The sequence below is a fragment of the Artemia sp. Qi Xiang Cuo genome, chromosome 8, assembly GCF_049724085.1.
Source record: "Artemia sp. Qi Xiang Cuo chromosome 8, ASM4972408v1, whole genome shotgun sequence".
NCBI classification, from domain to species: Eukaryota; Metazoa; Arthropoda; class Branchiopoda; order Anostraca; family Artemiidae; genus Artemia; species Artemia sp. Qi Xiang Cuo.
Window position 1 is genome coordinate 20789855 of NC_142801.1, and position 72089 is coordinate 20861943.

General features: G+C 35.3%; 1 protein-coding gene across 1 annotated transcript; it reads right to left on the bottom strand.

Annotated features, from left to right (window-relative positions):
- Positions 1-25346: 25346 nt before the first annotated feature.
- LOC148949231 (zinc transporter 7-A-like) lies at positions 25347-55784 on the bottom strand. The gene is given in 3 exon segments (XM_089093281.1): positions 25347-26533; positions 26536-26931; positions 55581-55784. Coding segments are annotated over 2 exon segments (1191 nt in total). The 5' UTR covers positions 26924-26931; positions 55581-55784; the 3' UTR covers positions 25347-25730.
- Between the last annotated feature and the right edge of the window lie 16305 nt (positions 55785-72089).

Consider the following 72089-nt stretch of genomic DNA (forward strand, 5'->3'; position numbering starts at 1 on the left):
ATCATTAGAAGATAAGTTTGAAAATGTAAACCACAACCGAACACTATTGAAATAGTCCAACTTTTGCTTTTCAGTGTACAAAATACAAAATGAAATTTGACAAATAAGTACGCTGTAAATGAGAAAATGGCATAAACACCCCAAACAAAATTAAATATTAAAACTCTTTAATTTAAACTACAAAAATTCAAAATTAACTTTGAAAAATAAAGAAAATACAACTGTGACAAGGTAAACCACAACCAAACACTGGTGAAATATTCCAACTCTTGCATTTCAACGAAAGAAATTCAAAATGAACTTTGAAAAATCAAGAAAATGAAACTGTGACAAGGTAAACAACAACCAAACGCTACTGAAATATTCCAACTCTTGCATTTCAACGAAAGAAATTCAAAATGAACTTTGAAAAATCAAGAAAATGTAACTGTGACAAGGTAAACCACAACCAAACACTACTGAAATATTCCATCTCTTGTATTTCAACTAAAGAAAATCAAAATGAAATTTTAAAAATCAAGAAAATGTAACTGTGACACTGTATAAATCCAACTCTGGAATGTCATCGAAAGAAATTCAAAATGAACTTTGAAAAATCAAGAAAATGTAACTGTGACAAGGTAAACCACAAAAAAACACTACAGAAATATTCCAACTCTTGAATTTCAACGAAAGAAATTCAAAATGAACTTTAAAAAATCAAGAAAATGTAACTGTGACATGGTAAAACCACAAACACTACTGAAATATTCCAACTCTTGCAGTTAACGAGAATTCAAAATGAACTTTGAAAAAATCAAGAAAATGTAACTGTGAAAATTTAAAACACAACCAAAAAATACTTAAATATTCCAACTATTGCATTTCAACTAAAGAAATTCAACATGAAAATTGAAAAATCAAGAAAAATTAACTGTGACGAGGTAAACCACAACCAAACACTACTGAAAAATTAGAACTCTTGCATTTCAAATAAAGAAATTAAAAATGAAATTTGAAAAATCAAGAAAATGTAGCTGTGACAAGGTAAAACACAGCCAAACACTACTAAAATATTCCAACTCTTGCTTTTCAACAAAAGCAATTCGAAATAAACTATGAAAAATCAAAAATATGTAAGTGTGACAAAGGTGAACAACGACCAAACACTCCTGAAATATTCCAACTCTTGCATTTCAACGAAAGAAATTCAAAATGAACTTTGAAAAATCAAGAAAATGTAACTGTGACAAGGTAAACCACAACCAAACACTACTGAAATATTCCAACTCTTGAATTTAAACGAAAGAAATAAAAAATTAAATTTTAAAAATAAATAAAATTTATCTTTGACAAGGTAAACCAAAACAAAACACAACTTAAATATTACAACTCTTGCATTTAAACGAAATAAATTAAAAATGAAAATTTTAAAAATCACTAAAATCTAAATGTTAAAATGTAAAACACAACCAAACACTACTGAAATATTCCAACTCTTGCATTTCAACGAAAGAAATTCAAACTGAACTTTGAAAAATCAAGAAAATATAATTGTGACAAGGTAAAACACAACCAAACACTACTGTAATATTCCAACTCTTGCTTTTCAACGAAAGAAATTAAAAATGAACTTTGAAAAATCCAGAAAATGTAACTGTGATAAGGTAAACCACAACCAAACACTAGTGAAATATTCCAACTCTTGCATTTCAACGAAAGAAATTCAAAATGAACTTTGAAAAATCAAGAAAATGTAACTGTGTCAAGGTAGACCAAAACCAAACACTACTGAAATATTCCAACTCTTGCAGTTCAACGAAAGAAATTCAAAATGAACTTTGAAAAAATCAAGAAAATGTAACTGTGACAAGGTAAACCACAACCAAACACTACTGAAATATTCCAACTCTTGCATTTCAACGAAAGAAATTCAAAATGAACTTTGAAAAAAACAATAAAATATAACTGTGAAAAGGTAAACCACAACCAATCGCTACTGAAATATTCCAACTCTTGCATTTCAATGAAAGAAATTCAAAATGAACTTCGAAAAATCAAGAAAATGTATCTGTGACACGGTAAACCACAACCATACACTACTGAAATATTCCAGCTCTTGCATTTCAACGAAAGAAATTCAAAATGAACATTTAAAAATCAATAAGATGCCACTGTGACAAGGTAAACCACAACCAAACACTACTGAAATATTCCAACTCTTGCATTTCAACGAAAGAAAATCAAAATGAACTTTGACAAATCAAGAAAATGTAACTGTGACAAGGTAAACCACAACCAAACACTACTGAAATATTCCAACTCTTGCATTTCAACGAAATAAATTCAAAATGAAGTTTGAAAAATCAAGAAAATGTAACTGTGACAAGGTAACCCACAACCAAACACTACTGAAGTATTCCAACTCTTGCATTTCAACGAAATAAATTCAAAATGAACTTTGAAAAATCAAGAAAATATAACTGTGACAAGCTAAACCACAACCAAGCACTACTGAAATATTCCAAATCTTGCATATCAACGAAATAAATTCAAAATTAAATTTGAAAAATCAATAAAATCTAGCTGTGACTAGGTAAAACACAACCAAAAAATAATTAATTATTCCAAGTCTTGAATTTCATCTATATAAATTCAACTTTAACAATTAATAATCAAGAAGATGCAACTGTGACAAGGTAAACCACAACCAAACACTACTGAAATATTCCAACTCTTGCATTTCAACGAAAGAAATTCAAAATGAACTTTGAAAAATCAAGAAAATGTAACTGTGACAAGGTAAACCACAAGCAAACACTACTGAAATATTACAACTCTTGCATATCAATGACGGAAATTCAAAATGAACTTTTAAAAATCAACAAAATGTAGCTGTGACAAGGTAAACCACAACCGAACACTACTGAAATATTCCAACTCTTGCATTTCAACGAAATAAATATAAAATGAACTTTGAAAAATAAAGAGAATGTAACTGTGACAAGGTAAACCACAACCAAACACTACTGAACTATTCCAACTCTTGCATTTCATCTAAAGAAAAAATAAATGAAAATAGACATTAAAAGAAACTGAAACTCTGCAACGCTAAACCAAAACCAAACACTACTGACATATTACAACTATTTAATTAAATCTAAGGAATTTAAAAATTAACTTTTATTAATCAATAAAATGTAACTGCGACAAGGTCAAAAATAACCAAACACTACTGAAATATTCTAACTCTTGCATTTCAACGAAAGAAATTCAAAATGAACTTTGAAAAATCAAGAATATGTAATTGTGACAAGGTAAATCACAACCAAACACTACTGAAATATTCCAACTCTTGCATTTCAACGAAAGAAATTCAAAATGAACTTTGAAAAATCAAGAAAATGTAACTGTGACAAGGTAAAACACAACCAAACACTACTGAAATATTCCAACTCTTGCGTTTAATCGAAATAAATTCAAAATGAACTTTGCAAAATAATGAAAATTTAAATGTGACATGTTTAAACTTAGTCTCTCAATACACTTAAAGCTCTTTTAAAATAAAAAAAAACTACTTATTTAACACAAAAATTTAGTTTTTAATGACCACCAAGTAAAGTAAAACCACACGGAATCCGGAAACTGAGTCTCTCAATCCCCTTAAAGCTCTTTTAAAAGATACAAAAACTACTTATTTAACAAAAAAATTTCGTTTTTATTGACCATCAATTAAAGAAAAACCACACAGAATCCGGCAACTGAGTCTCTCAATCCCCGCAAAGGTCTTTTAAAAGATACAAAAACTACTTAAATAACACAAAAATTTCATTTTTAATTACACACAAGTAAATAGATACCACACGGAATAAGGCAACTGAGTCTCTCAATCCCCTTAAAGCTCTTTTAAAATATACAAAAACTACTTATTTAACACAAAAATTTCTTTTTTAATGACCACCAAGTAAAGAAAAACCACAGGGAATCTGGCAACTGAGTCACTAAATCCCCGAAATTCTCAAATAATATAATCAAAAACTCAGGAATGAACATAAAAATTTAGAGTTTAACGAGTACTCTCTAAAGAAAAATAACACGGAAATCGGCATCTGAGTCCTTCAGTCCTCGTAAAGGTCATTTAAAAGATACAGAAAAACTACTTATTTAACACAAAAATTTCGTTTTTAATTACAAACAATTAAATAAAAAACACACGGAATCAGTCAACTGAGTCTCTCAATCCCCGTATATCTATTTTAAAAGATACAAAAACTACTTATTTAACACAAAAATTTCGTTTTTAATGGCCATCAAGTAAAGGAAAACCACACTGAATTAGGCAACTGAGTCTCTCACACCCTTTAAATCTATTTTAAAAGATACAACAAATGACAACAAATGACAGAAACATCACTTGGAATCCGGCAACTGAGTCTCTCAACCCCATTAAAGCTCTTTTAAAAGATACTAACACTAATTTATTAACCCAAAAAATTTCGTTTTTAATGATCATAAATTAAAACAATATCAGACAGAATTAGGCAACTTAGTCTCTCAATCCCCGTAAAGCTCTATTAAAAGATACAAAAACTACATATTTAACTCACAAAAAAAGATTTTAATGAACATCAAGTAAAGGAAAACCACACGGAATTAGGCAACTGAGTCACTCAAACCCCTTAAAGCTCTTTTAAAAGATACAAAAACTACTTATTTAACAAAAAAATTTCTTTTTTATTGAACATCAAGTAAGCTAAAATCACACGGACTTAGGCAACTGAGTCTCTCAAACCCATTAAAACTCTTTTAAAATATAAAAAAACTACTTATATTAAAAAAAAATTTATTTTTTCATGAAAATCAATTAAAGAAAAAACACACGGAATTAGGCAACTGAGTCTCTCAAACCCATTAAAACTCTTTTAAAAGATATAAAAACTACTTATTTTAACACAAAATACAAGCAAGCAAATAACATGGGAATTCCTATACACGCAAGCAAATAATTGAGTTATTTTTACGTCACAATGTTTCAACTTAAAATCATTCTAATTATAGCATCCCATTTCTCATACTTTAATTACATTTTACGCTTTCTTAACAATAGCAATATTAAAATCACACTGAATTATTAAAGTGTGTCTCTATATACACATTACACTATTTTAAAAGATATAAAAACTACTTATTTTAACACAAAATACAAGCAAGCAAATAACATGGGAATTCCTATACACGCAAGCAAATAACTGAGTTATTTTTACGTCACAATGTTTCAACTTAAAACCATTCTAATTATAGCATCCCATTTCTCATACTTTAATTACCTGTTACGCTTTCTTAACCATCGGAAGTTTAACCAACGTAAATTAAGTTGTCTATCAACCCATGTAGAGTTCATTGTAATAGGCAAATGACCCTGGTAACCCCAATTCGTTGAAAACCTACACGCATACCCGCTGCCTCAGGCGTAAGTTTGCGGGTAGGATTTCAATTCATTGTACGGTTACTACTAGCAATATACCAAGAACAACTGAGTGTAATAGGTTCGATTTTTTGGAGCTAACTCTATTACTACATCTCCGATTATCATTTCACTACATCAAAAGTGTAAGAGCATCAGGCCTTTGAAATATCACGGATATAATCTTTTGGGGATCGTACCCAATTTAATTTATTAAGGCAAATAGAGGGTCCTTATACTAAATTAAACACTACTATCTCTGTCATGATTTTCAAAACAGACTATGTTAGTAAAAACTGTTGAAAAGGTTCTACAGCATATAAATAGGAGACCAAACTTTAAATTCTTAAAGGAAAACCGGAAAGATCCAAATTCTGATTTTCTTTCTCGCTGAAAAAGATTATGTCAATATAAAATGAACATAAATTAATTTAATAAACTTCTTCCACAAAAAAAGTTCTTCAAAAAATAAAGAACTCTATTAAACTAAAAGTGAAAAAAAATAGAATCAAATAATCTACCAAGCATAAAACTTTCATAAACGAGTATCAATAAATAAATGAAACCCAACGAACAGAAATTACAACAAATATCGGAGTCAAACTGACAACTATCAGAAATGAAAATGAGTAAATCTCGAAACCACTGTGCTTTCTAAAAGCCAGAATATAATTTGTACTTTATTGAAAAAAAATCAAATGAATATGCATTGTCAGTTTAACATACACATGCTGATATTTATTCCTTAAAATTTTAATTAATTTTTGATTTCTTTCAGTTATAAAAGTGAAAACATTTAAAAGATTTTTTTTCAGTAAAGTGCAAATTATGTTCTGGCTTTTAGAAAGCATAGGGCGTTTTGAACCCTACTTATGTTAATTTCTGCTCGTTTTGAGTTTGAATCTGTTAGTTATTTTAATTTCTGTTCGTTTTAGATTTAATTTATTTATTGATATAGATTTCTGGAAGTTTTATGCTTTGTAGATTATTTGATTCTATTTTTGTTCACTTTTGGTTTAATGGAGTTCTTTACTTGTTTAAAAAAAAACTTATTTTGTGGAAAAAGTTTTTTTTTAGATTATCACGTTAAATACCGATTCGTTTATAATACATGCTTTAAAGTGATTTTACTTGTTGCTCAAGCCAGGGTTCTGTAAGTTTCCTGAAGAGGGTTTTACTCATGACGATTCCAATAGTATACTTTTTGTTCCATACCGACACCATTTTTAGAGGTTTTGTTTTCAAAATAACATTTTACTATTAAGACTAATTTAGATAATAGTTACCATTCCTGAACCAGCTGGAAATGGTGGATTTTTCTCACTTGACATTTTTTTCTTAAACACGTCTTTTAATTTGGTCACTATGCGCCATGGTTCACGATTAACAAGGTTGCAGCTACAGCTGCAACGATGAAAAAAAAAGGAAAGTTGACTTTTATTCCTGTACTTGGATGTGTGAACGTTATTTTTAGTTCAAATGTCAACCTACCACCCAGCACTTTCTTTCAAGAAAATAAACATGATGAAACAAAATACTCTACGCAGAACAAACTAATGAAACAAAATACTTTATGCAGAACAAAATACTTTATGCAGAACTGCTAAAAGGGACATCTGATACTTTGTTCAGGGACATAACGATTCTCATTTCTTGGGTTCAGACAGCTGCAGTTTTTCTTACGCAAAACACCTCACACAAGAAGTAATATATCAATTAAAGGAAGCTGGCAGGTGGGGCATTACTGTGTCGATTTAAGGAAGCGGACAGTACCCTCTTATTGGGTCAATCTAAGGAAGCGGACAGTACCCCCTTATTGGGTCAATCTAAGAGAGCGGACAGTACCCCCTTATTGTTTCAATCTAAGGAAGCGGACAGTACTCCCACCATACAAGTGGCCTATCATTCCAAGCAGACACATGGCCAATGTGTTTTTGGTGATTATGAAATTAAATGTGTTGGATTTTTGGTAGGTGTTAACAGTGATCTGTTTCGTGGCATTATTTATGGCATCATCCTGAGAATATGCAATACCATGATGATTTGAGATGCACACTGGGCAGACAATTTCTTCTGATGGTTCGGCTCCATGACCCTACTCCAGGACCCCGAGTCCCCACCTCATCCCTCACCCCCAACAGTGACAAACAGAGAAACAGATAGACACACAGAGACACACCGAGACAGACGGAGACACACAGAGGTACAAAGAGACACACAGAGACAGACGGAGACACACCGAGACAGACAAAGACACACCGAGACACACAGAGAAAGACGGAGACACACAGAGACAGACAGAGACACATAGAGACATACAGAGACACAAAGAGACAAACAGAGACACACAGATACAAAGAGACAGACAAGAGACTCACCAAGACACACACAGAAACAAAGAGACACACAGAGATAGACAGAGACACACCGAGACACACAGGGAAACACAGAGACACGCAGAGACACGCAAAGACACACAGAGATACACAGAGAAACAGAGAGAAACACAGAGACACAAAGAAGCACACAAAGACATATATAGAAACAAATAAACACACAGAGACACACAGAGACAAACAAAGACAAACAGAGAAACACAGAGAGAAAGACAGAGACACACAGAGAAACAGAGACAAACAGAGACACAAAGAGATACACAGAGACACACAGAGATACACGGAGACACACAGAGACAAACCGAGACACACAGATTCACACCGAGACACACCGAGGTCTTTGTGTGTCTGTCTGTGTGCATCTGTATGTGAGAAACAAACACAAACACACCATCTATTCCAATATAGACGTGGCGCGCGCCAAGCTAGGTGAACCTAAATGAACCTAGCTTGAATGGTTATTTGAAAAAAGGAGCTTTTGTTAGGTTGGCTACTGGAGCCCAGTTGGAGGAATAAATCAGTTGTGCCATCTATGTCTATATTGGAATAGATGGTGTTTGTGTGTGTGTGTCTGGGTGTTTGTGTGTCACATAAACAGGCACACAAAAACACACACACCTCTGTGTGTCTCTGTGTGAATCTGTGTGTCTCGGTTTGTCTCTGTGTATCTCTATCTTTCTCTGTGTGTCTCTGTGTATCTTTGTTTGTCTCGGTGTGTCTCTGTCTGTCTTTTTGCGCCTTTGTGTGTCTCTGTGTTTCTCTCTGTGTCTCCGTGTGTTTTTTTGTTTCTGTGTGTCTTTGTGTTGAACTTTGTTTCTTCTTTTCAAATTCAGAACAGAAGTGGAACTTAAAAAAAGATAAAAAAAACCATGTCATAAAAAAGTTGAATAATTTTGTGCCCAAAATATTCTTAGTGAGAGTAAAAAGGGCAACTGCTAACACTATTTTTCTAATAGAAAAAGTTATGACTAACATATCTAAATCATTCTCATTTTGTATTTAAAAAAGATTAAATGTGAATTTTTTTATTTTTATTATATTGTTAGGTTGGCTACTGGAGCCCAGTTGGAGGAATAAATCAGTTGTGCCATCTATGTCTATATTGGAATAGATGGTGTGTTTGTGTGTGTGTGTCTGTGTGTGTCACATAAGCAGACATACAAACACACATACCTCTGTGTGTCTCGGTGTGAATCTGTGTGTCTCGGTTTGTCTCTGTGTATCTCTGTCTTTGTCTGTGTGTCTCTGTCTATCTCTGTGTGTCTATTTGTTTCTCTGTGTATCTTTGTGGGTCTCTGTCTGTCTTTTTGCGCCTTTGTGTGTCTCTGTGTCTCCGTGTTTTTTTTGTTTCTCTGTGTCTTTGCGTGTCTCTGTGTGTCTCTTTGTTTCTCTGTCTGTCTATTTGTTTCTCTGTGTGTCTCTGTCTGTCTCTGTGTCTCTCCGTATGTCTCTGCGGGTCTCCATGTGCCTCTGTTTTTCTCTTTGTGTCTCTTTGTTTCTCTGTGTGTCTCGGTGTGTCTTTGTTTGTCTCGGCGTGCCTCTGTGTGTCTTTGTTTGTCTCTTTGTGTCTGTCTGTGTCACTTTGTTTCTCTGTGTGTCTCTGTTTGTCTCTGTATGTCTTTGTGTATCAGTGATTGTCTCTCTGTGTCTCTGTTGTCTCGTGTCTGTTTTTCTCGGTGTGAATCTGTGTGTCTTGATGCGTCTCTTTGTTTCTCTGTGTGTCTCTGTCTGTATCTGTGCGACATTGTGTGTTTCTCTGTGTCTTTGTCTGTATTTATGCGTCTCTTTGTGTGTCTCTCTCTGTCTCTTTTTGTCTCTGTGTGTGTCTGTATCGTTTTGTGTCTGTTTGTGCATCTCTGTGTGTCTATATGTGGTTCTCTGTCTGTCTCTGTGTATCTTTGATTGTCTCTCTGTGTGTCTTGATGCGTCTCTTTGTGCGTCTTTCTGTGTCTCTTTTTGTCTCTGTGTGTCTTTGCGTGTCTCTTTGTGCATCTCTGTGTCTGTAGGTGTCTCTGTGGGTCTCGGTGTTAATCTGTGTGTCTCTGTGTCCTTATAATGTAAAAAACAAAACTGTTTGAAAATATGTAATAAACTATAGAGTGTCAATGAGTATCCATAGTGCCACTAATATAATCGCATAAGTAAAAAAAAAAAAAAAATTAGTAAAAGTCCCAAAAATTCCAAGTCGGAAAAAAGTGCTACTACAAACATTATTTTTCTAATAGTAAGTGTCACGACTAACATATTAATATCATTCCCATTTTGTATTTTGAAAATGTTAAAGGTGAATTTTAGAAAATTCAGTATAGAATTGGAACTATTTCCATTCTCTCGAAAAATTCGGAATCGTACCTTAGGATTATTCGCTTCCATGGAAAAATCCAGCAGAGATGAATTTTTTTTTCCTCTTTTTTAAAACTCAGAACAGAAATGGAATTTTTTTTATGCTCGTTGGAGAATCACAGAACCGGAGTATATCTTTTTCTCTTCTTTGAAAAAATTCAGGATCGAAGTGTAACATTTTTCTCTTCTCAGGAAAAATTCAGAATAGAACTTGAACTTTTCTTCTCTTCTTTGAGAAAGTTATTTGAGAAAGTATATTAAAACTATCATTTAATTGAAGATTCAACAACAGGAATAGATTGTAAGGTTTTAATGTCCCTAGTCAAAATTTGTAATAAGTATTCAATGTATTTTCAGTTCCGTAATTCTTTTTATCAACAAAAAAAATGGTCTCCCAATGGGAGCACGGCTATATGGGTTATTAGCGAACATTGATGTAGAACACCTTGAAAATTGGTCCTTAGATTCATATTTTTTAAAACATGTATATTGGGGGCGTTATATGGATGATGTAATATCGCTCTGGAATTATGGGGAAAATGATCTTTGGGGCTTTCTAGATCACCTTAATACATATGACCGAAATTTACAATTTACCTTAGAAATTGAAACTGCAAATAAATTACCGTTTCTGGATGTATTAATCATCCGTAACATTGATCAACTGGATTTTACAATTTACAGAAAACCCACACAAAATAACAGATATCAACATTTTAAATCCAATCACCCCCCACAAGTTAAAAGAGGTGTTGTTACATCTCTTGTTGACCGTGCCCTAAACATTTTCTCTGAATCTTACATAACAGATGAACTAAATTTTATTAGAGACATACTTTTTGGAAACGGTTATCCTATTGTACTTATTAACAATACAATTAGCCGAAGATTAGCAAGACACTCCCGTAAAGTTAAGGGTCTTTTGCAATGTGAAGTTCCCGTCAAGCCCTCAAATATAATTTAACTTCGGTATATTCCAAAAGTCACTACAAATTAAAAAAGGTTTGCATACAAAATATTTTTTATGTTGTATTTACAAATAATTTTTAAATTATGAATTTCTTAAATTCTGGTAAAGATGTAAACCGAGTTACTCGCCAGAGAGGGTTTTATCAAATACCTTGTGACTGTGGCCATTTTTATGTTGGTAGAACCCTTCAAAATTTAGAAAAACGCCTGCAACAAAAGAAAGATGACATAACTAAAGCTTTAAATTCTAATAGTACAAATATATCCTTTGATTCTGCTTTAAGCAGTCACATATTTGATAACCCTAGTCATAAAATGCTTTTTGAAGAAACTTGCCTTATTAGCAATGATTTAGGCATAAAACAGGTTGTTCGTGAGGCAAATGAAATTAAAATCAAAATAAATAGTAATATTTCTTTGAATAGAGATTTAGGGGAATATTCGCTTAATGCCCTATACACAAATCTAATTAAAAATGATTTAGCTAATTATATTAAAAAACCAGTAAATAACTCCATTCAACCTATTACGAATAGATCATCTAGGCTGGCTGCCAAGAAGGCGAGATTAGCTTTAAAAGCTTGTCTGTAAGTATTTTAATTCCATCTGAATGAATTGTTCTCTGTCCACTTCGTTTGGAGTACCAGTCCTGGTTGAACTTCCTTGAAGTAATGATATTAGGGCTGTTTTAAAACATTTTTTAAAAACAACCTTTCAGTTTTAATGATTGAATTTTAATGTAAGTTTAGTTCATATTGTTTTTATTCTCTTCGTCTGTTTTGCTGAGGACGGCCCTTGGATATAGGGCCGAAATATTCATTTAAAGTTGCGTTCCACTGTCTTGTAAAAAAATTTCCCTGTTGTTCTACTTATTTGTTTATTATGGAAAGGCAGACTGGTCTTCGTCGCTATTACCATGGAAATATGCAGAAGAGAAGTTGAACTTTTTTTCTTGGAAAAAATTCCAAGTCAGAAAAAATAGTGCTACTACAAAAACTATCTTTGTAATAGTAAAAGTCATGACAAACATATTTATATCATTGTCATTTGTATTTTGAAAATATTGATAGAGATTTTTTTTGTTTTAAGTATATATAATGTCATTTTAAGACATGTAAAAAAAATAGTTGAAAAACTTTTCTGTTAAAAAAAAATTGGGGGTCGGGCCCTGGAGGGAGGGGTGGGGGAATTGGAGGGATGGGGTGGGGACTTGGGGTCCTGGATGGGACATGGAACCCAACCATCAGAAGAAATTGTCTGCCCAGTACCCAGTATGCATCTCAAATTATCGTGGTATACAAATTCTCAGGATGGTGCCATAAATAATGCCCCGAAACAGATCACTCTTAACACCAACCAGAAATCGAACACATTGAATTTCATAATAACCAAAAATATAAACAGAACAGGAAAATCTTAGGAGTGTGAAAAACAACCATGACTCTAATAGAAACATGAATTTAATTCAAAGTCATTGCGCCATGAACATCACGAGCTTAATAGAAGGCTGATTATAATTGCAACATAAAATACCAACATATTATTAGACATTATATGCGTGGTGTTTTTTTTAATGTTTTATGATATAGATGTTTATGCATAAGGATATATGCATTTTTTATGTCTGTACTTGTATGGATGGAGATGCCTCATTAGATTGGCTATGTGTCTGCTTGGAATGATAGGCCGCTTGTATGGTGAGAGTACTATCCGCTTCCTTAGATTGACACAATAAGGGGGTACTGTCCTCTCTTTTAGATTGACCCAATAAGGGGGTACTGTCCGTTTCCTTAGATTGACCCAATAAAAGGGTACTGTCCGCTTCCTTAGATTGACACAGTAATGCCCCACCTGCCCGCTTCCTTTAACTGACACAATAATGTCCCACCTGCCCGCTTCCTTTAATTGACAGTAATGTCCCACCTGCCCGCTTCCTTTAATTGATATATTACTACTCACACACAGCCCATGCAGCACAAACACAGAACTACTCATATCAAATTGGTCCAATCTATCTTTAAAAAATCAAACAGCAAAACCCGGAAGTTTTTCCTCCCTATTCAAGCTCGCTTTATATCCGGATGGGAAAAATTTGTAGCTCTCGATAACTGTGAAGCATCAGATTTCTTCAATGTCTTATGGTGTTTCCTAGGGTATTAAATCAAGTGCCCGGGCTTTTTTAGCCGTGTTAAAACGAACTTTTATAAAACAATGAACCTTTGTCAAGCTCCTATTGGTCCTAACTATTGTTTCGTTAATTACATATTTTGTTTGAATGATCTTGTCCAGGTTCAACTTACAGTAATTGTATGTACAACCATTTTCATATCTTTTTCTGTTCCTTACCCTCCACCCCTCTCCTTCTTCCATCTGGGATCAATTTAGTCAGGTAAACATGAAATAGTTAACTGAGGACAGATAACAAAATTTCTGTGCAGTTGGATTATCATCTGAAGTAGAAAATGCATACTTACAAAAAAGTTCTGACAAGACTCAGCCTAATGTCACTAGAAAATGCGTCATCTTCAGACTACGAATCTTGGACTCAACTCTGACTTTACCTATGTCTTTTCCCTACTTTAAAGAAAAGCTTCTACCTACCTTTATACAAGACTTAGAACACAATGAGCTGAGAGACTCGAACAAAAGCCTTGCCCAGTTATATCGACGATAAGGTACAAAGTAAAGACACTCTTTTGTACCACACTTTATTGTAAATTACAATAGTGGGTGATGAAAATTCTTCCCTTTTGAAAATTATCTAATTCAGTTATTTTTGATTTGTTGCGGGAGCAGCACTTTAGCTTGTCCTGGTCTATTATTTTTTGTGCTGCAGATTTCTGTTTGATGCGACAAAGTGGTATGGGTCTAACTTAGGCAATTTTTATGGAAAACGTGGGATGAGATTCAGTTTAATAGCGCATGTCATATAAAAATATGTAAAGTCGTTCCACTAAGTTTTGCTTCTTCAAGTCCTGTTTTTGCTTTCGAGTTGAAAGCTCCCTTCAAGCAGGCAAGCAAGCTGGCGGTAGTTTCAAATTAAAGTTAGACAAAACTAAAAGAGCTAAGATGCGTGACAATTCCCGAACTCTATCGCCAAATTGTATAAAAAAAGAAAAATAATATATTGAAAAATTTACGGATCCAAAAAAGCATCTTCTTACGGGTCGGAGAATGCTGCCATCTATTTTTCAAGCGATCTCTTAAGATTTCAGTTGTGTTTAGGACTAACAAAGAGGGACGGTATATTATCCCTCCTAAAATTTAATACATTGGAGGTTTCCATTAGGAAGTTGGCCCATGACAAAACCATGTAGGGGCCTGTGGTCCCTACATTTTTTCTTAACCTCACTCCTTCCTACATTGTGGCAGAAAGGTAGGCGTGTTCCACCTTTTTTGAACTGGAATCACAAAAGGATTTCCAATTTAAATAACTGATGAGCTAACTTGGGCCAGTCAGTCCTACTTTAGGACTGACAAAGAGAGACGGTATATTGTCCCTCCTAAAATTTAATACATTGGAGGTTTCCATTAGGAAGTTGGCCCATGACAAAACCATGTAGGGGCCTGTGGTCCCTACATTTTTTCTTAACCTCACTCCTTCCTACATTGTGGCAGAAAGGTAGGCGTGTTCCACCTTTTTTGAACTGGAATCACAAAAGGATTTCCAATTTAAATAACTGATGAGCTAACTTGGGCCAGTTCGGGCCGAAGTCACAGCCGAAATTTCAGCAAAAAGGTAGCCATGCTGCACCTGGTTAGAACTGAAATCATACAAGAATTTTCATTTCATATCATCAGGAATCACAAAGTGGACCTGTGGCATTTCCAATATTCAACACTTTTCAACTGATAGTATTGGGAAACCAAAGTTGACCAGAGTCCCCCTAAAGCTCTCCCGTCCCTCCCACCACCAATTTCCAGCTCAAAAGTAGGCATGTTGCAGAAACACACAATAATTTCAAATCAAGCCAATTGAGAGAGAAATCTGGTGTCATAGAACCTCCAAGAATGCCCCTCTTTTTTTGCAGAAAAGAAGGCATGTTGCACCTTGCTTGAAGCGGCATCGCCCAAACAATTTTAAGGTATACTGGTGAAGGCTTAAAATTCAACATCACATGCTCCCCTTCCAATCAAAAAGTTCGTGGTAAAAAACTGTAAGTAAGGCGCGACTCGGCCAAATAGTAACCGAAACTCTAAAAAAAATGAATTTTGATAACAATTATTAGAGCAAAAGAATTGACTTTTGGCAGAAAAATTTACTGATCTTCGAAGAGGGGGGAAACACCCTCAAAGATTAAAGTGAACTTAGAGAAATTCACACCATCAGACTCAGCATATCAAAGAGCCCTACTTTGAGGTTTCAAGTAGAACCAGGCGCATCGACCGAACGCCACCAACGAGAGGCCCGGTTGACCGCCACCAAAGTGTCACAAAGCCACCGGCAGAGGCGGCGGCGTTACTTTGAATTAATTTTACGGCAATTATTTATTGCGTCAACCACAAAATTGGAGCTTTTCTTTTCTCGTGTGGTTAAATACTTCGATTTTCCTGATTAGAAATCAAGCAGGGTTTGCACTATCCCCAAATTTTTGGGGATTTCCCCGAAAATTTATGTGTCACCCCGAAAAAAAAATTGGTTCCCCAAATCCCCGAAAATCACCCAATCACAGTGCCACCCCTAGTGATTTATCACTAGTGACTATCCCTGCCGAATATTACTTTGTATACCATAATTCTTCACTACTCGCTTGTTCTTAAAGTTTAGTCTCTTTTGGTGCTTTACATATAAATCAGACATATACAATTGCAATATACACGGGTGTTCATATTTTGGCAAAAGTATCGTCCTTATGGAATAAAAAACAAAAGAACAAAAAATTGACTGAAAATAAGGAGTTACATTAAAACTTAAAACGAACAGCAATTATTCCGTATATGAAAGAGGCTGTCCTCTCCTCAATACCTTACTCTTTACGCTTAGGGTTTTTATTGTTTTAAAAAGTAGAGTGGTCAAAAAGAGTCACACTTTAGCGTAAAAAGTGAGGTGTTGAGGAGGGGATAGCCCGTTTCATATACGGAATAATTGCTGTTCGGTTTAAGTTTTAATGTCGCTCCTTACTTTCAGTTAAAAAAAAACTTGTTCTTTATTTAATTTCTGAACGTATTTCAACTAGTGCAGGTTTGATTTTGGCTCACCGTGCATGAAAAATGAAAACAAAATTTGCACATTAATTTGGCAGATTCATTCAGGATATGAAGGGTCACCCCCTCTTCAATACCTTGCTCGTTACGCTAAAGCTGTTAGCACTTTTAAAAAAGCTTCCTATTCTAATTAAATGGCCCACGTGTTTCAATTCTAGTAAACAGTCAAACTTTAGCGTAAAGAATAAGGTATTGAGGAGGGGGAAACCCTTCACATATGGCATAATTTATGTTCGTTTTTTAAATAATGCCGGTAAATCTGGCTCACCCTCTATGAAATATACCCCTCCCCCTCACTGAAAAATTCCTCCGTGGAAATTTCATCCCAAGTAAAGTGCACCCCCTTCAAATTCCCTCCAGTCAGTTCCTTCCTCGCTTAGAATCCCCCCTCTCTCAGTAAAATGACTTGTGAATGATTCACCCTGAAAAATTCTCCTTAGCATTTTTTTCATTGGAATGAGACTATAATCTATAATCGGTTTCTCGGTCACTCCAGAAACGCCCCCTTCCGTGGAAATTATTTCCCAGAAAACAAAACGCGCGGAAAAAAGCCCCTGGATAATTCCCCCGGAACATCTCAATATAAAAAAATTGGCAAAGAGAATGTAAGACAATTAAAAAGAATTTCGTATAATAATTCTGTCAAAACTCCCCAGTGTAACATTTCCTTAGAATATTCACTCATCAGAAATTCCCTCCCAGAGGAAGATTCTCCCCTTAGAAATCCACCCCAAGCACCCCCCCCCCCCCAAAAAAAAAAGATTGTATACTTCCAAATAAAAAATACTATGTGTAAACAATGGGCAAAGGTCACAACTTGCAGCCCTTCCCCCGGGGACTGTGGCGGGTCATTTTACACCTAAAAACATACTTATTAGATTTTTCGACTCTCAAAATTTCAATTCGGTGACTTTGGGGGAAAACATGAGAGTGGGAGGGGGCCTAGTTACCCTCAAGTTTTTTTGGTCACTTAAAATGGGCACTAGAACTTTTGATTTCCGTTCGAATGAGACCTCTCGCGATATTTTAGGACCACTGGGTAGATACGATAACCCCTGAAAAAAAAAACAAAAAAAAATAAATAAGCAAACATTCGTGATCTTTCATCTGGCAGAAAAAAATTCCCCATTTTTGCATATAGGAGCTCTAAATCCCTACAATAAGGTTATCTGATACGCTGAATCTAATGGTGTGATTTTCGTTAAGATTCTATGACTTTAGGGGGTGTTTTCCCGCTTTTTCGAAAATAACACAAATTTTCTCAGGCTCGTAAGTTTTGATGGGCAACACTAAACTTTTATATATTTGAAATCGGCATAAAAATCCGATTCTTTTGATGTATCTATTGATATCAAAATTGGTATCCGTTTTTAGAATTTCGGTTACTATTGAGCCGGGTCGCTTCTTACTTACAGTTCGTGGTAGTTTGATGAGATTAAAGTGGTAGTTTGATGGATGCAGTTTCCAAATTTCTTTAAGATGCTTACATCATTCGTAATGAAGAATTTTATTTTTAAGTTGAACAGAACGCATACCCTCTACAGGTTCATTTGGATTTTGAAATTGATAGCCAACAGATTATTGAGACAGCTGAATCGTAAGTTTGTAGAGTTTTGTTTTCTTTTGCTATTTTTAGATACATTTTCTTAATGTTTAATGCACAATTATTGAACACCTGATACATTAAAGAAAATAAAATCTTCTTTCTGAAAATTTTTTAACCCCCCCCCCCCCCCAAAAAAAAAACTTTCAATTGAGACAAAATTTAGCTATAAACTATGTACAAGGTTGGGGAATTGAAGATTGAAACGGAAATGACCCCAAAAATAAGATTTATAAATAAAATTGTATATTATTGCCTATAGGGGGGGGGGGGGGATATTTGGCTATCATTTTCAAATGATAATACCTCACTTTTTTTTTTATTGAAAGCAGGGATGCCAAAAAGCTAATATTTTTTTCATTTAAAGCGGAGACGGAAGAAAATTATATCAAATTCCCTGGGAAACCATAGAAACACTTTAATAGACCTAGGGCCCCCCATTGGGACATTTTAATTGTCTTGGGTATTTTTGGATTTCTTATAGGCTACTGGCCTAATTTGGCTTTTGTGTTTGCTCCCTTTTAATTAGATTCCTTGGATTTTATTGAATGCCACGGCGAATCTATTATCTATTATTTCATTTATTGTATGTAAGTATGTATAAATTTATTGCCCATCATAAATATAAAATACAACACTGAAAGGGTTCTGAAACGCCACAGCCATTTCGTTTCTACCAAATTTCTACTTCTCTTGAGGAATAACGAAGAAGACCAGCGTCCAGCCAGCAACTTCCGAAGTTTTTAAATCATAAATAGGCCCGAATCTTTTGCAAATTCAAGCTGGGATTTGAGAAAGACTGATGAAAACATTAATGTTTGCGATCAACATTGATCACGCCAACGGCACGCCGCCGAAATCTTACTGGGAAGGGAAAACTGGCACGCCGCCACCACCGGGCTTCCCTTATCGGCGTGACGCCGGGGTCTAGTTTCAAACTTCCATCTACAAAAATGTGGAAGTTACCAAAAATTCTAGAACACCGAAATGGCGCTCATTCAAACCACAGTAGACAGAATATACCAGTAAGCTTATCGGTGATCATTTCTTGTCTTCGTGAACAAAAAGCTCCTCCCACTTATTTCTGCCTTAGCTTGTCTCGCTTGTTTCTGCATTAGCTTTATTTCCGTTTGTTTCAATGTACTTTGATGGAAACAGTCGGAAACAGACTAACCTGTCTAGCATGCTAACATGTTTATATCTGCCAAAACGTTCTCCGGAGCACTCGCACCCCGGTCCGGGTTTTTATAATGGGTGAGATAGAGAATGATCATACTGGATAATATATGAACTGTGATTCAAACAGAAATTAGAAGTTTTTTTGCTCTCTTAAGTGACCAAGAAGATTGGAAGGAAACTAGCTCCTCTCTCACGCTTTTTTTCTCCAATAACATCGGATCGAAACTTTGAGATGGTTTCTTGGTTCAGAAAAGTTGAAATGTCCAACAAGTATGCCTCTGGGGATATGACCCCCCAGAATCCCTGTAAGCTACGCAATAGTTATCAAAGGGCTGTACGCTATGCAATTGCCCATTGTTTACATATAGTATTTTTATTGGGAAATATACATAAATTTTCGGTTGGGGGATTTTTCATGGGGATAATTTTCCGTGGGCGGGATTTAACATGAGAGGGGGGGGGGGTTCCTGGCAAGATCTGAAAAAAGGTCAGAAATTAGATAAGAAAACAATTTTTAAATGAAAGTAAGAAGCAAAATTCAAACTTAAAACGAACAGGAATTATTTCGTATAAGAGGGGACTACCCCTTCCTCATCCCTCTCCCATTGCGCTAAAGTTTGACTTTTTGTCTCCATTCTATAAGAACGAATCTTGAAACACAAGGGCCGCTGAATTTGAATGAGAAGTATTTTTAAAGAATACTAAGACGTTAGCGTAAAGAGCGAGGGTTGAAGAAGGGGCAGGCCCCCTTATATACGGAATAAAATCTGCTCGTTATGAGTTTCTATGTTGCTCCTTACTTTCAGCTGGAAAAACTTTTTTTAAATCGTCTACTCAAGGATAGGCATGCTGCATCTTATCTGAACAAAAGTGACAAAAGGTTTTTCAATCAGTGTGGTTGTTGTTCTGTGTTGTTTATCCAAACAACACAGAAGTGTTGTGTGTGTGCACACTTAAATTTGCTGTTCAGTCAAAATAGCATAAAAATAGCTTTCAAAAATCTACAAGTGAGATAGTATTTCGTTTTGACGCATTTGCAAAGCCGATCTAAAAGAAGTCGGAACCCATCAATAATTACATAGAATTTCCTAAAAAAATAATTAATTTAATAAACCGAATTCTTTATTATATCTCCAAAAAACAGTTCCCAACACATAAATAACAATAAATCGCAATTTTCTTCAAGCTCTTTCTCGTTACAAGGATTGACTTGCACATAGTTAGAACTTTAAGGGGATCTGAATATTTTTCTTGACGCAAAAAAAAGGTTTTTTTTTGTGCCAAAACACTCCAGTTTTGTATATGCTACCTTAAAGCATTCTGGAAAATCCTAGGAGGATAAAGTGCTCTTTCACGGTCTAAAGGAGACAACTCCCGTGTGTGCGGACGTGAGGATATGTCAGAGGAGGTTTTTAGGGGGGGCAGAGGGCACTTTCCCCCCGGGGGGGGGGGCAGAAATTTTAGGGACACAAAATTTCAAATAAATTATTAAACAGTTATAATCATTTTTCAATTTTCGAAATTCTATTTTTGTTAAAATAAAGTAGAAAATAATAAATAAACTACAAATTAATTAATAAAATAAATTCAAAATAAGAAACAATTGAATAATAATAATTAAAATAATCAATAATAATTAAATAACTTAAATAATAAAATAAAAAAATATTGATTAATTAATATACTAAAAATAATTTTGTTAAAAAATTAAATTTTGTTCAAATTTGACCTGAAAATTTTGGGGGAGACAGTGAGGGTGGACTAATTAAAATTTTACCCCGGACACAAGAGCGGCCAGAACCGCCACTGGGATAAACAAGCAGAAGTTCAACCCTGGAATAAGACACGTTCACAGGAATTGATTTCGGAGGGGTTCAAAATTTCAAACAGGCCAGGAATTAAAAAACAAAAGCAAACAATGTGCAAATTATACATGTCTGCTTATAATTATCAGTAGTGAATTGGGTATTAATGTGTTATCCTGAGCACACTCAAGAAGTTGGATCTGTTTTAAACCGGTTTTTCTGTGTGCACTCTCAGATGATCAGCTTAGTCTGGGTGAGATAAACTACTATGCAGGTATATTTCATTTAAATATTTAATATATAGAGTTGGTTAGGTATTTAATATAATGCGTTCTGGGCGGTTTGCTTTCCATATTTCTCTGATGTAGTTTCCATAATATTGTTACTAAAGTATTATATTTTCATCACATTTAGGTCTATTTCATTATAATTAAGCTAACTTCACTTCTTGAGCGTGGTCGGGATAACACGCAAGTATCGTGAATCGTCTTTAAGGAAGCAGAAACAAAACGGATTTATCATCTACTTCTATCAAAATAGAACACAAAATTTCCTTTAGGTTTTGACTTGTATGCCTAAATCAATAATTAAAACTAACAATCAAATGAGTTATAAAAAAGTGAGAAATGGAATATCTTAATTTCTGGTAGGCATAGCGTTTAAATAATAAATTGCACAATCGTAAGGTCCATAACACCATATAGAACAACAAAGGTTAAAATACAACTGAAACACGGTGGACAGTATGCGAGTCTGAAAGACAGGCAAGTTAAAATAATAAGATACTTTTTTACACTTAAATATTTCCTACTTCCTATGCAAAAAGGACTATCTCATTATTTCATACATTGCAAACATCAGGGAATCAATTCATACTTTTGAGTAGTAGGAAGGCCATCTTTGCGTTTAAAACAGATAATTACAATCGATTGCAGCGGATTTTCACAACTGAAACCCAATGAAAAGCTTTGTCTTAAACAGAAAATGGCAGTCACTGGTGAAAATCAGCTGCAATAGGCTGCATTGGACAATGGGCATATGTTACAGAAAAAAAAAAAAAAAACATGAGACAAGAAACGAAAATGATATATCCAAAGAACTTCCGTTTTATTACTAGCCTCCATGAGCATGGGCGTAGGGAGAAGGGGGCGGGGGGGGGCAGCCCCCCCCCCTAGACCTTCAGATTTACATTATATATGGCTGAAAAAACAGATGGTTGGAAAAGCAGTTGATAAAAGGCCCTCCATCACACTATCGACTGCCCTCCCCCTAGACAATATGCTGCCTACGCCCATGTCCATGAGCACCCCCAGAACATTTAAGAGCATGTGGGAGAGAGATCGCTATTAGTAGTATATTTATACGCATTGAGATCGCTAATATAGCGTTATTTGGTGTATATATTACTCCAAGAGTTTTTAGGTGTGTCTAAGTGAATGATTACCTGAAATGGTCACCACCAAATTGAAATCCTCCAACTTTGGGAGAAGTGAAAAACATAAAAATATGTAACTTCATAAAACCAACAAGAATAGCCTAAAAACTTTATTTTAGTTAATTATCTATTTTAAAGAGATAGGTTGCAAGTTTAAATGCGTAGTTATCTGGACAGGTTTTCTTGCCGTATTATCAAACATCATTGGATCAGGACTTGGTTGTCTACCAACCACGTAACAGATGTCCGCTTGGAACCAATTAGCTTGTGATATACAACCGTGTAGGAATTTTGGGGATTCAAGCCCTCTACCCCTCTCCCCAGTTTTTTTAAAGTATCTAAAATGCCATTTGGTTTACATTTGGGCTCTCGTATGTAATTCAATATTAGGACCCCCCCCCCCCCAAAAAAAAAAAAAATTACATACGTAAATTGGATAACCCAAAACGAACAAAATTTTCACAAAAAAAATTCACGCAATACCACTTCACCATTATCACACCATGATTCCTTTGTCACAAAGTTGGCACATTTGAAGTCGGAATGAACTCCCAAACAAATTGCACCTCGACAGAATAGGCTCGATAGATTGGAAAGCATATGAATCATGTGAATGTAACTTTTCTTAAAAGACCCCAGTCTAAAGCATATCCTGGTCAAAGAACTTATAATAAACGGGAATACCACGCATTCTACAAAGAGAATAATATTTCAAGAACGAAATAATCAATCCAGTTTTTCTCAAGTCCCCTGGAATATTTTATTCTGCACTGAAATACTATTATCTTATTTTCTTAATCGCGATTACAATGAAATTTTTTAGAAAAAGTTATTACAGACTTTTGTCCTTTTGTCATACCTGAAAACAAGATAGACATGCATTCTCTTGGTTCTCCACCTTACGGTCAGAAGCATGGTTTCTTCTTCATAATAAGCCAAACTACAAATTATAAGGATCACCACCCTAACTTTCAGGAAGGACATACGTAAGTGTTCAGAAAACTGTTAAGCAACAGTTTTTGTTTTGACGGCAGAACAAAGCCTTAAAGATGTTATTTAAGGGTTTAAAGAAAATTAAAAAACCTTTTATTTTGATAGTATCTTCTAGGAATAATGCTGCGTACCTGAATACGAAACACGCTTCTCAATAACCTTGAGCTTTCAGCAATAACCCTAACAGGTTGGGAGAGGAAGGGGGTGGCTATCAGTAGAGTTTTTTTTTACCAGGATTATAACCCAATGACCCTTTCAATATGTGCATATTTAGCACCGACGTGACATACGTTTTTTCATGAATATACAAAAAAAAACTATTTTTCAATGAAAATACCAAAAAAAAGTTTTAATCAAAATATTGGTTGGCGAGAGACCTTTAAATTTTTAGTTAATAGCCTAAAGCACTGTGGCAATCTACTTTAAGCAGCTAAAACCGCGCTGATGCAAATATATTTCTGAAAGCCTATAACCCTGAAAAAAATGACCGCCCCATAATTTTGTTTTTTTATAAGTTTGTTTCTGCAAAAAAATGTATTTGACCAAATTGTAATACCAATATGGTTGATTTTGCAATATTAATGTTCTGTTTTTGGCCTTCTGCCCCCCCCCCATGCTTCATGAGGATTTAAATTTTAGGCCTGCTTGCCTTTTTCTTTGGTGTTTTAAGTAAATTTTGTCCCACAAAAGTAATTTGTAACTGCACTTTGTAGAAAACCCTATTTCTCGGTAAAATTCAAACAACACTACTCCATTTTGTGCAATCAGAAGGTATTTCTTTTCTCTTATGATTTCTTACATGCAGCTTTTCATTATTAGTCTCTTTGATACCAGATTTTCTTTCGGGGGGGGGGGGGGGTGAAAAAACGCATTAAAAAAATTTGACTTAGAGGCAAACGGGCGACTGATTTTCTTCAAACTGTCTAAGCTTTGCCTATTGGCAAAATCCCATCAGAATCGCAACAGGTCGAACAAGATTTTTAGGTTGACGTCATAACCGACAATGTCGATTGGACAAGTATGTCCAACCCACCCCTCCCTAGATGCGGTCTTGTCTGCAATATACAGAAATTTGGTACAAATACATCCAACATATGAGAAAAGGATAGCACAAAGAGGAATCACTAGGTCAATTATATCCAAACTTAACTTCTTGCACATCCGTCACTATTAAGCACAATTCGGGGTATATCTCATTAGAATTAAAGTATAATATTAACTTGGGGTTCGGAATGACAGTCTGAGTGTCTAAGCAGTTTGTGCCAAGATTGAAGTCTAAGTTGAATTTCAGAAAAAGAAATTCTACGAGAGCCTGTAGTGTCTGTCTCACAGCTCTAAAGCCGTTGATGTCGATATTTATCATCAAATTTAGGATTAAATCAAACTAAGATTAAGTTTAGTTTTTCAATGTCAAAATTATTTTGCCAAAGAAGGTAGTTTGAAAAAAACGAATAATACTTTTTTTGCTCCTTTCTATTGAACTCAAGTAAATAAATGAAAGTGATGATGCTAAGCAGTGTCCAAATCAAATATTTTTTTTTGCGAATTATTCTTTCTTCTTACTGGTGCAAGAATTTTCATATAAAAGCACGATTCCTCTGCTTTTACTACCCCACGATTCTAGTAAAAGACTACATTAATTTTAGTCGTGGAATATGAAAAACTGATTTAAGAATATACTCAAATTCGTTACTGAGAAGACAAAACAACCAACGCCATCTAGCAGTACACAACAATATCATCAAGTTAACTTAAAAAATTAATTATAATATTACTTTCATTTGCTTAATTTCTTTTTTTTACTGTTGCTTTTCATTGGATAGAAGAAACTTCAGACATTCTCAAAGGGCCACAATGGATACATTTGTGGATATTCTTTTATTAAATGTATTTCCGTATTTTCTAACATAAGGCAATGATTTGCAGATTGATCGAGCTCAAACCATTTTGTAAGCAAGCGAAACAGTTGAAAACAGAAGGAATACAACTACTCACGAATTTTCAGGATGTATTCAAAGAGGCTTACTCTTAGAATAAACCCAGATTTTAATAAACATAATTTAAACTTAAGTTAAGCTTTTGAACTCTTGCAGTTGCACTGAGTAATGTTATAGTATCAATGGCGCTACTATTTATTTATTTCTTATTACACCCATATTACAGCTCCTAAAGCTGACTTTTACTCAATAATTTATTTTTGTTTAACTCAGCAATGATGATAACAAAATAGGAGGAGGGGGCATTGATCTTACCTTTACAAATATACATTATTGAGAAAAAGAAAACAAATACTCAAAGATCACTGGCTTAACTAAATACCACTTTATATTATCCTAATAACTCTCCCCAAGAGCATGGCTTAAAAACAACTAAATAAATTTAAATAATCAAGTTGGACAGTTAATTTTTTCACACCTATAGAGTTAAATATTGAATGAGCCTGTCTAATTATATAACGAGGATCAGCATTACTCGTAACCTCAATCTTCAGAGACCCAATATACACTTCACTGCATAATGTCCAAAAATGTTGTTCTTGAACGCTGATAACGCCTGGTAGTTGAGAAACTTTTGAGTATAAACCGGGTAACAGGTGATCTAACTCTTGGGGTTGACGCATCATCAGAATTCCTTTAGATTCTTTAATCAATGAGAAGACACTGACAGCAATCAAAAGAGAAGTGAACATTGGACATATAGGGTCAGCAATTATCCAGCCAAAGAGTTGCATCAAAATGGTTGATACAATAACACCCACGCTTTCAAGAGCATTAGCAAGGATATGGAGTAACACCTCTTTCATAATAACTGAGTTGCTTCCTTTCAAATCATGTGAATGACCATGACTTTAGTGTCCATGATTTGAATTTAAATAGTCATCTGAGCTATTATGTGAGTGACCATGGCCGTCTGAATGATTATGGGAATGTCCATGCCCGTACTGATTCGTTTTCTCAAACCCGGTTATAGGAATAAAACTGTTGTCAATATTAATATCACCATTTTGGAGCAGTAAAGATGGTTGTTCGTAATCAGATTTTTTGTCCCCACTTGAACCTCCCCCATGACTGGGCCCATGTCCATGATAGAAAACAAAAATACCAACTAGATTTACAAGGAAATCTAGAACACTGACTACAAACAGTCGTTCGTGTTTCACTTCGGGGGCTCGACAGCCCTTTCAACCGATTCCGAAAAAATAAAAAATGATATAAAAAGGAGGAAGAGTCCATTCACAAAACCTGCCATCACTTCAGCTCTTACATATCCATATGTAAATTTTTCATCAGCTCTCCACTTCGTAATCACAGTAGCTACAAGTCCAGCAAGAAGACCAGTACAATCGAAAAACATATGGAAGGAGTCTGAAATCAAACCCAAACTATTGGTAACTATTCCATAAAACAGTTCGACGAAGGCGAATGATAGGTTGAGAAGAAGGAAGGCAGCTAAATTTCTCGAATTCTTGTCAGAAAATGCTAATCGAATCCAATCTTTGGTTGCAGCTATCATGCCTCGTCTGCCAAGGTCTCGTTGAGTCAATGGCAACATGGTGTAACCTGAAATTATTTATTACTGATTTTGCGTATTTCAATGAATGCAATCAAAACGTAACTTATATGAAGCTAACTTTGAAAAACAAAAAGTAAACAACTAATTATTCCAAAAGGAAAAATGTATGAGCCCTAAATTGTACAGTATCAATGCTTTCCACAAAATATTTCACTTCTTAAGAATTATACCAAATATTAGCGTCAAATTGTAGGCCATTAGAACCCACTAAAACAACAACAATAACGTCATTATAGAGGATACCTGAAGGAAAATAGGCGTTGTCTCGTGATCTCGCCGATCAAAAATATTTTGTTGGGCAGCAACGGTACTAACGCTTGCGGTGTAAAATTGTTATTGAAGCAACTAAAAAAAGTAAAATCTGATCAATAAAGAATATACCAGAAAAATCAGATCCTAAAGTTGAAATACAAGATTTGTGCAATTTCAAACAATAACAGAAAGTAAGTAGGCTTCACAAGCTCTAAACTAATGCTCATATCTGCAAACAAGGATAATAGAGAGGCATCTACTCCGGAATTATTCATAAGGATCCCTCTTGGAAATATTTTGGCCAAACAGTGCATTTTTTATATTTTCAGATGTTAGCTGTTCAAGATGTTAGCTTACTTTTTTAATCTATTTCTCTGTTCAATTTGAGCGGAATAGTTATTTTTTTTTAGTTAAAACAATAATTTTTTTTGAATTTGTTTTTCCCTTCACTTCAGAGATTTGGTTAGTCTTGGCACAGATTGCTCCTTAATGATTTTAATCGATTCGTTTCTTCATGACGTCTTGGATGATCATTATAAGTTCGTTTCAGAACATGTAAAACAACGAAAATGAAATAAAGACACAACTGTGACAAAAAAAAAAAAAAAAATCACACTTGTAGCTTGTCGCTCGAGAATTCCACTAGAGGGTCGGTCCTTGGGCACCCTGATTTTGATTATACTGTTCTCGCCATGATTCGATCAATTTTGAGCCTTCACCTCTCCATCTTTTTCTGAACTTATTCAAACATGTTCATGCTAACAGCATGTGACGGGTATTTTTAAAATTAGTAAATGTTACATATTTGGAGTCTTTAATGTATAAATTGTTTTCAAACTTGCGTTATTTTTAATTCCGGCTATGATTCACTTTTAACTTACGGTTCATTTCCTTGCGCCATGAACTCTTTGTTTTTCACCAGAGGTAGTTTTGTCAAATGAGTGATCGCAGAATTTCGGTATGAGTTTCAGTTGAACGAGGAAGATTAATTCTAGTGCCCTTTTTAAGAGCCAAAAGTAATCAGCACTGCCAAGCCCCTCCACCGCCATTTTTCGCCCAATGCCAATAGTGACAAATATGTTGTTATGTCAAAGTTTCAAGATAGCTATTTTAAAGAGTAAGGTCAAGATATGTAAAAGAAATGTCTTCAAAGGTAGCATAACACGTATAATGATTATAAAAAAGAAAAATTCTAGTTTTCCTTTCTAATACTGCTCAGTAAGACATATGACAAAGTGAGGAGCCTTATACCTAAATTAAACAGTAATGTTGATAAGCAGTTACTTGATTTGTTTGGTTTTCGGCGGGTAGTCAACGGTGGCCGGCAGCTAGTCAGGTCATTTTATTTTAGAGTTTCTTTTTTCTTTTTTTTTCTCCCTGCATTGTCACCCATACAGGTTTGCTGGGGGAATATGATTACGTAGTTATATTTTAGTATTTAAATGTGTTGGTAAATTAACCAGTCTATCTATAATGTAGTTTTAAATTTAACAAATACTAGTTACCATTCCTGAAGTGGTGTCAAATAGCAATAAAATAACATTCGTAAATTTCGTTTTAAAATACATTTTAAATTTTGGGCTGCCATAAGGCGAAGTTTGCTCTCTACTGGTAGGTTGCAGCTACTGGTAGAACCACGATAAAGTCCAAAAGAACTTGGCATGATCAGCCATGACATCATGAAAAAAATAAAAAACAAATGGGTTGAAGTCAATAAAGAGCAACCCATGCCAAATAGCCACCAAACTCTGAATGAACTATTTTGGGGAAAAAATGTGAAATTTTGAATAACCTTCATGTCTTCATCTTACCTTTCCACAACGCATGAATGTACTGTCTGCACATTTAATGTCTGCATGATAGACAAAATCGATACAATATCAGAAGATTCAAGCAAAGACGATTATGATTATTTTTTAAAAACTAATTTGAATAGCTTTCAAACTAATCTTCATTAATTTGAGAGGAGGCTCTTCGAATATTTTACCAAGAGAAGATATAAGATAAGACCTAGAATCAACTTCTACCCCTATTTACTCTCAAATCGTATCTTGGATAGACAAGTAGTGTCCACAATAGCATGGGAGAAGGGGTTATTACTCCTTCTACTGGCGGTACCCAGTGATACTACCCAAGCAGGCAAAGCTCATTATATATGAGCAAATGGCTATTATATATGAGCAAATGGCTCACAGAAATGATAGACTATTTGAATTACCCTTACTCTCTGCCTATCTCTAATCTGCCTATCCTTGGCTTTACTCTAATTATCCAGTAAAATCAACTAGGTGGAAGTGATGAAAAACTTGAGAGCCATGCCTAATCAGAGTAAAGCCAAGCCAGATAGTCTCTTACCCACGCTGGTCAAAATCATATAAATCAGCCATAGCATTAGGATCAGTGGACACATGTTTCACGCTGATTGAAATAAAACCCAAGTGAATAGACGATATTTCGGTTTTATGCATAACTCATCCAGATTTACCTATTTGAGGGAAGTGATCAAGGAATTTTGAGCTATTCCTCTTTAAAGGAATATTTCCATGACTATATTAATGGATTTACCACCCCCTTTAACAATATTTGCTCCAAGTTTCATTTAGTTCTGACTTCAATTATATACATTGCACCACTAAGCTTCAGTTACCTCAAAAGGAAAAAAACATAATCCTGCACTAATTTTAGGCTTCCAGTAGCCAATGGACTGGAGATCCAAAAAATACTCTGAATTTTCATGCATAATCAAAAATTATTTGTTTCTTTTTACTGCTCTGATATTTATTGCACTTCCATAAAAATGTTCCCCTCGAAGATACAATCCTTGGTAAGTACCTCAGCTAGGTAATTTCGCTTATGGTATATTTTCCCTCTGAAACGAGCAATTTTGCGACAAGCCTGCGGCTGTAACTACACCAAGAGGACAAGGTACTTTTATCATTAGATTCATTAGTCTTGGATCTATCCATTGACCACAGCATAAGTATATATACAAACAGTAACGAAAAGATACTCTCCATTAAAGATTTTTGAAACATAACAATCGAAGCCACTCTTCATGATCCCGCCTTCGCGCACATGCAATGACAAATTTTTAGCGCATTTATACTGTGAATGCCAAATAGAAACTGATACTATTGCTGTGACGCGCAAGGGGAATCCCTTTCTGAGCAGTTTAATCTGTATCATATTTTAACAAACTTCGCTACTGTATATATATATATATATATATATATATATATATATATATATATATATATATATATATATATATATATATATATATATATATATATATATATATATATATATATATATATATATATATATATATATATATATATATATATATATATATATATATATATATATATATATATATATATATATATATATATATACTTATGCTGTGTGCCATTCACCGAGCCAGAATTACGATAGTACTTAGACTTTTTCTTAAGAGCATGATTTAAATTTGATTGGAAAATAGAGAAATATCCTTTCTTCAAATAATTTTCAACTAATATTGAGCATATTTTCCATTAATAAAACCACACATACCATACTTCAAAGATGTGATTTGGTAGATAAATAGAATTGAATCTTAGCAACGGAATGACAGCAAAATTCCTGTCTTTTGTTCATAGTAAAACCTTAGGAGAACAGAAAAATTAGAGACCAAAAAAATTCAAAGGGAAAATAAACCAGAGAGGACTCATCAGAATATAATCAAGGGCGTAATTTAATATGGGGCAGGGGCAACTGCCCCTCCCAGACTTCGGTTTTCCCCCAGACCTGATTTTGCCCCCCCCCCATCCCAGCTGAAATTTAGTTTCTTTAAAAATTTTCTCAAAACTAACATAAGCCTTCATAATTCAAGCATCAACAGAAAGGGATCAGTTTTCTTTAGTATATATTTACTTTCATAGTACTAAAAAGTATCTTTATAGTACTTTCATGTTACCAAATGGCTCATTTTTTTGGTTTTTACTGTCATTTTTACTTGATTTGGGAAAATTGGCTCCTACTTTGCCACCCCCACTCCAGGATTTTGAGGAAATTACGCCATTGAATATGATCCTTCAAATGCTTGTTCAAATCTGGCCCTCTTAATAATAAAAAAAAATCATTCATCCACAAGAACCAAAATGACAAAACGAAAAAATCGTAAAAAAAAAGAAAGAGAAACGAGGTAATAACAGCCAGTGAAAAAACGAAGAGAACTATGGAAAAACTGTGGTCGAGACCTCCGCTTGACCATCTTCAGTGCAGAATAATAAAAAAATTCAGATAGAAGTCCAAAGGACAATATAAAAAACAACCCCTTTTCAAGCAATGATGAAAGGGTAACTGGATAAAAAATACAATACTGAACGGCGTTTCAAAGATTCATTTTACGTAAAGTATTTTAAAGGTTAATTGCTTACCAGGTATGGTATTATCAGAGATTATATTGGGTTGCAAAATATAATTTTGTGGATGGATATAAAAACAATCGGAATTAATGAGTTCATTATAAAGTTATTTCAACCTTCAAAAGATTGAAATAACCCACATATATAAACAACTACCTTTAAACATTCTAGTGAATGGAGCTGTAATACTCCAGTCAGATTGTTTTAATGCAGAAAGAAGAGAGCAAAGCATAAGTTTGTGGTTACAAAATTCCAAAAACTGACAAAGCCATAAAGTTACGCCAAAGGCCGGATACTTGTGATTCGGCCATGGCCAGACGTGTTTATGATAACCAAAATCATTCCATTTTATTTGATCATATCTCTATTACTACCTCTATTAAAGGTCTCACGCAAGTTTTCAGAGAGGCAGCTGAAATCAGACATATATACTATAAAGCTGCTCTTAACTGAGATACGAATCTTAGAAACATTACAATACTCTGATTAATTATGATTTTGTATTTTTGCATTTTATCATGCTTTGCAACCTAGTGAAAATATAGATGCCTGAAATCCTGAATATAGATTAGTTTTTAAAAAAGCCTTAGGCATATACAATATTTAAAATGAAAGTTTGATCCGCCATTTAAGATCAGGTTTTTACTCAGTCATCTTTTTACCATTCAGGTTAGATGGTAGTTCTTGTCTTTTTTTCATTTCTTTGAGGTTTGTGTTTTCACCTTGAATAAATTCTCCCATTCAAGATTAGATTTTCTATTCAGTCAACCTTTTACCATTCAAGTTAGAAGGTAATTCGTCTCTTTTTTTGAAGTTTGTGTTTTCATCTTTAATAAATTCTCAAAAGAAAGTTGTATCAACCATTCAAGATCAGATTTTTTATTCAGTTAACCTTTTACTATTCAAGTTAGAAGGTGATTCGTCCCTTTTTTGAGGTTTGTGTTTTTATCTTGAATAAATTCTCAAAAGAAACTTGTATCAATCATTCAAGATCAGATGTTTTATTTAATCAACCTTTTACCATTCAAGTTAGAAGGTGATTTGTCTCTAAAAAAGAGGTTTGTGTTTTTATCCTGAATAAATTCTCAAAAGAAAGTTTAATCAGCCATTCAAGATCAGATTTTTATTCAGTCAACCTTTTACTATTCAAGTTAGAAGGTGATTCGTCTCTTTTTTTGAGGTTTGTGTTTTTATCTTGAATAAATTCTCAAAAGAAAGTTGTATCAATCATTCAAGATCAGATGTTTTATTTAGTCAACCTTTTACCATTCAAGTTAGAAGGTGAGTTGTCTCTAAAAAAGAGGTTTGTGTTTTTATCCTGAATAAATTCTCAAAAGAAAGTTTAATCAGCCATTCAAGATCAGATTTTTATTCAGTCAACCTTTTACTATTCAAGTTAGAAGGTGATTCGTCTCTTTTTTTGAGGTTTGTGTTTTTATCTTGAATAAATTCTCAAAAGAAAGTTGTATCAATCATTCAAGATCAGATGTTTTATTTAGTCAACCTTTTACCATTCAAGTTAGAAGGTGAGTTGTCTCTAAAAAAGAGGTTTGTGTTTTTATCCTGAATAAATTCTCAAAAGAAAGTTTAATCAGCCATTCAAGATCAGATTTTTATTCAGTCAACCTTTTACTATTTAAGTTAGAAGGTGATTCGTCTCTTTTTTTGAGGTTTGTGTTTTTATCTCGAATAAATTCTCAAAACAAAGTCGTATCAATCATTCAAGATCAGATGTTTTATTTAGTCAACCTTTTACCATTCAAGTTAGAAGGTGAGTTGTCTCTAAAAAAGAGGTTTGTGTTTTTATCCTGAATAAATTCTCCAAATAAAGTTTAATCAGCCATTCAAGATCAGATTTTTATTCAGTCAACCTTTCCCCATCCAAGTTAGAAGGTGATTCTTCTCGTTATTTTAGGTTTCTATTGGTATCTTGTGTCGTTTTTAGTCTTTGCAATGAGGATGGCTGAGCGGAGCTCTCTTTTTTTAACTGGCTGTGAATCATCTTGTTTCCTGCATTTTCTCTTATTTGTATACAAACATTGTCTGACAGATAGGGTTATTATTGTATTTCGTCAAGCTACGGGGGGAGGGGGTGGGGTATACAGTTCAACTGAGATCAGAGTTTTATTGTTTAATGCAGTCCCTGGCCTGCCTGTTTCACCCAAGTTTTTGAGACTACTTGGTTGTTCTTATCTAAATCATTTTATTGTGAAATGAACTTAATTTTAAAAAAAAAGGATAAAATATACACAAAAATTAAGAGTAAAACAATTCTAGAAACCCCTCTCCCCCTTTCCCTATTAGTATTAGATTATTATAGGATTGAATGTTCAAGATGGGAATGTGGTGACAGTTTGATCAAACAGTTCGTAGTAACGAACTGTTTGTAAGGAGCAATACGGCTCAATAGTAACCAACACTCTAAGAAACAGTCTTGCTAACAATAGATACATCAAAAGAATCAAAATTTGATGCTTATTCAAAATATAAAAAATCAAATTTAATGATACCCATCAAAAGTTAAAAGCCTGAGAAGATTTGCCCAATTTTTGAAAAAGCGGAGAAACACCTCAAAATACCAAGTGATCTTAATGAAAATCAAACCATCAGTTTCAGGATACCAGAGAACCCTACTGTGGAGGTTTCAAGCTCCTATGTCAACAGTGTGGAATTTTTGCATTTTTTGCCTAGATAAAACTAATAACTATGTCTTTGAGGATGACTTGACCCCTCATAGTCCCTGGGGGAAGAGCTGTAAGCTAAGAACTTTGCCCACTGCTTATATATAGCATTGATTATAGGAAAGTATACAGACGTTTTTCTGGGGGAGTTTTTTTAGGTAGAGGAGGGGGAAGGGGATACACAGGAGGATCTTCCCATGGAGGAATTTCTCGTTAGGGAAGATAATTTTCCATGGAAGGGGAGCTGGGTTTCCCAACATTATTTAAAAAACGATCTGAAAATAAATATAAAAAACAAGTATTTTCAACTGAAAATAAGGAGCAACATTAAAATTTATAACGAAAAGAAATTATTAAGCATATGAGGGGGGTCACCCCCTCCTCAATACATTGATCTTTACGCTTAAGTTTTTTTTTCATAACTTTCGAAAGAGCTTATTATTCTAATGAAGCAGTCTTTGTGATTTAGAAGTCATTTTTAAATAATTGGAAAAAAGGTCAAACTTTAGCGTAAAAAGCGAGGCATTGAGGAGGGGGGACGACCCCCCTCATATACATATTAATTTCTGTTCGTTTAAGTTTTAATGTTGCTCCTTACTTTCAGTTAAAAAGAAACTTCTTTTTTTTTTATCTAATATATTTAAGGTTTAATTTTCTTTTTTAACAATGTTACTTTGCTCAATTAGTTCTTAACACTTTCCTATAAACATAAGAAAATTTCAAATCAGGCTGATACTTTAGACATGGTCTGGACCTTATGGTGATGGTCTGGTTTCCTTTAAAAAAAAATCAAAAGAGTCCCTCTCCTACCCCCTAAATTACTGTACCATTTACCTACTTCGGTGAATATGGACAACCATCAAAATAGGTCTAAATTCTGATTGGAAAAAAATAAAATAATCAGTTTACCATAAAATATAGCCAAAATCTAAGAGATTACATTGGCAAGGCCTAAAGTCGAGGAGATGCCAACTTTAAGCCAAAACTAAATCATTTCTTATAGTTCAAACAAATTTTGATAGGTTTGTGCTTCACGAAATTTATAAGCCCATGTAAGCAGGAAAGGGGTGGAGATAGGAGCTTCATTACATCTTCCTGGGCCTTAATTCGGGTTATAAATCCAATTCTTAGAATTTTTTTTCTAAGTAATTTTCTGAGTTAGCCAAAAGTTCAGTACCTTTACATTATTATTTCTAAGGTATTATACAAATTTAGTCATATTTTCTTAAAATCTTCCTTTCTAGGATCATAAAAGTAGGGATACATCTACCATACTTTAGTTGAGAAGTATATTCCAAAATTCAATACAATACGAAATCGCTTGAACTCCCTTGAAAGTGCCCAGGGCTGTGCTAGCCTCCTGATAGCAGAAGAAGGCCTGTTGAAGACATTGGATTAACAGAGGCCCACTTTCTGAAAGACAGGTGGCTAGCCTCAGGATGAGTGCTGTAATATGTTGTGACAGATAACCGTAAAATGGCATAGCCTTCTTATAAAAAAAAAACATCCTTAAATTGATGCAAGACTTTTGACCCCAAAGATTTTTTAGCCTTCAATTATATTTGGAAAAATACTTATTCTAGCTTTTTTCATTGAAAAATGGCTTTAGTTCGGATATTATCCCTCCTAAATTTTCAAAAATACACTTTACCCCCTAATTTGCATGGATTGACGCCACTGAACACTACTTCGTCAATGTTTTAAGAATACTGATGTCTGTTAGATGATACTTCTTAAAGTAGTTTTAGAACTAGACACTTTACAAAGTTAGGGGTGGGAAGGTACAACAAGAATGATAATTCAGTCAATTAATTTAATAAAACAAAAACTTCAAATTTGTAATAAAAAATAGAATAGATGGTGAATGATTTCAAGTCAACACAATAGAAATGCGATGCAGATATGTCGTAAAAATAAGCAAATCTTAGCAAAAATATCACCGCTGATTTATTTTCCTAAGTCATGACAAACAAGTTATAATCCATTTTTCTCAGAATCACTCTCCAGCTTTATACAAGTCAGAGTTTGCATACCAAATTTTTGAAGATACATGGACCAAAATTTGATTCAGTTATGTAACTAGTAGCCATTTTGCTAACATGCCATGATAGCCTACTTCAAATTCTCATTTTGGCCAGAGTTTTTGTGAAGAACATAAAACTAAACATTTACGTGAGACTTATTAGAAGCTGTATGCATTGATTTTTTAATGTGGAAGCTTCTTACTAGAATTAGGATAAATATAACAATTTTTATAGTATCTATCTCCATCTTTTATGAAATTTTAAAACAACTTGGCCATTTTCTACTTCTCCCTGAAGGTTGCGAAAGTTCCTAAATTGAATTTGTGGAGAGATATATTACCAGAGCCAGCAGTTGACGTTATTCAGAAGATACAGCTATTACCAGTACGCTCAGCACCTTTTATTTTGCTTTAATTTTCATTTCTGTCTTTCTTGCAGTTTTTCTTCTTCAAAATCAAATAGGTTTCTTCCTAGAAATGCTAAGTGTTTTCTGAATAGCAAATATTACAGTTACTGGACAATAAAAAGAAATTCTAAGAATTGGGTTTTTTCAAGGAATTAGAATTGGAATCAAATAAGTTTTATTTAGTCTTGAAACAAATCCAGTGTGTAATCCAGATCGAGTTGGAATTAGAATAGAAAACATTGAGGCAAAATCAAGATTATGACTAGATTGGGAAACATTTTAGGCATTGTCCCATCTCTAATACTTTGATGAAGAAAAAAACACTAAAACGTTCATGGTAACATCTAAAGAAGTAGGAAACTGCATAAATATTATTCAGATTTATTTAAAGGTTGGTTAGAATCAAGGCAAGATCTAATACAAAATTTTCTGTGGCAATAACAGAAATGTTGCCGGAATGGCTATTTTTCTTCAATTCAGTACAAAAATTAGATTTTGACTTTTCTCCATAGGATATCAATATAAAACAAATAATTTCTGAAATAATTTTAATTTATTAATTATATTATTTTATGAAAAATTAAAACCACAAAACATTTCATATATTATGATGAATACAAGCAACTTTTTCGAAAATACCCATGAATGATTAGGTTTTGATCAATTTGTTGCAGTTTTTGAAGTGGTGATAGCTGGTTCACTGATAATATTTACTTCAGAGTAATTAAATTTAGACGACCATATTTCTTAAGGCTTTATTCACTGTGAGATGTAGCTAACGCCAAGAAAACAAGACTGGTCTATTTAGCTAGCTGAGACAGAAATAGTTCATCATTTTTTTTTCAAACAATGAGTTATCACAGAATAGCTTCATCTCATATCCTCCTAGGTGACAGGAGAGATGCATAAATTGAGTGATATTAGGTTAGAATTTTAACAGACTGTAAGTCAAGCAAAGGTAATATACTTATTGCTGGCATGCACCTTTTCACCTTATCTTATTTGCATTCTACCTACCACAAACACACAATGCTATTATTTGTCAAACTCAAAGTTTTAGCAGTTTTTGGGAGGGGTGCTAGTACGCCACTAGAAGTTTTACTGACATCTACTTTTGGGCAATTGAAAAACAAACAGAATATTTTAAAGCAGAATTTATAAACTTTTGTGCATGCGCTTTATAGTGGTGTTTACTTTTTGAATTTTAATAGACAATAAGTCAAACAAACTACATTCAAAATCATGTTTTAGGTCCATATAGCTGGTATGTACTTAGTAGCTATATGCAACCACTTACCTTACTGTACAGTTTTACTTTAACTACAAATAATTGGATTTGAAGTTTTCTAATATTTAAGAAATATATGTCATTGCATAGTGCAAGCACCGGAAATTCTAAAAATTTACAATATCTCTGAAAAAAATACTGTATTTGATTTTTAATCACCTGAAACTATAATCTCTATGCGAGCCACCTACCAGCAGCAACTAAAAACCCAAAAATTCAACATTTTTTATTGCTGATTACAAAAATGCCAGTAGACAGTGCTGATGAAAAAGTGGCCTGCTGACAACAGATACATGGGCATTGCTTGAATTGTGCAGAAGCAAATGATTTTTTAATATCTTATAAGGAAATCCCACAGTAAAAGCTTATAATCTTTAAAGGAGGAAAAATCTTTCTGTTAATTTTAGAACTCACCCATTCATTCACATCAGTATCTGTTACCTTAAATAGATACTTTGTTTGTTGTTATTTGTTTATGTTATTTATGTTCATTTTAAGCATGAATTATTACATGACTCTGTTTCTGCTTGTCTTGGTTTCCATATGGCTCTTTACTTTTCTTTGCAATATCCCTTTTTTTGGAAAAAATTCTTTAATATTTGTTCATTTTTAATTGACAAATCTTTATTCTTGGTTAATTTTCATTTTTTTTATAGATAATTTTTTTTACTATATTTATTCTGATAACATTTTCACAATTATTTCCACTAAATTTATTTCTGTTAAAATATTATACCCTTGCCCCTTCTGTATGCAGGGTTATTAAGAGCCAATGTTAGGTCCTAGGTACAATTTTTTTTTCTAGGGAAAGGCAAACCATGTAAAAGTGTACTTTAATGGTTAACGTTAATCTCACCTTCTTATTTTAATTAAGTTCTTATTTATTCTGTTGTTATTTATAGAGGATATTCAAGTTTTTCACCAGAAGATTTACATGTTTTTACCATAAGATTTAGACATGGATGGGGAGGAGTATTTTTATTCATTTAGATTGAAAATCTGCATAATTTCTGGTCTTAAATACGGCTGGCACCATTATATATGTGCTTTTGTTTATACGCATATCTGAATCCATTGCCTTATTAAAAAGATGTTTTCATGTACTCTTTCGTTATAAAAGTTTGTTTAAATAAATGCACGTTGAGGAAAAGTTAAACATCACAAATCAATGAATAATGTCAGTTTCCTTCGTTCCTTGTATTAATAGACGTTCCCTTGGCCCTATCTACATGTTCTGAAATTAAATTTTCAAGCAGATCCACCTAAAAAAGAACAACTAAATTTTTTCACAATTAAAATACAATCAAATTTTCATCCCTAATTTTCTCGTTCTTCTTAAAGTATCCTTGGTCCAGAACACTTTTCCTGAATGTTTCATACAAATGAAATGAAACAATTTTGACCCATGTTAAGGTGTCATAAATTAATAAAACCCAAACTTTTTCAGAATATTATGTCCTCTTATGTTTGTTTTGAAAAGTGCATATTGCCAGAAAGTTGCAACCAAATCTGGATCTACTTTGGGGATCACAAATCAAAACAACAAATTGTTTTCAATAGTTTTTTTTTGTCTTCATTGAGGTTCTTTGTCCCTGTCTTCATTTTCCTGTGAGTTTAAGCTAGTCAAAGAAAAACCAAATTTCTCATTCCAGTTTGAGGTGATACATATCCATACATCCAAATTTCAAAATTGTTTGTCCTCATTAAGTTTTCCTCCAGTTGGCAACAGCGACCACTCAGGTTTATACTAACCTAATACAGACATATGAGTATGTCTCATCATTGTTGGATAAAGATCTTTCCTGTTGACATGGTGCTCCTGGACCTCTCAAAAGCATCTGACAGGGTTTATCATGATTTCCTCATCACCAAACTAAAAGCAGCTGTTGTTGATGATGTTACCATACAGTGGATACAGAGTTTCCTTTCAGAAAGAATACAAGTTGTAAGAGTTTTTGACTCTCAGGGTGTCCCTAATTTTTCCTTGCTACAACTATTTTAAGCAGCAATCCCCACTTGGACCATGTCTCTTCAACTTCTATATAAATGATGCACCCAACCGTCTCTCAAACTTCCTCACTCTTTACGCTGATGATTCATAACTTGTTGGTAAAGCAGCTACACCCTCTGACCTACAATCAAACCAAAAGGACCTTGACATTCTTGGGAGTTGGGCTGATGCATGGCTCCTCTCTTTAAATGCTGATAAATGCTATGTAATCCACTTTGGCAATCACAATCCACATTAGCAGTACCATTTCCAAGGTAACCCCCTCTCAGCAGTTTCTGAAGAAAGAGATCTTGGAGTCATTGTTGATAGTCAAGTTAAGTCCAGCACCCATGCAAAATCTGTATCGTGGTCTGCTCTCCAATCTCTTGGAATGATCAAAAGAACTATCTCCAGCAGACGCCCAAAAGTAATTATAGATAGATAGATAGATAATTTTATTCACCCACTCGATACAAAACCACAAATGGCACGAATGGAGTATAAAAAAAACAAAAAAACACTTAACTGCAAAAACAAAAACAAACGTTACGATACACCGCCAATAAATAAATACATTATTAAAAAAACTCACTAAGGACGAATTGCAATTGCCAGACTACTAGGCCCAAGCGACCCCAAAAATTCAGAACGACGTTTCGTCACAGCAGCAATCGGATCTGTGATACCGAACCTTGCAGAAATCTTTGAATTTTTAACCCACGGTGGGGTATTTAAAAGAAATTTTGCATATTTGTAAAAAAGTGATCGAAGGTTTCTTTTATCACTAACACTAAATATATGCCAAAACGGTGATAAAGCCAGAAAGTGTGGGATCACCAGTGCATTATATAGCCTAGCTCGAATTTGTCGATTATATTTCGCATTAGTTGAAGATAGCGCCCCGTAAGCCTTACGTGCCTTTTCTGCGAAATTACTTATTAGGCGAGCACGTGTAGATGCCATGTTATGACCTATAGGCATTCCTAAGTACATTATGGAGTCAGACAGTGGAACCTCTTGAGCACCAAATTTGACAGCAAGATCTATACAATCTGCATTTCTCCTATTGAAAGCAACTAGTTCAGCTGCACCTACAGGTTGGAATGTCCCTCGCATCACACTACTTCAAGAAGGACAAAGAAATCCCCCTAGCAGTATTTTTTGATTTTAAGAAAGCATTTGACACGGTAGATTTTAAAATTTTATTGCAAAGATTAGAATGCTTAGGTGTTAAAGGATTTAGTTTGAAGTGGTTTGAAAGTTATTTGTGTGGGAGGTCTATTAAAGTGATGATTGATGATGCTTTTTCTTCCCCTTATCAAGTGTCGTGTGGTGTGCCACAGGGATCGGTCCTTGGTCCACTTCTATATCTGGTTTATGTGGATAGCATGAGGTTTTATATTCCAGATTGTTGCTTAACGTCATTCGCTGATGACACTGCAGTTACGTTTTCTGTCGTTGTTTGGATAGTCTTGTGTTGAAAGTGAATTGTGATCTGAGAAATTTCCATGTTTTTACTAGTTTGAGATTGTTATCATTTAATGTTACAAAGACTAATTTTATTGTATATTCTAGAGTAGGCAAGCCCAGTGATATTGATGGTAGAATTCTGTTTAATATTAAGCCTGTAGTTCAACTTCAAGAAATCCGGTACTTTGGGTTTTAAATTGATTGTAATTTTTCGTAGAAACGCCACAGTGATGTTGTTGACGCAAAGGTTGCACGTGGCCTTGGAGCGATTCGTCGTTTTAAAAATTTCTTACCTCAGAGAGTTTTATTGCTTTTATACCATGCTTTGATCCACCCATATGCTTTGTATGGCTGTATGTTATGGGCAAGTAATTTTTATGTGAATTTTAAACGTGTTCAGACTCTTCAAAATAGAGCAATGCGTCTTATTGGTGGGTATGTTGAAGGTGTAAATAACACTTCAGCTTGTTTCAACAAGTTGCAAGTGTTGAATGTAGGACAGCTATGAGACTACCAAATAGGAATTTTTGCTTATCAATGCTGGAATGGTGTTAGTCCAGAGGTTTTTCGTGATTATTTTAATGACAATAGGTCTTTGCACCATTATGAAACTCGTCATGCTAGTGATTTCATTGTTCCAAATAGAAGTGGAACCAGGGCCGGCTTCCATACTAGATTTTCAGGACCTAATGTGTGGAACTCTATTCTGGAGAGCATTCGGGCGGCTGAGCACCTGGGGTTATTTAAAAATAAATTGAAAAAATATTTGTTAGGTCAAGGTTAATAGTTTTTTTTTTTTTTTTTTTTTTTTTTTTTTTTTTTTTTATTATTATTATTATTTATCTTTATTATTATTATTATTATTAAATGAATTGATGAGAGATTGATTGATTTTTTTTGTTGTTTTGTAGTGTTTGTATGTAATTTGTGTGTATTGATTTTTAGTGTATGTACCCGCCCAGTCGCAAGTGCTTTTTGGTATCTTTCTTGGGGCGGGTATTGGCATATTTGTTAAATGTATTTTGATGTTAAATAAAATGAATTGAACTGAATTGAACTGAAAAGAAATACAAGAAAGAGTACAACAAAGAGCAACCAAAATGGTCAAAGGCCACAAACAAATGTTGTATGAAGAGCATTTATGTCATCTGAAGCTTGAGCTTGAGACTAATGAGAACTAATGTTTGAACAGCCTGAGTTGGACTAATCAGAAAAAAAGTGCTCAGTTCTTTATGAACCCCTTTTTAGGGGGACTGTGCCCTCAAATAATATATTTTTACATTAGGCTCCCCTTGGCCCAGAGACTTGTGGCTGTAACTTTCCAACTGATCATGGGAGAACCAGGTTTTTTGTCCATTTCTGGGCCCCCTAATACCCCAACCACTCCAAACAAAATATTTGGTCTCTATACCCAGGTGATGATTCTTGAAAGTTTCAAGCCAATCCAAAAAAGATTTTCGGCCCTTTTCCTTTTATCATGTCCCATTTTTTAGTGAACTGAATTTCCTTCCATTTTTTTTCTCTTTTGCATCTGGATCCCAATGGCCCAAGGGCTTAAGGATATAGGTGACAATATGACCAGAAAAAATTTGATCCCTTTTGGGCCTCACGTCCCCAACCTAAAATTGTTTTTATACATTAGGGTTCCATTAGCCAAGGGATTTGTGGTTTTAAGTTTGAAACCATTAAGAAAAAACATTTTCTGGCCCTGTTTTGGGGAGAACTAATATTTTTTTTTTTTTTTTAATATTTTTCCGTCTGCATTTAGGCCCTTTAGCCTAAGAACTTGATGGTAAAAGTTTTGAGCTGATTTGAAAAGCTTTTTGGTCTTTTTGGGGGACAGCCCGTGCCCCAAAAGTTTTTTTTGCACATAATGTTCCTCTTAACCAAAGACTTATGGCTTCAAGTTTCTTGCTGATCAGAGACAAACCAATTTTTTGTTCATTTTGAAACCCTCAAGAACCCTTGCCAAAAAAAAGTGTGGCCTTCTTGGACCAGAAAATAATGTCTGAAAGTTTGAGTGATTCAGACACCCAAGATCAAACATGTTCACATTTTTCCACTATAAATCTATATATAAGCAATTATCCTTTTACAGCCTTTGCCTCAGGGGCTGTAGGAGTCATGTCACCACCAGAGGCATATTTTTTGGGGGCCTTTTACTTATTCTGAACAAGATGAATATCTCAGAATTTTGAAGAATATCTTGTTGTCCTTATTCCTTCAGAAAATCAGAAATAAAATTGACAATTTTGGATTTTCCACAAACATGGAAAGCATGCGAAAAGATATTCAAAGCTTCAGAAATACTGATATTACTTCAGATCTGCAACTACTAGCTGTCACACTGAACTCAAATAATAAAATACAAAAAAGACAAGAAATAGTAGGCAAGTCAAGTTAGAAAGAATGTCCAGTAAAAGATAAAGGAGAGGCTTCTGACAGATATTGAAGAACAATTTGCTATTTAATTCAAAACTCTGCTAAATTGCCTTAGACCTATATTTATGCCTCTCTTACTCCAGTCTACTAGGAACTTTAGCCAATATGCTATCATTTCTTCACCTCTTTCTAAAATAAACACAATAATAATAAAAAAGATCACTTTACATTAGGTAGAAAGTTTTCCAATCAGATTTTTATGGTCCTTACATCTTAAATAACATTAGTGAATTGCTTTTTTATATATATTAAACAAAAAAACTTTTTGCCCAAAGTAAGTTTTTAAAAAAAAAGTAAAGAGCTCCATTAAACCAAACATGAACAAAAATAGAATCAAATAATCTACCAAGCATACAACTACTACAAATCAGTATCAATAAATAAATGAAACCCAAAACAAACAGAAATTAAAATAAGTTAAACTCAAAAACGGCCAGAAATTAATCTGAGTGGGGTTCTAAACCCTATGCTTTCTAAAAGCCAGAATATAATTTTTACTTTACTGAAAAGAATTCAAATGAATTTAATGAAAAAAATCAAATGTCAGTTTAATATAAATATGCTGATAATTATTCCTTTAAATCATAATTAATTTTTGATTTCTTAAAATTATAAAAGTGAAAACATTTACAAGAATTTTTTTTCAACATTTTCTATAAAAAAAAAACTTATATGCCCCAAGGGCATAACTTCCAACCATTGCCTTGAAGGCTGTAAGGGGGAGGGTGTCATCCTCAAAAACCTAGAGGCTGTTTTCACGAAAACTCGGGTTGAACTCGAGTTAAACTAAATTCCTTGTGAAAACAATGAAAGATAGATAAAATCCATCTTTTGTGAAACTTAGAATTCTATGCAGGTTGACATTCTACTCTACTATTAACACAGAGTTGAACAAACGATGGATTTGAGCTCAACTTCGAGTTCAACTTTAGATGGATTCGAGGAGGATTTATCCAAAAACATACATCCAGCAAGCAAATCCAGCACAAAAACATAAATCCACGTGGAAGTTGAACTCAAATTCAACTCAAGTCCTCGTGAAAACGGCCTCCTAATTTCCAGAACTTTCATCTATGTTAAACAAAATGGCTATGTCAAAATTTTGATTGGATGTCTTTGGGGAAATGCTGGGCATGAGAGGGGGGTTAGTTACCCTCAAATCACTTTCGACTATTAAAAAGGGCACTTGCCCTTTCAGTTTCCAATCAAATCAACCCTTTTTGAAGTCTCAACAAAAACGCTTTCTATAAAAACCTTATATGCTCCTAGGTCATAACTTACAACCCTTACCTTGAGGGGTTTGTCATCCTTTAAGACATAATTTCCAGAATTTTCAACTATGTTGAACACAATGCCATCTCAAAATTATAATTGGATGTGTTTGGCAGAATGGTGGGCATGAGAGGGGGGTACTTGCTCTTCAATCACTTTTGACTATTAAAAAGGGACTAGCCCTTTCAATTTCCAATCAAATGAGCTCTTTTTGAAGTTTTTACAACATCACTATCTATAAAAACCCTATATGCCCCCAGGGCATAACTTACAACCCTCGCCCTGAGGGCTCTGAGGGGGATTGCATCCTCAGAGACCTAATTTCCAGAACTTTTAACTACATTGAACAAAATGGCTATCCTAAAATGTTGATTGCATGTGTTTGGGGAAATGGTGGGCTTGAGATGGGGGTTAGTTGCCCTTCAATTACTTCAACTATTAAAAAGGGCACTAGGTTTTTCAATTTACAATCAAATGAGTCCTTTTTGAAGTTTTTATAACATTGCTTTCTATAAAAACCTTATATGCCCCCGGGGCATAAATTACAACCCTTGCCCTGAGGGATCTATGGGGGTTATCATCCTCAAAGACCTAATTTCCAAAACTTTTAACTACGTTGAACAAAATAGCTATTTAAAAATTTTTATTGGATGTGTTTGAGAGGGGGGTTAGTTGTCGTCCATTTACTTTCAACTATTAAAAAGTGTACTACCCCTTTGAATTTCCAATCAAATGAGCCCTTTTTCAAGTTTTTATGACAGAGCTTTCAATAAAAACCTTATATGCCACCAGGGCATAACTTACAGCCCTTGCCCTGAGGGCTGTGGGGAGAGTGTCATCCTCAAAGATATAATTTCTGGACCTTACAACTATGTTGAACAAAATGTCTATCTCAAAATTTTGATCAGATGTGTTTGGAGAAATGGGGGGCATGGAAGGGGGGTTAGTTGCCCTTCAATTACTTTTGACTATTAAAAATAGCACTAGCCATTTCAATTTCCAATCAAATGAGTCCTTTTTGAAGTTTCTACAACAAGGCTTTCTATAAAACCTTATATGTCCCCAGGGCATAACTTACAACCATTGCCCTGAGGGCTGTGGGGGGGGTGTCATCCTTAAATACCTAATTTCCAGAACTTTCAACTACGTTGAACAAAATGGCTATCTCAAAATTTTGATTGGATGTTTTTGGGGAAAAGGTGGGCGTGAGAGGGGGCTAGTTGCCCTCCAATCACTTTATATTATTAAAAAGGGCACTAGCCCTTTGAATTTACAATCGAATGAGCCCTTTTTGAAGTTTATGCAACAAAGCTTTCTATAAAAACCTTATATACCCCCAGGGCATAACTTACAACCCTTGCCCTGAGGGCTGTGGGGGGAGTGTCATCCTCAAAAACATAAATTCTATCTGGAAATCAACTATGCTGAATAAAATAGCTATCTCAAAAATTTTGATTGGATGTGTTTGGGGAAATGGTGGGTGTGGAAGGGGCATTATTTGCCTTCCAGTCACTTTCGACTATTAAAAAGGGCACTAGCCATTCCATTTTCCAATCGAATGAGCCCTTTTCAAAGTTTCTATAACAACTCCTTTGATACAAAGTGCCCTGGTCTGAAAAAAAATAATACTTTGTGCCAACATTGTTCTTTACTTAGGCAGCACTATTGCACTGCCTATGATAGCATAGTTACTTATGGTTTTTTATTTGTAGAAAAATTACCTCATCTTTTTTACTTGAGGCTATTCTACCCCCTACTCTATTAACATATTACTGTGAATAATTGGATAAATGTATTATTTAAAATAGTTGAAGAATATGAAGTATGCCTAAATTGCAAGGAGCCATGGAAATCTGATTGATAAAAACTTCTTATATATTGTAAAATAAGATATTTAGTAATATATTATTTTATTCTGAAGTTTTGTAGGCTGTATAGCCAGGAGGAATATTCAATAAGGGAGGCCAATTGCAGGAATGGGGCATTCCTTCCTTGATTTTGGAAAAATTGTTTTCTGATATTTCTATTGAAAATACCCTTTTTGGTATTTCTGTTTTGAAAAAAAGCCTCTATTCCCCCCTAGGTTTTGGAAAATACATTTGACCACTCTTCTACATCCTTTGTGAATTGGTGCAACTGAGGGAGATTGGTCACAGTTGGGTATAATTCTGATTTAGGGACTTTTTGCTATTTTGGAAAGTAGTGAGTTATGTAAAGAAAACTCTCCTGCACATATCCAAAGCCTTAATGATCTCATGGGAAGATATTTGAAGCACCCATCATTACTCTTTCTACAAGGCATTGATATTTAATAATCTTTGCATTATAAAAGTAAAACCTTGCAAAATAAATTTTTTCCTAAAATAAGGTGCAAGAGAAGTGATTTGAGCAGCATACCTTTGTTCAATCCCAATTTATAAGGTTTTAAAAATCTGTAAATATGTTTCTTAAATTTTGGGAAAAAACTTTTATATCACTTAGAATCCTACTGAAACAATAAGAATTGGGTTTCCTCTCTGGACATAGAGCAAAATTCCAGCACAGACAAAGCTGAATGTATGAAGCTCTGGTTTTCTTTGTTCTCCTCTATGGATGTGAAGCAAGGTCACTGAAAGCACCCAAAGCATTGATCTTGAATACATTCCACCACAAATACCTGTATTATGTCCTGGGAATCTACCTTTCAGATAGAATTCTGAACAATGAAATCAGGATATGTTGGGATCATCCACTTGTCTCCAATATTGTCAAGCAGAGGAGATTGAGATGGTTTGGCCACACAATGCACAGACCACATGACCATAAAAGCAAAAGATGCCTAAAATGTCAACCACTACTGGGTTTAAGAAGAGAACAGAAGGCCAAAAGAAGACATGGCTCACAATAGTCAAGTTTGATCTGGAGCCAATAAGAGGGTTCAGAAAATATGGCTGTCATTAGGGTAATCACTGACTGCAGATTGCAAAGCCTGCCACCCTCAAGGAAAACCTTTGGAAGGAGACATGTTGTTGACTGATGGGCACCACAATGAGCCTGGATGCAACTTGAATATGCAACAAGTATAAGTAAGAGGTGGGTTTTCAAAAACAAAAGCCAATGAAAAAGAGATTGAAAACTTGAAATTTAAGTAAAACATTTTTTTGTCAGAATCCTATGGCTCAATATCAGGCTGAAAGTACTACCATGTCCTTTTAACACTTTTGCAATTACTGTTTTTATTACTAGCCAGACCATTTTTTTTTTCAATAGCCTATGGCTCTTGCTGCCACCTTGACATTTCTGGCCTTCTTGCTTTTGGCATAGGGCTGAATACCAAAGATTGATCTAATATTTTCAATTCACAAAAATCTTGATGGAAAAATTACTGCCTTATGTAAAAATCTAAATGACAAATATTAAACTTTTTTTCAAAAAAAAAAGATTAAAAAGTGTCTCCAGCAATTGTCTTTTTCCTAGTCAAATATCATCTTTTTCCTAGTCAAATTGGATATCTCTTTCTTACCTAAAAAGTTTTCCAAGAATAATTTTCAAAGAAGCTAGAGTTTTATACTCTTTCCTTCTAAAAAAAAAGAAGTTAAGAAACACTTGAATGTAAGGGATTTAAGTTGTGCCAAAGTTTTTCAAAAATGCAATATCAAACCCTCACACAGAAAATATTTTTTCAAAAAAGACACTACCCACCTAGACAGCTTGCAACCTGTTCCTATCTTGTCACCCATTCACAGCCTGACATCAAGATTAAAAAAATCTTCTATATCTTATATTACAGGATTAGCCTAATAAACCAAAGATCCAACTAATGTACCGCATGTTATTTATATGTATTTGCTTTTCTCTTCCTATTTATGCTTTTGTTGACCTTTTTTAATTTACTAGTTTTATTTGTTTAAATTTTATCTTACAATTATGGCCTATATATGTATTTATATATGAATATTTTTTTAATGATATGTTTGTTTCTTTTTTTATAATTCAGGTAAAATGGTGGTGCATTCTTTTGCCAATTTTATGCATTTCATTGTTTTTAAACATTTTTTTATGTTAAACTGTTTTGACATCAAAAATGAATTTGGTCAAGCTGAGCTTGTGATAGTTACTTTCTAAAATAAATCATATCTTATCTCAGCAGAGACTAGGGTACTAAACCAGTTATACCCACTCAATAACCCCCCCCCCCAAAGAAAAAACATTAATACAACAATTTCCACCTCACAGATTTTCTTTTGAAATGGCAGTTTTTTGTCCTTTTCTTCCCCATGCAAACCATTCCACAGTGTTTCTAGCTCAGTTTGATGCAGCTATTGGCACAAAGCACAGCCTAAATTTTGCCAATCTAGGAATTTTGCAAGGATTTTGAATTATTTTAAAGAAACCTAATTATTATTAATAATTCGATGAAATTTTGTTCAGTTTTGAGGAATAGTGCAGTTTTAAATAACCCTCAACCTGACAGCATACAGTGTCACTTTTTGAGTCCCAGCAAACCTATTTCCAAACATAGTTGCTTTTTTTAACCTAAACAAAAACTGGATGGATGATGATGTTGTAAAATTGGTTTGGAGCCTTTTCTCTTGAATTGTGGCCATAGCTTACAGTTTGTAAAACAAATAAAAGAAAATATTATTTGATTTAGTTTTGTTCAGGATATTGATAATAATAAGGCTCTGCCTCAAATTTTATCATTTTTTCTTTTCCAAGTATCTTTGAAGTTTCAGTAATCTTTCACATTAAAAAAAAATTTCACATGTGCTGTTTCTTTGCCATTTTTCTAGGCAAAATTTTTGCCATTTGCCATCTTTGAGGAAAAGTTTCCTTAAAACTTTTCAAACATTTTGTGGTAAGAAACTGTAAGTAAGGAGCAATGCAGCTCACTTAATGTGCAGGATTTACTAGTAAGTTTTGAAACTTCCTCTTACCAAATAAGTTACCAGTAACTTTGGTAACTTACCACATAAGTGGTATTTTTAAAATACTCCTGAATTTAAAAGAAAATATTCTCTCTTCTCTGACAGATTGATAAGAAAAAAATATTATTTTTGAATCATTTTATTTGTTTATTTCCTACTTTCCTAACTCCTACTTCCCTAATTAAAAATCTAGCAGGATGATGGGAAAAATTTATGTTTGGGCACTAGTTGCTGTTGTGTCACCATTGCAATGCTAGATTAGAAGCATTGGACAGGAATATTTTTATTACCGGCCTTACTACCCACATTATAGCTGGATATATAATTCACTGATTATTTCTTCTATAGTTAAAGATAGCCTGTCAAAAAATTTGAGTAAAAAGTAAAAAACTCACTAAATTAAATTGGCTTCTGCTATGAATGTCTTATTTATACGAACTGACTACAAACCGAACTCATTGCATATCCCTTTTTTTCTTTAACTCAGGCAGGAAATGATAAAGAGGTAGTCCAACAGAGTAATATCAGCATAAGCTCAAATGGGTATTACTCATGCATTGAATCTGATGAATAAATTTTTTTTATAATAGATTTAGTGAAGTGGCTTTCTTAGGGGTGGATTTGTTTCAATTGAGAACATTTTTGTCCATCAAAAACTTAAACTTACCACTTACGAAACTTACCAGTAAGTTTGAGCTAAAACTTACCATTGCTGGGTAAGTTACCCAGTGGTAATTTACTGTGTGATAACTTATGTCTTGCACACTAGGCTCAATAGTAACTGAAATGGTAAAAAATGGAATTTTGATACCAATATATGACAATGATGAATTGTCTAGTGCTAGTACTCATAGCGCAAGGAAAAAATAGTGCATTGCAAATTGTTTTTTTTAGTAATGTTTACTGTTTAACCTCAAAATTGCAGGAAATTAAATGTGCAGCACCAACCAGCATAAATAAATAAAAAAAAAGCACCAACCCACCTGGATATAAATTTTACTCCAACCTAAGCAAACAGGACAGAAGAGGAATATCCTTTTATGCAAGGAAATCAATTAAGGTAGGAAACATTGACATTAATTCTGATTATTAACCATATATAGAACAAGTGTGGATAACTGTTGACCTGTCTTGTGAGCCTTTAAGAATTAGTTGCATTTATAGAAGCCCTAGTTTCCCCATCATTGAAGATTCCCTCCTAGCTTTAACTAATTCAATAGCAGTGAATACCAAGATGTGCAGGAGTGTGATTTTGGTTGGTGATTTTAACCTCCTGTTAGTTCAATGGATAGATAGTTGGTCATTCCACAAGTGACTTTGTTATGCCTTTCCTTCAATGTAAAAAAAAACATTCTTTGTACCAGACTGTAAATTTCCCAACTAGATACAGGGATAGCCAAATGCCTTCATTGCTTGATCTTGTTCTAGTTAGTGACCATGAGTCAGTCCTGAGTGAAGCACCTTCACTACCACTTGGTGCAAGTGACCATATTATCATATCTGTATGTTTAGACTATACCTGAAAAGATTGTTATTTAGAAAACGTGTGTATGTGTATACTGATTATAGTCTAATCCAAAGAGAACTAGCAGAATGTCATTGGTCCTTCATAGATGTAATGAGTGTAGATGATTCATGGCATGCCACAAAGAGTTTATTGCTTGATGTTGTCAATAGACATTCATCTACAAAATAGATACACAAACCCAACCCACCCCCCCCCCCCCATTTATGCCAAAGAAACTGAAAATGGCCAGGAACAAGAAACAAAAAAGTTCTGGTGGATGCATTCACAGGATGTGATTAATGCATATCATTACAAAAAAAAAAAAAAAACAAGCATGCAACCAGGTGAGAAATAACTCTAGAAAGATTTCTGAGCAGTATGAGGCAATAGCTGCACCAGCTAAATCAAATCATAAATACAAAATTTGGAATTATGCCTCAGATAAAAAGACTGAAAGACATTCAGTTACCCAGCTGGCAGCTGGCACATAATGGCTGTAAAATTGATCATCCCCAAGAAATAGCAAATTCCCTTAGTGATCAATTTGCCTCTATCTTCACACATATTGACAGTGCTCTGCTCCCAGATCCCCCCAAATATGACATCATAAGTGTAATGCCACCAATTACTATCAATAGAGTTAACCTTGAAACCCATTTTAAAAATCTGAATCCAAATGAATCAGTTGGACCAGATCATGGGTGTAGGCAGCATATTGTCTAGGGGGGGGGGGGCAGTCGAGAGTGTGATGGAGGGTCTTTCATCAACTGCTTTTCCAACCAACTGCTTTTTCAGCCATATCTAATGTAAATTTGAAGGTCTAGGGGGGCAGCTGCCCCCCCTCCCTATGCCCATGGACCAAATGGCATTTCCCCTCAACTTCTCAAAGAAGCACATGGTGAACTGTCTCTTCCTTTTACCCAGCTTTTCCAGAAGTCTTTAGATTTAAAGTGTATACCTGCAGAATAGAAGTTAGCACATATTACCCCAGTGCACAAAGGTGGTAACAGAGATGAGGCAGTTAACTACAGACCAATCAGTATCACCTCTGCTATGGAAAAAAATACTTGAAAGCATAGTCAACCCTGAAGTAATTTAACATCTGACTCAAAATAAGCTGTTGTCCCCATGCCAGCTGCTAGATCAGTTGAGACCAACCTTATTGATGCATATAAATTACCTTTAATCACACTTGCTAGCAATAGGATGAATCCTGTGTCTGCCAGCTTCAGTGATGATAGTTAGTCCTCTGTGGGGTCCTAAGCAGTGGTCCAATATGTCACCAAACTTATAGAAGAGGGTTTTCCAGTTGACATGATTTTGCTGGACTTTGCTAAAGCATTTGATAAGGTGTGCCACAGGCAACTGCATATTAAGCTTGAAGCTATTGGTATTAATACAGAAACTATTGACTGGGTGATGCTTTTCCTTAGTAACAAAAACAAGCAGTTAAAGTCTTTGGGGATAATGGACAATCCAATGGGGGAAATGGATAATGGAAATTTCCATTAATGAGACACCATGTAACATCAAAAATAAAATATTCTTTTATGCAGATGATTCAAAGGAAATTGGTTCAGTTGCAAGTTCAGGAAAAATAGAAACCATTCAAGTAGACTTGGACACATGTACTTGCTGGGCAAGGACTTGAAAGTTGAAGTTTAATGTTTAGAAATGCAAGGTTATCCACTTTGTTAATAAAAATTCAAGACACCAGTACTCAATTGAGTCAATGGACAAAACAAGCCAACCTATTGTCAGTAGTCATGCTGAACATTATCTGGGTCTATTAGTTGATGAACAGCTAAAGTTCAGTTTGCATGTCCAGACTGTGGCAGCAAAGGCTAGTCAGACTCTCAGTATATTTAAGAGAAATGTCAGTAGTCGTTCACCCTCAGCTGTTTCAAAGCTCTATAAAGGTATAATTCGACCTAAATTAGAGTTTAGCAAGTGCATTGCCAACACAATTAATAAATCTGGCCAAGAAACTCTAGAATCCATTCAGAGGTGTACAAATGCATCTGAGGTTTCTACAACATTCCCTATCCTTCCTGGCTTGAAAAACTAAATTTACTCTCACCAACTTATTGCCAAAAGAGAGGGGATATGATTATGGCATTCAAGCTGCTCAACCATAAAGAACTTATCTCAAATGTTTTTCAACCAGATCTCTCTTCAAGGACAAGAGGACATGATCAAAAACTTTTCAAGAAGTGTGCCAACTCAAGGTTACGTAGCAAATTCTTTTCTAATTGGGTGGTGAATCTATGGAGCACATTAGACCAGGAAACAGTATCTTCTGTCAGTATTGAGTCACTCAAATCTTCAGTTGACAAGGAATAGTGCAACAAGCACTGATTATTATTTTGGGACTCACCTGATCAGTCAGCACACAATCTTCAGTGACCAGCAAATACAGGATCATCCTATAGCTGGCAAGCATGATTTAAGGTAATATTTGTTTGTTCTTTTTTTTGCCAGAAGAAAGATCATGGATCTTTTTTCTGGCAAATTCCCAAGAATCCCCCTTGGATCTGGATCTAAATTCCCTGGATCTATTCCCAAGAATATCATGAGAGGGCTCAAACAAGCAGAAATTAAATATTCTAGTGCCCTTTTTAAGTGACCAAAAAGACTGGAGGGCAACACAGCCCCCTCCCAGGTCTTTTTTCCAAAATCATCCAATAAACATTGTGTGCAGCATAGTTGAAAGGCCCAATAACTATGCCTTTGGAGGTAACATGACCCACCCCCTCAAGCCCAAGAGGAAAGGTCTAAGTTATAAATTTTGCCCATTGTTTACACATAGTAATTTACATTTTATGGGTGGTTAAATTAGCCTAAAAAAGAACAAAGTTTTACTGCCATATATGCTTAGAAGAGAAGAAGTTATATTTTATTAGTTAATACTGTTTCTTTTTTACATTTTTTACTTTTTGATATTATACTTTCATTTGTTTTCAATACATGTGTCTGAAGGCTTTAATGTAATGGAGCTGGTCTGATCCCTGTCAGAAAACCATTTGTTTTTAATGTTGATCTTCTAGTTGACATGTTGGAGTATGTGAATTAAAGTATGTGTTGGAAAACTGTTTTGGCATGTTGTGTGCATGTTGGAAAAGTAATTTCATATATTCATAAAAGCAGCAAAAGTACTTTTAGTATACAGTTCAAAGTGTATGAAAACAAGCAGTGACAGAGCTTCCAGGTGATGTATAAATTGTATTGGGGTCAGTTGTTTTTTGATTTTTATGCTGATTAAAGAACAGAACATTGGGTAAAATTCTACTTTAGCTACTTTTGGATATCCTGGAAAGGAGTTAAGTTAGGAAAATGAAACTTTCAGGGATGGTTCTACAGGCTAAAGTATGGCCTGGGAAGGTATTTTGAAGCACCTACCTCTACTCCTTCTCTCTCTAGAGGGTCCTGACCTTTGACGATCTTTAGAAATATTCATTTAAATTTATTTCCAACAAAAATGATTAGGCTAGCCTATTATATTTGGAAAGAGCATAAAAAAGGCATTGAGTGGTAGGCTAAATCAATAATATGAAAAACAAAAAATTTACCCTCTAGGCAACATAGCAGGGGTACACATGGCTGGGGCTGTTTGCATTTAGGCTCTTGGGCGCCCATTGGGGGGGGGGGGGCTCTTGCCCCCCCCCCCCGGGCTGAATGATGCTGTCTTATTTTTATATTTTTGTTCGGAGATTTCTATTATATAGCATTAAAAGTAGCAATTAGGCAAAGTTTGCCCCCCCCTGGAATTCAGCTTATGGGCGCCCATGTTTAGGCTAGGTCATGGTTAGTACATAATGATCTTGTTTCTTTGTGCAAAAAATCGGGTGACATTGTCCAATTACAATTAGGCCTACGCAAAACTTATATAATGATAATTAGGCCAGGTCAAACCTGATCTAGGCTAGTTTTGAACTAGGCCTAATAAAAATTGTAGGCTACAATGGCTTGAGGTAACTTTACTAACCTCTCAAATAAATAAACTTGATATTAAATTGGCGATATTATCTATCTTAGGAGCTCAGGTGTCTTCAAATTGGTCAGTGATGTTTTATAGTAGGTAATCCTATAAATACTCTTTTCCTGGATCCTGTGCTGGATTCATTTCATCCTTTCCTCATATCATTTAACGCTATTTCTCGCGCTAAGCCGAGTCTTGCCTAGGGTTGCCAACTTTTTGGTCAAGGAATATGCCCCTTGAGCATCCAAAAATGTGTCCAAAAATATGTCAGCCAAATTATGTCCATATTTTGTCTATAATATGTCCATCTTTAAATCTCAGAAACTAGTTTTTTTTACGACTTATAACCTCTTTCAAGGTGGTCAGTTAACATCGAATATAATGAAAACGAAAAAGATTTATTTAGTTCATCCATAAAAAATGAACTAGTGTGAAAGCACAAAAGTCATAAAAACTTGTAAACAGTTCAAAACTAATTGTGGGAGCTTAAGGCTCATCTTCCTACAAGAGTTCCGCTTGACAGGTATGGTCGGCATGAGGGTCAGCATTTTCACTTCTTTTGGTAGCTTTTTGCCAATCAGAGTATTTCTTGCGCATGTCATAAGGTAAAATCCAGGAGTCAAGCGACGTTGCGGAGCGCTAGGTAAGCTGGGTCGCCCTTCAATTAGGGGGGTGACATCCCCTAAGGCATAATTTCTGGATATCTGAACAATGCTGAACAAAATAGATGTCTATAAGTTCTGATTGGATGCTAGTTTTTGGAACTGATAGGCGCGCGGGGGGGGGGGGTGCCCTCAAATCACTCTTAACTCTTATAAAGGGCACTAAACTTCAATCAAATGAGCCCCATCTGAATTTTATATGACTACCCATTCCATAAAACCTTATATGCCCCGGGGCATAGCTTACAACCCTTGTCCCAGGGCTCTTACGGGTTGTGTAAACGCTGAGGGCATTGTTATATGTTCTTTGGACCATTTTTTATCAAACTTTCTATCTCAAAATTCTGTTGGATACATCTAGGGAAAAAAATGCATGTGTGGAGGGGGTTGGCTCCACCCCTCTCCACGAAGGGTGGAGGGGGGCTTACTGCAAGGGTGGCACGGCCCTTGTGTTTCAAAAATCGTTCTTTAAAGAATTAGACAAAAGGTCGAACATCAGCGTAGAGAAAGGGGTATTGAAAGAGGAGTAGCCCCCGTCATATACGGAATAATATCTGTACGTTTTAAGTTTCAATGTCACTCCTTACTTTTGGTAGAAGAAACTAGTTTTTGTATTTATTTCTGATCGTTTTTCAGATAATCCCAGGAAATCCACCCCCTCTGTGGAAAATTTCCCGACGAAAAATTCCTCTATATAAAGTTCATCCCATTTAAAACTCTTCCGCCAGGAAATTACCCCCGGACAATTCCATCTCTGCTGCAAATCCTTCCAAGAAAATTTTTCGCCTACGATTCTACCTGAAAAATACTCCTTTCTACACTTTTGTTTGAAGAAAGACTTGTATTCATTTATTTCTGATCCTTTTTAAGGTCATTGGGGAATATCCCTGTTTGGAAAATACCCCCCCCCCCTGGAAAGTTTATCCCCTAGAAATTTTCCATGGAGAATTTCTCCTGCTGATAATTCCCCCATGAAAACTTCTCCCGTGGAAAACACCTCCCCCCCCCAAAAAAAAGGACCCCAAGAGAATTCCCACTCCGCTGAAAAACTTCCCCCTGAAAGTTCCCTTAAAGTGTCTTTACATGTATAATGAGATCAACAACGAGAAAAAAGACAAATAACAAACATTATGTATATAAATTCTGGTAAATTCTCCCCATGTAAAGTTTCCCCTGAAAATTTCACCCCCAGAAACTTCCATACCAATGTGAAATTCTCCCCATAGAAAATCCATCCCCAGTAGATCTCATTCCTCCCTTGGGAAATGTTGGTATACTTACCTATAACAAATATTATATGTAAACAATGGGTAAATTTCATAACTTGCGGCCCTTTCTCTGGTGGCTCTGAGGAATCATGCCATCTCCAAAGACATATCTATTGTACCTTTCAATAATACTGAGTAAAATGGCTATCTCAAAATTTTGATCAGACGACTTTCAGGAAAAATGGACGTGGGACGGGGGCTAGTTGTCCTCCAATTTTTGATCACTTAAAAAGAACACTAGATCTTTTAATTTTCGTTTGAACGAGCCTTCTTGCAAAATTCTAGTACCATTGGTTCGATATGATTACCCCTGGAAAAAGCAGCAACAAAAAATAAACACGAATCCGTGATGCTTCTTCTGGCAAACACTATAAAGTTTCATTTTTATATATAGGAGCTTGGAACCTCTACAGTGGGGTTCTCGGATACGCTGATTCTGATGGCATGATTTCCATTAAAATTCTTTGACTTTTATGGGGTGTTTTTCCCCTTTTTAAAAAATTTGGCAAATTTTCCCAGGCCTACTAATGGGTAACACTATACTTAAAAAATATTATATATTTGGAATCAGCACAATAAGCTAATTTTTTGATACATCTATTGATATCAAAGTTGATTCCAGATCATTAAGAGTCTAATTTTTTTTTTTTGCTAACTTTTCATTTTCAATTAGTAATACTTGATAAATAGATAGTTGTTTTTGCCTGACTATTGGAAGCCGGAAGCGATTGTTAACTAAAATGGTGCCTGCCTGCCTATTATCTTGACTGTAGCGTAAAAGCAAGGAGAAATAAAATCGTTTATAGATGAAAGATTACAAACTTATTGGGTCTTAACAGGCTTGTAAAATGTCTCTTAAACTTGGAAAAAAACATATTATTATTTTAAGATTATGCCAAAGTAATTAAAATCATGTTTTCAAAATCTGGATTCAAAGGAAAGTAAACTTTGAATAAAAATGAAGAGAAAATGTTTAAAGAAAAAATACTCGTTTTTTTTAAATTTTCTGAACCAAAAGATTGAGCTTGACTGCCTGTTTTATGGGAATATTTTTGTTTTTCTTTAAGCGTAATATTTTTTCACGAATTTGGACTTACGAATTTTGGCACAATTTGTATTTGGGTCAAAATTAAAGATGCCCATTTCGAATAGACAAGCAATAGATCTCTTCGAGGTCTTTGGACCCCATATGCTTAACTCATTTTCATAAAAAGTGGACTTAGGCCCTTTTTGAAAAACGCCACGGAATTATTGTATATGAATAACCGACTTGCTCCTACAAACTTATACAAAAGAGAGGTTTATAGAGCCTTTAATCTTAGCTCCTTATTCAACTTTAGGCTTCTAGACATTCGAGAGCAACCCGGAATGAAACATCAGGCGCAACACTTGTTTAACTAAAGCTTCTTTTTATAGTACAAATAAATGACCAGGAAAATTTAAAATCTCACGACGGTGTCAAAAAATGATTCATATGACCAATTAAAAAGTACCGTCGATAAAGGCCTTTTTATTTATTAGCGAATAACTGACAAAAGACAGATATTACTAATTTCATAATTAATTCTTTCTTCATCCTGTTTTTGCTTACTTATTGGCAGCAGAAAAATACAACAATGCATATTTTATTCATTACTGATTTTTCAAAGAAACAATAAGTGACGAATCGCATTTTAAACAGCGTTTGCAATAGTGCAAAACCCTCGCAACAAAGATATTTTCCCAAAATGAAAGTTCACCCACAGATTCCACCCCTTTTCATTGTGCGTTGAAGCCTGTGCCTGTTTTGTCTCCCACATATTGATTCCCCTTAAGACATAAAATGATATTCGTCTGGTAACTAATTGAAAAGACTAACAACCCTTCCCATTAATTTACCGATTCTCGCCATCTCTACCTCTTTTCTCACTTACTTTTACATGTACTTGTCAAACTTCGTAAGAGCGTTTTTGTATTTTATACATAGTTGTTGTTTTATATATTTTTATCCTATTTAACATTGATACTTAATTTCTTTTAAATCAATGGTTACATCCTTGATGTTATATTATCTAAATTGTTTTTCTAAAAGTTATTATTTCTTTTTTAATTTTGAAAGCTGGCTCAAAGTGCAATTGCGGTCCATATCGGCATGTGATAGTTCTTCAAAAAAAAAAACAGATATTACCTTATGACAGCGATTTGAAGTCATGAAACGACATTAATATAAGATAACTGGCTATCTAAAATGTGAAGAGGATCATGGCTACTACTACTTGTTTTTTTTGTAAGGATCTTGCGATTCTTGTCATGTGAGGGTCCTGACAAAATTCTACATATTGAAAATTACACTAAAATTTACATTAGATTACTTCGAATGCAACTCCAATGCATTAGTGTTACGGCCATAAAATGCATCACTTTCGGAGAAGTTCCGCTATGTTTTTGCAAAACGAGCGTTCTAGTGCAAAAGAGCACCAAGGTCACACTAGAGCAAACCCAATTATTCCTAAATATTTTCAATTAATATAATAAAAATTAGCATCGAAATTTACAGAAATTTTAACAAATCAAACTGGCATTTTCTGCAGACAAAACCGGGCTATTCTGGCAACCATGACCATTAGGGCGAAACTAAAGTAATTGGGTAATGTCTAATTATACAAAATCCTTTTGATTAGAGTATGTCTCTCCTAAACACCAACAGCAGGTATCTAATCTTCATCAGAATTTTGGATTACGCTAGGCTACAAGGGCGTAATTCACTATAAGGTAGGGGGCAATTGCCCCCTCCAGACCTCAATTTACCCCCTCCCCCCCCGCTGAAACTTAGTTTTTGCAAAAAATCTTGTCAAAATTAAGACAAGTCTGTGAAATTCAAGTATCCAGAGAAACAGGTCAGTTTTATTTAGTATATCTTGGCCTTTATGGTAACATATGACACATTTTTCAGTTTTCACTGTCATTTCACTTGATTCGGAAAAATTGGCTCCAACTTTGCCTCTCCCAGGATTTTGACGAAACTACGCCACTGCTAGGCTAGTTGGGATTGGGTGACTACAATCCTGAAAAACCGCTTTTTGAGCTGTCAAGCTTAAGCAAAAGCTGCCCTTGCATTATAGCCTACTTGAAAGTACCATGGAAGGCGAAAACGTTTCATAAAAATCAGAACGTATTTTGCCCCTGGCTCCTCCATAAGTCTATTCGTACTTGAAATCTAAAAACGGTTATTAGGATTTTGTCGTTGCATAAATTATCTCCTTTGTTGCAACATTGAATCGTAAAAAGAAACAAGCAGAAACTTTTCTTGTTTACAGACGAGCCCAGTGGAACGGTTGTAAGACCCACTTTATATACATCTGATCGTTTAGCAGTACAAAAATCAAAAGGGTGGAACCGTTATGTCCAGTAGGTCTATTGAACGAATATATACTACTGGGACTATGTAAAAATTAAATAGTAAAAAATGGTTATTTTTGAATCTAAAGAAAATAAGGGTTCCACTGATATGCCAAAAATCAACTAAAAGGATAAATATAACAGGATCACCTAATTGGTCTTTGTAAAAAGATGATTTTGTAGGTACGTCAATTAACTAATAATATGAACTGTTCAAAATTGAAAAATTTTACCAGTATTCATACTAACGGATAGCTTAGAGTTATGGCAGTGTTTGTCTTTTGCTATACTTATTTATTTATTAATTGAAAACGTGTCTTCAAAACTTGAAAACGGCGAAGCAAAATATGAAAAAAAAACTTAAGAAAAGGAAACAATAGTTTGAGACAAATATTAACAAAACCAATAAAAATCAAATGAGAAGACCAAATTCTATATAGATCAAGGATAAAATAAGAATAAGAACAAAATCAAAACGAAGGAAAACCCAGGACCAAATAAGAACAAAATCAAGCGAAGCAAATTCACACATATAACATCAACATATTCATACATATAAAAAACAAAAAAAAACTCCGCAATAAACACAAATAACTTAAATGCTATTAAACTAAAACGGGGTACCAATCATTCTATGAGTGTGAAGAACTAAGCCTTCGGTTACGCTTATTAATTAATATAGAGATTGCAAGTTCAGGGTCAGCAAATCCATACTTTCCAAACAATGGATAATTGCGATGCCACGGCGGTAGCCGAAGCAAATACTTGGTGAACCGAAACAAAATAGACCGTACTTTCAGACAATAAGTTCTAGCAAACATCTTCCAGAACGGAGCAATATACAAGATGTGAGGGAGGGATACAGCATTGAAAAGGCTAGCTAACAGTAGGCAGTTGAATCAAACTTTTGCTGCAGCAATCGATGCATAAGAAGCAGATTTACATCACACGAGATGGTCTAGAAGAAGGGATCGGGTGCGGTGAAGCGACGAACCAATGATAAAACCTAAACAAACGAGGCGGTCAACAGCTCTGTGTCCGCTCGGACGTATTAATTTTATACTACTTCCGTCAAGAATCTTCTTCTCGACTTCCACTGCTTTGTCGGCGTTCACGTTTTCTGCAGCAGTCATGCCAGTAACAAGGATCCGAAGCGATAGCAGATCACCCTCGAAAGGAGACGACTGCTCAACAAAGCCAATAACTATTTGTTTGTCTTTGCAGTCCCTCTGCTGCCTTGAAATACCAGACTCTTTGTATTAGTTGCTTGTGTCCGGTTCAACCCGAACCTCCCCGATGTAGAACCGGGTTTCACGTGCATTAGAGGCTGATTGCTTCAAAGTATGAATAACGCCAGTCTCTTCAGATGCTTTTGACAGCTTCACAAGACATTCTTGTCATACCATAAGTATTATTATAAAGTTGCGGTTATCTTCAGCACATCTTAATCATTCTAGTAGAGAAGCAGTATTTATTGACAATAAAATGTTTGGCAAAAGTTTGGCAAAAGCTACCTGGGATCTTGAATATAACTAAAAAGTGAGCTAGAAGCCAAAATTGATCACTAAGTGTACTGCTTATACGTTCTTTCAAACTCGAATGTCGGCAAAAGGGTCAGCTTGTTCTTGCGCATCACCGCATCCGTTGAATGATTTTTCACCGAGAGCGTTGAAGAGCATTACAGATGCGTGACAATTTTGAGATGTGAGCAAAACGATTGATTTAATCAGGATTGCATGAGGTGGGGGATATACAAGATACTAGGACACGACTTTTTTCTAGCATTTGGGGATAGGAAGTGTAATTTTCTCTGTGTGGGTCCGACTCTGTGTAATATCCAACGTCTGTTAATGCACACTTTATCTCGCACGTGTGTGTGCGTGCAGGGGAGGGGCGGCAAACGTCTCAGGGATGGTCAAAATACAGAAATGAGTCAATATTCGTGATCTATGTACTGCATTTTCCTATCACCGACTTTAAAAGTGCAAGTTAATTTTTTTTAAGTCGTTATCAGAGGCAACGCAATAAATGCCTATAGTAAAGGCCATACGGCTCCAGTGTTTTATTATTTATTTATTTATTATAACTTTTTTCCCACAGGAACTTCATATGGAAGGGGTCGTCGTAAAAACTTCAAAGGGGGCTCATTCAATTGGAAATCGAGGGTTCTAGTGCCCTTTGTAAGCGTCAAAAGTGATTGGAAGGCAACGAACACCCTTCCACGCCCACTATTTCCCGAAACACATCCAATCAAAATTTTGGGACAACCATTTTGTTCTACGTAGTTGATTTCCACGTAGAAATTATTTTTTTAAGCAAAAAAACCCCCCACAGCCCTCAGGGCAAGGGTTGTAAGTTATGCCCTAGGGGTATATAAGCTTCTTATAGAAAGCTTTGTCGTAGAAACTTCAAAAGGGCTCATTCGATTGGAAATTCAAAGGGCTAATGCCCTTTTTAATAGTCGAAAGTAATTGGAGGGCAACTAACCCCCCTCTCATGCCCAACTTTTCCCCAAACACAGTCAATCAAAATTTTGAGATACGCAATTTGTTCAACGTAGTTAAAAATTCTGTACAATAGGTCTTTGAGGATAACAACCACCCCACAGTATTCGGTGCAAGTGTTGTAAGTTATGTCCTTGGGGTTTGTAAGGTTTTTATAGAAAGCGTTGTTGTAAAAACTTCAAAAAGAGCTCATTCGATTGTAAATTGAAAAGGCCAGTGCCCTTTTTAATAGTCGAAAGTGATTGGAAAACAACTAACACCCCTTCCAAGCCCACCATTTCCCCAAACACATCCAATCAACATTTTGAAATAGTCATTTTGTTCAACGTAGTTGAAAGTTCTGGAAATTATATCTTTGAGCATGATACTCCCCCCCAAGGTCTTCAGGGCGATGGTTATAAGTTATGCCCTGGGGGAATATAGTTCTTATGGAAGGAATGCTCGTATAAATTTCAGAGAGGGCTCATTTTACTGAAAATTGAAAGTTCTAGTTCACTTTTTAAGCGTCAAAAGATATTGGAGGGTAGCCAGCCCCCCCCCCGCCCATTTTTCCAAAATGCATCTGATAAAAATTTTAAGATAGCTATTTTGTAGAAAATAGTTACAAAATTATATAACAAAATCTGCGGTGTCGACACAACCCCCCAGGACCTGGAGGCAGGCGTTGTAAGTTATGCCCGGGGGTTATATATGGTTCTTATGGAAGGGATGCTCGTATAAACTTCAAAGAGGGCTAATTTTATTGGAAATTGAAAGTTCTAGTTCACTTTTTAAGAGTCAAAAGATATTGGATGGCACCTAGCTCCCCCCCCCTCCACGCCCTTTTTTTCTCTAATCCATTTGATAAGAACTTTGAGATAACCGTTTTTAACAATAGTTCAAAGACTATATAACGAAAACTCCGGGGTCGACACAGCCCCCCAGGGCCCGAAGGCAAGCCTTGTAAGTTATACCCTGGGTGAACGTTTGGCTCTTATGGAAGGGATGCTCGTAAAAACTTCAGAGAGGGCTAATTTGATTGGAAACTGAAAGTTCTAGTACTGTATTTTAGGGTAAAAAGAGATTGGAGGGCAACTACCCTCCCCCGCCCCCGCCGATTTTTTTTCGAATGTATCCGATAAAATTTTGATATAGCCATTAAGTTAAAAATTGTTCAAAAGTCAGATAACAAAAACTCAGGTGTCGACACAACACCCCAGGGCCCGGGGCAGGCGTTTTTAGCTATGCCCTTGGGCATAAATGGTTCTTATGAAAGGGATACTCGTATAAACTTTAGAGAGGGCTCATTTGACTGGAAATTGAAAATTTTTCCAAACCCATCCGATGAAAATTTTGAGGTAGACATTAAAAAAAAAAAAAAAATAGTTCAAAGGTTTGATAAGAAAAACTCCGGTGTCAATACAACCCCCCAGGGCCGGGGAGAAGGCGTTCTAAGTTATGCCCCAAGGGCACGTATGGTTCTTATGAAAGGGATGCTCGTATAAACTTCACAGAGGGCTCATTTGATTGGAAATTGAAAGTTCTAGTTCAGTTTTTAAGAGTCAAGAGATTTAAGGGCAACTAGCCCCCCATGCCCTTTCTTCCGAAACCCATCCGCTACAAATTTTGAGATAGCCAGTTTTTTAAGAATTGTTCAAAAATTAGATAACAAAAACTCCGGTGTCAACACAACATCCCAGGGACCAGAGGGTAAGCGTTGTAAGTGTTGTCCTGGGGGTGTGCATGGTTCTTATAAAAGGGATGCTTGTATAAACTTCAGAGATGGCTCATTCGATGGAAATTGATAGTTCTAGTTCACTTTTTAAGAGTCAAAAGATATCCGAGGGCAACTAGCCCGCCCACACACCCTTTTTTCCTAAAAACTATCCGATAGAATTTTAAAAATAGCCATTTCATTTACAAATAATTCAAAGGTCAGATAAGAAAAACTCTGGTGTCGACACAGCCCCCCAGGGCCCGAGGGTAGGTGTTGTAAGTTTTGCCCTGGGGGCATATATGGTTGTTATGGAAGGGATGTTCGTATAAACTTCATAGAGGGCTCATTTGATTGGAAATGGAAAGTTGTAATTCACTTTTAAGAGTAAACAAATAACAGAGGGCAGCTAACCTCCGCCCACGCTCCATTTATTTTTTTCATAGACGCACTTCACATAGAAGATGGGTTCGTTGTATAAACTTCAAAGGGGGCTCATTTCAAAGGGGGAAAACTTTTGTCATTTTGATATTGTTACTTTGATACCAGTTTTTATACTTCGATGAAGATTTCATTTTTTTTTTTAAAGTTTGATTTTGAAAAAAGAAATTTTTAAAACTAGAAACTTTTTGAAATCAAAAACGAACAAAAATTAATTAAAAAAAAAATTTCCCGAAAAATAAGCTATTCAAAGAAAAGTAAAGGCCATTTTAAACTTAAGCTCAGCAAATACAAATACCTGTTAAAGTTCAAACTCAAAACGACAAGAAATTACTATTAAAGAATAAATGAAACCGAAAACGAACAGAAATTAAATAAACAATCATAGCAAATAACATACAACAAGTAATAATAGAAATGAATAAATAGATCTTAAAGCGAGTAATGCTTGGACTGAATACGAAAATCAAGCTTAAAACGAAAAAAAAAACATTTTGCTATATAAGCATAAATGAAACTTAAAACGAACAGAAATTAAATAAACAATCAATACAATTACTTACTTACTTACTTAAAGCACTTGCTCGGCAGCGTCGCCAGCGTAGAGGGAACCAGTCGTGAGCGCCGTCAGTCTTCTCCAGAGTAGTCGGTTCAGGGCGAGGGTTGTCACTTCAGCCGGGTTGATGTTTCTGGAGGCGAGCCGATCACGGATGACGTCCACCCATCTGGTGCGTGGTCTTCCCATAGGACGCCTCCAGCCGTTTGCAGCTGGGTCGAAATCGAAGATTAGCCGGGCGGGTGTTTGGGCAGGCAGACGGAGCAGATGACCATACTAACGCAGCGAGCGAGACTCAAGCTGCTCGGACAGGGGTGGGAGTTTGAAGGACCTGAGGATTTCCGAATTTCGTACCCTGTCGGACCATCGGAAGCGTTCGATTTTTCGGAGGTGTTTCGTCTGGTTGGCATCTACCTTCAGCGTCTATGTCTGAGTCATCAACCAAGTCTCAGCAGAATAGAGCATAACGCTGGCAACCGAAGCAGAATATATTCCTGCTTTGGTGATACAAATGTAAATGAATAAATAAATCTTATAAAGAGTGACTTATAATGAATGTGCAAATCTTCCTTGTAACGAAAAAAATCAAAAGTAACAAGAGTTTAGCTATCGCCTCCTTCCCTCACTCTAAAAGTCTATAACCTACCTGGTCATTGGCGCTTTACTGAAAACCGTATGCGTCTTGAACCATCTTTGAAGGTAAAAGCCACATCAAATTGAATATTTGATATATATAGATATTAGTCGCTGAAAGATCCATCAGTTTAAGAGTTCTTTCACTCTAATTTTATTTTTATTTTTAATGTTGTAAGAACTGGAAAAGAAAATATTTGTAACACAATTCGTTTTCAGTTAAGTGCCAATGAAGCAGTAGGCTTTTGGTTTTTATTAACAGTTAAGGAAGGGGGCCGTATCCAAACTCTTGTTTGTAGTGATTAATTAAAAAAAACTTTTTCCAACAAATAAGTTTTTCAAAGAAAAGTAAAGAGCTCCATTTGACAAAAAATGAGCAAAAATAAAATCAAATAATCTACCAAGTGTGAAACTACCACAAATCAGCCTCGTTAAATAAATGAGACCCAAAATAAACAGAAATTACAATCATTAACCAAGTCAAACTCAAAACGAGCAGAAATTAACATAAATTGGGCGCAAAACCCCTATGCCTTCCCAAGCCCAGAACAAAATTTGCACTTTACTGATTCGCAAAAGGCAGAAGTAGCCCCAAAAGTTTGAACATAATACCCTCAGTCGTTCTTGGGATACTGCTGAGATGCCTTACTGGGAATTAGCATTATCACAGTGCATTTTGATTTAATCTTAAGGCAACACTTAGTTTTTAAACATAATGGGCAAATGGGAGGGTGGTAGTGGAAGGGGGGTTAGTTGCCTTCCAATCACTTTCGACTATTAAAAAGGGCATCAGCCCTTTCCATTTTCAATTGAATAAGCCCTTTTCAAAGTATCCACGGCAACTCCTTTGATACCAAGTGCCCTGGTCTAGACAACAACAACAACAAAAAATAATACATTATACCCACATCGATCTTTACTATAAAAATGTCAAACCTTCCAATCACTTTCGTCTATTACAAAGGGCACTAGGCCTTTCAATTTCCAATCGAATGAGCCCTTTTGGAAACGACAACACTTTCCATAAACACCTTATATACCCCAAGGGCATAAATTACAGCCCTTACCTTAAGGTCTGTTAGGGTTGTTGTCATCCTCTTAAGACCAAATTTCCAAAACATTCAACTGCGTTAAACAAAATGGTTATCTCAAAATTTTGATTGGATGTGTTTGGGAAAATGGTGGGCGTGAGAGGGGTGGTAGTTGTTCTCCAATCACTTTCAACTATTAAAAATGGCCCTAGCTCTTTCAACTTCCAATCAAATGAGGCCTTTTGAAGTTTCTACAAAAAAACATTCAATAAAAATCTTATATGCCCCCAGGGCATAACTTACAACACTTGCCCTGAGTGCTTTGGGGTGGGGGGGGGGGTCATTCTCAAAGACCTAATTTTCTGAACTTTCTACTACTTTGAATAAAATAGTTATCTGAAAATTTTGATTGGATGTGTGTGGAGGACTGGTGGGCGTGAGAGGGGTTTAGTTACCCTCCAATCACTTTCGACTATTACAAAGGGTACTAGCCCTCTCAACATCAAATTCAATGAGTCCCTTTTGAAGTTTTACAACAACACTATCTATAAAAACCTTATATGCCCCTAGGGCAGAACTTACAACCTTTTCCCTTGGGGCTCTGGGGGGTTTGTCATCCATAAATACATAATTTCCAGAACTTTCAATTGCGTTGAACAAAATGGCTATCTCTAAACTTTGATGGAATGTTTTTGGGGAAATGGTGGGCGTAAGAGGGGGGTTAATTAATCTTCACTCACTTTCGACTATTAAAAAGGGCAATTTCGTTTTCCAATCAAATGAGCCTTTTTGAAATTTCTATAGCAACTTTCTATATAAACTTTATATGCCCCCAGGGCATAACTTACAACCCGTGCACTGAGGGCTCTGAGGGGGTTATCATTCTAAAAGACCTAATTTCAAGAACTTTCAACTTTGAACAAAATTGATATCGCAAAATTTTGATTGGATGTGTTTGGGAAAATGGTGGGCGTGAGAGGGGCGTTAGTCACTCTCCAATCACTTTCAACTTTCAAAAAAAGCACTAACCCTTTCAATTTCCAATTGAATGAGCCCTTTGAAGTTTCTACGCTATCAATAAAACCCTTATATGCCCCAAGGACATAACTTACAACCCTTGCCCTGAGGGCTGTGGAGGGGGGAGGGGTTGTCATCCTTAAAGACCTAATTTCCAAAACTTTCAACTACGTTGAATAAAATGGATATCTAAAAATTTTGATTGGATGTATTTGGGGAGAAGATGGGCGTGAGAAGGGGGTTAATTGCCCTCAAATCACTTTCGACTATTAAAAAGGGCACTAGCCCTTTGAATTCCCAATCGAATGAGCCCTTTTTTAAGTTTCTACGACAAAGATTTCTATAAAAACCTTTTGAATTTCCAATCGAATGAGCCCTTTTTCAAGTTTCTACGACAAAGATTTCTATAAAAACCTCTATGAAGTTATTCCACCCCGAGGAATAACTTATAACCCTTGCCCTGAAGACTGTGAGGGGAGTGTCCTGCTCAAAGGTATAATTTCCTGAACTTTGAACTGCGTGGAACAAAATGGCTATCTCGAGATCTTTATTGGATGTGTTTGGCGAAATGGTGGGCGTGGAAGGGGTGTTAGTTGCTTTCCAATCACTTTTGACTACTAAAAAGAGCACTAGACATTTCAATTCCCAATCTAATGAACCCTTTTTGAAGTTTCTACGAAAACGCGTTATATAAAAACCTTATATGCCACATGGGCATAATTTACAACTCTTGCCCTGAGGGCTGTGTGGGTGTTGTCATCCTCAAAAAAACTAATTTCCAGAACTTAAAACTACGTTGAATAAAATGGCTATCTCAAAGTTTTGATTAGATGTGTTTGGGGAAAAGGTGAGCGTGAGAGGCAGGTTAGTTGCCCTCCAATCACTTCTGACTATTAAAAAGGGCCCTAGCCCTTTAAATTTCCAATCGAATGAGTTTTTTTTTAAGTTTCTATGACAACGCCTTCAATAAAAAACCGTTATGCCCCCAGGGCATAACTTACAACCCTCGCCCTCAGGGCTGTTGGAGACTGTCCTCATAAACATAATTTCTTTCTGGAAATCAACTACGCTGAACAAAATGGGTATTTCAAAATTTCGTTTGGATGTTTTTCGGGAAATGCTGGGCGTTGAAGGGGTGTTCAGTCACCTTCCAATCACTTTCTACCATTAAAAAGGGCACAAGCCACTCCAATTTCCAATTGAATGAGCCCTTTTCAAAGTTTCTACGACAACTTCTTCGATCCGAGGTGCCCTGCTTTAAAGGTTAAAATTAATAAATAATACATTGTGCCAACATCGTTCTTATATGCCCCTAGGGCATAACTTAAATCCCTTGCCCTGAGGACTGTGGGGGAGTGTCCTGTCCTCCTCTTTACTTAGTCCCGCTTCTTGTCTCGTTCTCGAGTGTCCTCGTTCTTTACTTAGGCAGCGCGATCGCGCTGCCTATGATTTATACAACAACTTTCTATATACGCCTTATATGTACACAGGGTATAACTTAAAACCCGGGCATTGAGGGCTCTGCAGGGGCTATAACCCTAAAAGACATATTTTCCAGAACTTTTAACTCTGTTGAACACAATGGATATCTCAAAATTTTGATTGGATATGGTTTGGAAAATGGTGGGCGTGAGAGGGGCGTTAGTCGCTATCCAATCACTTTCAACTATTAAAAAAGGCGCTAGCCCTTCCAATTTCCAATTGAATGAGACCTTTTGAAGTTTATACGACAACGCTTTCAATAAAACGTTATATGCCCCAGGGCATAACTTACAACCCTTGCACTGAGGGCTCTGAGGGGTTTATCATCCTAAAAGACATAATTTCCAGAACATTCAACTACGTTGAACAAAATGGATTTCTCGAAATTTTAATTTGATGTCTTTGGGGAAATGGTGGGCGTGAGAGGGGCGTTAGTTACTATCCAATCACTTTCAACTATTAAAAAAGGCACTGGCCAGTTAAATTTCCAAATGGATGAGCCTTTTTGAATTTTCTATAACAGAGCTTTAAATAGAAACTTTATGTGTCCCTAGGGTACAACTTAAAACCCAAGAACTGAGGTCTTTGGGGGAGGGTTTTTCATCCTTAAAGATCTAATTTTCAAAGGTTTTAACTACGTTGAATAAAATGGGTGTCTAAAAATGTTGATTGGATGTGTTTGGGGAAAAGGTGGGCGTGAGAGGGGGATTAGTTGCCCTCAAATCACTTTCCACTATTAAAAAGGGTACTAGCCCTTTGAATTTCAAATTGAATGAGCCCTTTTTCAAGTTTATACGACAAGGATTTCAATAAAAACCTTATATACCCCCAGGGCATAACTTATAATCCTTGTCCTGAGGGTTGTGGGGGAGTGTCCTCCTCAAAAATATGTTTTCTATCCGGAAATCAACTACGCTCAACAAAATGGTTATCTCAAAATTTTTATTGGATGCTTTTGGGGAATAATGGGTGGGGGGGGGGCTAGTTGCCCTCCAATCTCTTTCGACTATTAAAAAGGGCAGTAGCCCTTTGAATTTCCAATCGAATGAGCTTTTTTGAAGTTTCTACGACAACACCTTCTTTAAAAACATTATATGCCCCCAGGGCATAAATAAACCCTTGCCCTGAGGGTAGTGGGGGATTGTCCTCCTCAAAAACATATTTTCTATCTGGAAATTAACTACGCTGAACAAAATGGCTAATTTTGATTGGATGTGCTCTGGCGAATGATGGGCGTGGGGGGGGGGCTAGTTGCCCTCCAATTACTTTCGACTATTAAAAAGGGCACTAGCCACTCCAATTTCCAATCAAATGAGCCCTTTTCAAAGTTTCTACGACAACTCCTTCGATACGAAGTGCCCGGGTATGGAGAACCAAAAAACAACACATTTTGCCCACATTGTTCTTTACTTAGGCAGCGCTAGCACGCTGCCTATGATTGTAGTGAAACTATATTCGTTTTGAATAACATCAGAAAGAACTAATAAATTAAACTGAATATTTTATGTACAATGATATTAGTTGCTGAAAGCAAAAGAAATCTGATGCATATACTTCTTGGACCAGACGCAGAAATATTTCATTCCTGGATTCAAGTGGATGTTCTTCCTTCTTGATATGAACTCTGTTTTCGTTCTGTGACTTCTCAAGGGGTCTATAATATCCTATTCCCTTATATCTACGAGACACGTTTGTATAATATTCATCGTCTAAACAAAGAAAGCCCAAGATACATATGTCCATTGGTATGTCTCGCTGTTGTTGTATAACTCTTTTCCTCACAGCATTACTCTGCGGTATTGTTGGTTTTTCCGGAGACTGGATTAAAATCAGGAATCTGGGAAACGATG